Source organism: Dioscorea cayenensis, chromosome 2 (genome assembly GCF_009730915.1).
Source record: "Dioscorea cayenensis subsp. rotundata cultivar TDr96_F1 chromosome 2, TDr96_F1_v2_PseudoChromosome.rev07_lg8_w22 25.fasta, whole genome shotgun sequence".
NCBI lineage: Eukaryota > Viridiplantae > Streptophyta > Magnoliopsida > Dioscoreales > Dioscoreaceae > Dioscorea > Dioscorea cayenensis.
Genome location: NC_052472.1, coordinates 1,012,592 through 1,067,190, shown reverse-complemented (window position 1 = coordinate 1,067,190; position 54,599 = coordinate 1,012,592). Strand labels below are relative to the sequence as shown.

Genomic DNA, 54,599 nt, shown 5'->3' with positions numbered 1-54,599 from the left:
TTTTTTTTTATAAAAATAATTATTTAATTTCTGCATAAAATATTTAATTGAAATTTATATAAATGGCCAATTATTTCTTTAGTCTAGAGTGTTCATGTTCGGTGGAGGGCACATGTTTGAATTTCAAGCGAGTGAAAACATATTTGAATTTCAAGTCATTGTGGTGTAAGGGCATAAACATGTGGAGATGTTAACTCCTTGTCTATATCAAAGTTGTCAGACTCGGTCTGAGTATTAATTTAGTTAAATTAAAGGGTCAGGGTCGATAGGTTAGATCAGATCTAGGGATGCAAGTGAGGTGAAGAAACTTTGTTCCCTTCAGGGAGGATTCCTCGAAATAAACCCTCCATGAGGCAAAGACGGGTAATGTATTTCCCCGCCCTGTGGGATCCCCACCCCGCTCACCACGATAATACCTGTGGAAAGAATGATTCCCCGATTTTTAAATTAAATATTATATATATATATATATTAAAAATAATTCATATAATTAATTTTATTTATTAAAAAAATTCAATATTGATATAATATTATAATGATCAAATATTTGAGTTTTAAAAATTTTAATTTTGGTATTTATTAATAATGTTTTAAATTTTTAATAGAAATTAGTGTTACTCCAATGCAATACTTGGAGATAATTATATGAAAAACTGTTTTAAAAATTTTAATCAAAGTATTTTTATTTCCTATTATAGATAAATATGCTATATTAAAATTAAGATTAAATTGATTGATTTATCAACTTTATCTCACCTTGTAAGTAGGGTTGTAAATGAGCCGAGCCGAGTCGAGCTTTGCCTTGTTTAATCTTGGCTCGTTACTATTTAATCGAGCTTGAACTCGAGCCGAGTTTTTTTCGAGCTTCATTTTTTATGTTCAAGCTTGGCTCGTTACTATTTTAACCGAGCTCGAGCTCTAATCGAGCTTCTTTCGAGCTTCATGCTCGAGCTCAACTTGTTAAGAAAATTCGAAGCTTAGACTTAGCTAGCTAACTTGATTAAGGCTTGACTATTTTTTTTATATTTTATTTTTTTATTTAGTAAACTTATTTAATGAATCATTATCAAGTGTGACTCAACTCGATTTGAGTTTGATTATATTAATGATTATTACAAATAAAATTGTAAATGATCATCGTAAAGCGAGCTTTTTAATTATACAATAAACAAGTTCTTCACAAGATTTAATGAGCCGAGTTTGGTGGTGTTCAAGCTTGGCTCGTTTATCTTATGAGCTCATTTAACTTAATGAACTAGTTGACCTGAGCTTTTAATGAGCTTAGCCTTCGAATAGTAGTTTATAGCCCTATATGTGTAACTCAAATTGACAACAATGACATAGTCACATATACACATTAATATACATATGCATATACATACATACATATATATATATATATATATAAAAACGAGCTCACAATTGAGCTTATAAACGAGCTTGGTCACGAGCTGTGTTCGCGAGCCAAAACGAGCCGAGCTTTTGGCTGCTCAAGCTTGGCTCGTTTATTAATCGAGCTTGAAAATGATGTTCAAGCTTGGCTCGTTTACAATATGAGCTAAACACGAACGAGTCTTTATCGAGCCGAACACCGAGCTACTCACGAACGGCTCGGCTCAAATACACCCCTACTTGTAAGTACAACATCTCTTATAAAATCCCAACTTTCGCAGTTCTCCTTCTTCAATTCTTCATACCATCGATTAATTCGTTAATTTGTTGTTTTCTCATGCATTAAATAATACTTTTTTTTAGGAATATTTTGTTTATTTTTTTAATTTCATATATAATGTGTTACATGTGTAATTTAGAAAAATATATTTGGCGGGATAAGGATTCCTAGACCCCGCGGGGGGAATAAGTGGGGGAAATTTCTCCCCTGCGGGGGATTTTGAGGCGGGGAATCCCCACACCGTGGGAACGGGGATGGGTATCCCATTCCCCACCCTACACTGCCCCACTTACATCCCTAACCGAGTCGAACTGGGGTTAAACCGGGTCAATAATAAAATATTAAAAAATATATTATAATAATTAATAATGATACAAAATAATATAACTTATATTTTAATATTTAAAAACATAATTAATTAAATATTTAATACTTTTTTAAATTTTTAATATTTAAAATTTTAATTTTATATACTATCATTAATTTTAAAAAATACATAAAATATTTAAAAATCATAATAATTGAATTCCCCAGCCCTCGATCCTATCACATCTCTATCGGGACTCACACAAGAAAAAATTCAAAAAAATCACGTGAACCACCTCTCTCTCTCTCTCTCTCTCTTAAGCCGTCTCTGTCTCGGTTCCCAATCGGCCATCTCTCTCTCTCTTTTGCTTCTCAAGCGACCATCCCTCTGTCTTCTCAAGCGACCATTCCTCTGTCTCTTGCTTCTCAGTTAGCCGTCTCTCTCTTTTGTTTCTAAGTTCTACTTCGCTTCTTCAGATCTTCTCATCACGGCCGGTTGTCTCTGTGGAGCTTTTCCCTCACTTATCCTGTTCTCGTTATTCTTTTTTTTTAACTCGTTAGACCTAGCCAGGTCAATCAGTTTTCGGGTAAACCTAGACCGGTCCGGCTGGTTCGATCAGAAAAATCAGGAACCGGCCATGAAGCCGATCCTGCTTGACTCATTGACTCGTCTTTGAGAAAACCCGACCAAAAATTGGTGACCCAGCCAGTTTACCCAGAAACCAATTGACCCGGCCGGGTCTAACGAGTTAAAAAAAACGATAACAAGAACAAGACAATGAGAGAAAAGCTTCACAGAGACGGTCGGCCGTGATGAGAAAATCTGAAGAAGTGAGGTAGAACTTAGAAGCAAAAGAGAGAGATGGCTGACTGAGAAGCAAGAGACAGAGAGACAGTCGATTGAGAAGCAAGAGAGAGATGGCCGATTGGGAAACGAGACAGAGAGATGGCTGAGAGAGAGAGAGAGAAAGAGAGGTGTGGTTCACGTGATTTTTTTGAATTTTTTTCTTGTGTGAGTCCCGATAGAGGGGTGATAGGATCGAGGGCTAGGGAATTCAATTATTATGATCGAGGTCTATACATTCCCTGACGTAATTTGTTATTTTTATCAAATATATATAAATATATATAATTATGTGATATTTAATATTTTTTAATACATGTATTATGTCTATAGATTTCAAATTTAAGAAAATCTAGAATTGTTCCATTAAGTCATTAGATTTACATGTAACGGTTACTATCATCCCATGTACAATATCAAACAATGATTATACACATTAATTAACAATAAATCTGAAATTCTTTTTTTACTTTGAATACTTTTAAAATATTTTAAAAAACAATAATTTTCCATATGTACACAGTTGAAGTTTACCTTATACCTTGGTAATGAAAGAAATGTTTTTTTAATATATGTTTTCTCACACCAAAGTTTAAAATTTTTTAAATATTTCTATTATTTGAAAACTAAATGTGTTACTTTTATTTTTGATTTTTTGGCATTTACTAATTTCTTCTCTAAGAGAACTTAAATTTATAGGAAATAAATAGTGTATAAAGAGCATTAGGTACTAGCTAGGTAGGGGGCCGAATAAATACAAATATAGATTTTGAAATTTGAACATGACATGCCAATTTAGAGGGAAAGCATGGTCCCCATCTACAGTCAAAATAATTGAATATTATTGTGAATTTATTATATTCAATATATATATATATATATATATTTCTTTTAACTCTCACCCTATGCATAGAAACCCTGTTTATAGGAACCTATCGTCTGTACCCAACATCATCGACATGGGATAAATTATACTAATGTTGGTTTTTTAACTAATAATAAGAAATTGTAAAAATAATATTATTTAGTTTTCCAATGACTTAAATTAATAATTGCTTTTAAACTAACTGTAATTTATTTAACCTAATTAAATTATAATTTTCTAATTACTAACTAATGATCATATTTATCAATAGATGACATAGTCAATAAGACTAGGATACAAATCAAGAAAAAAATTTATAATCCATGAAAAAAGGCTGCAAAAAACTTTTCCAATGTGATGAAGGTCCACAGAACGTCAGATTCAGCACTGTGATCATATAAAAAAACACTTTCATCAAGAAAAATACTAAACATTTCACCCATAAAATGAGAACACCATTAAACAATTAATCTGATCAAAGTTCATAAAATTGCAACGGCAAAACAAAGAGAAAAAACACAGAATATGCCACAAAACAACAATGCAAAGTTAATCAGGAAACATGAAGATTACCAAATGAAAGCTGAATAATTCTCTAGTAAAGGAGCTCATGGTCAAACAAACACCTTACCAGGATAATATCATACATCATTGAACATGATTCAGAAGCTACAAATTCCTCACACACATCAGTAACATTTTTCTGGTACAGTAAGTATATTGTCACTTGCCGGCACCACCAAACAGGTAGTCGAGGGATGAGCCACCACCAGGCGCTGCGTGCACCTTGGTTGAAGGACGGTCCTGCACCAAAGTATTCATCGCAAAGTTAAAATCATAGTTTACATAACTTAAAGAAAAGTTCACTCATCACACAATGTGTAGTTATTTATCAAATGCAGGAAGATACGATGTTAGCCTGAAGTGTTATTAATATACATAGGCACTAGGATTAGCTTGGCTTAAAGACCATACTGTGATAAAGTTGCCGGTGTTCTGACCATCCGCCCGGAAGTAATTGTTAGTGGTGTGACCTTGAATGCCTGCTGGAATTTGTTTGTATTTATCAGCTGTAGCCGCTGCAGCTGGGTTTGGGTTAGGAGCAGGCTTCTCAGCAATCACAGTAGGGGTAGGAGCAGGCTTCTCAGCAACCACAGTAGGGGTAGCAGCTGGCTTCGGAGCAGCTGGTTTGGGAGCTTCATCAGCCCCGAAAAGGTAACTCAGAGAACTCTGCCCTCCTCCGCTGCTGACTCCACGCTTCATGGCTAGTTTCTGTCCAATCTTTGAATTAGAAAATAACAAGATTGTAATATTGCTATTTGACTGGTAAAGAGGCATGAATTCAAAGAGTAGATCAAAAGTTTCAACAAACATAATTCAGAAGAAACTAGTTCATATTTGGGCAACTTCTAGCATACAGATAAAGAAAATGATCAAATGATCAAATAATCAAGATGTGTTTGAATAGAATGTAGGTGAACATTTGGGTGAATGCGTATGCTCCTTATGTGTTTTGTTAGAATGTAGATAAAAAAAAAATGAAACAACTTCAAATAATCAACTTGTATTTTTAAGGAAAGATTAAGAATTGAGAATGGATGACAAGAATTAGAAAATAAAGATCAGAAAGATTTAGCATTTATTGGGGCTGATTTGAGAATAGTGTGTCATTGTTTCATGTATAAAACAGAAAGAAAACAAATGGTCCACAATTTTCGTTCTCAGCAATAACTTCAATTGATCAAAATTTCAATTGTAATCACATTTTAAGTTTCAATAATTAGCACCACAAACAACAACAATTGAAGTTTTAAAAAGAATCACCATGAACAACAATAACAACAAGATGAAGAAGAACGGCTATTTCAAGATTTAAGCATTCAACCATTCTTTTTTTAATAATACATGCAAACATAGACGCATATGATCCAAGATTCCTCTTGATCAAGAAAGTAAGATGACAACTATTTTTTTTCTTTCATTTGACCAATAAATAATTCATTACCATAAAACAAGGTGCTTTCTTCTGTATAATGTAAATCCTGTATGTTGCTTATATATATATATATATATATACATATATATATATACATATATATAAACATACACCTTTAATTATTTTTCTTCTTCAAACCATGCCCATTGCTAAATAAACATTCAATACCATAAGACAAGTTGCTTTCTTCTACAATATGTATGTCACTTATGTTGCTCCTTTACTATACATATATAAATATATACAATCCTACTCAAGATTCACAACAATTGAAAAAGATTAGGAAGAAAACATGACCTAGAAGCAACCAATTCAAACACAAACAAAGACACAGTTTATGGGGAAAATAGGAAATAAAGAGAAAAAAATTAAATTTTTATGCATAAGATGAATCAATCACAAAAAAAAAACAACACACAAGAACTCTCTAAAACATTGAAAACAAGCCATTCACGCCAAACCAAACACAAACCCATCATCCAATCCCTCAAAATCCAACAATTCGATACAAACCCTAGCAATGAACAAACCACAATTAATCAATCAACACACTAAAACATTAAAAACACTCCATTCAACCCAAATCAAACCTAAACCCATCATCCAATCCCTCAAAAACCAGCAATTCGATACAAATCCTAGCAATGGCAACAAATCAGAGCACAGATCCAGACGAAATCAACAACCTTACATTTCTAAGACGAATTTGAACGAATTCATACAAAAAAAATCAACGAAATCGCTGCAAAAGAAGAAATCTAAGCAATGGAAACAAAGATCCAATGGACGAGGGCATGATTTCGATCCATACCTCGCTGATTCTCGAGATCGATCGGGGAGGAGCGAAGGAGCCGGCGAACGGAGGAGTAGAGAGGGCTTCGTATATAAGAAAGAAGGCCAGGTTGGGGGAAAGAATGAACGGCGGAGATGATGATCCAGTTGGAGAATCGGACGGTTGGATTTGATTAGAGTACCGACCGTGCAACGTGAGGGCCTCATTACTGTCGGTGGTTTGTATTTAAATTGCTTGTATATTTCTTTTAATTTATTTTTTTCAAAATCATGTGATTTAAAAAAAACAATTATTAAATTTTTAAGTTTAATTGAAACGAGCGATGTTATTTTTACTGAATAGATTTTCTCGAATAATGTGAATGCCAACCCCATTATTTTTATATAAATTTTAAATTTTAACTTTTAAAATCCTTAAATTTTTAAATTTTAAAAAAAAAATTACAAAACTATATCTAAAATCTTAACCCCAAATACTACGAAATCTATAACTAAAAATCTAAAAACTTAAACCCTAAATAATAAATACTAAACCTAAACCCTAAATCCTATGCTATAAATCCTAAACAGTAAATCACAAACCCTATTAGAGTTTAGGGAGGGAGTTTTCTGTTTATCATTTATGGATTTATCATTTACGATTAAATGTTTAAATATAGGATTTAGATAATAAAGATAAATTATTTTTTCACAAAAAAAAAAAGATAATGCTGACATGGATGCCAACTTCACATCCACGTCATTCGGGAAATCTATACAGTAAAAATATCATTACTTAATTGGAATTTATATCTTGTTGAGGAAACATGTTCATATACTGCAGAGTAAATATGTTCATATCTTGCCGAGGAAACATGTTCGAATTTCAGCTCTCGTCTATGAACACCCTAACCTAATTTATCCATTTTATCAAATATATATATTAATATATTTTTTTTAATATATGGATAATTTTTTATTTGATGACACATCATCTAAGATCACCCTTAGATTTAAAATCTAGATACTCTCATAGTGAATTTATATTTAATGGTTATCATCATCCCTTGCACAATATTAAACAACAATTATATACAGTAAATCCGCACTACTCTTTATTTAAGTAATATTAAAAAAAAATAACTCGGAATATATATATATATATATTTGATGTTTACCTTATACCTATACCTTGGTGATGAAAAAAATGTTTTTTTTTTTTGGGATTTATAAGCTTCTTCTTTGATATAATTTAAATTTATAGGAAATATATAGTGTATAAAGAGCATTTGATAGGCACCCGAATAAGTACAAATATGGATTTTGAAATTTGAACATGAGATGCCAATTTAGAGGGAAAGCCTGGTCGCCGTCCTAAGTCAAAATAATTGAATATTATTGTAAATTTATTATATTGCATATATATATATATATATATAACTAAGTGGCCAAAGGGGCGGAACCAAGGGGGGCTAGCAGGGACTGAAGCCCCCTCGGCGCCGGAGATAATTTTTTTTAAATAATATAATATTTGGTGGTTTTCGATTTTCATATACTTAATTTCATGTAAAATACAATATTTGGACACATAAAAGTGCGGGTGTGCTTGAGTGGTTAGTGGGTTTATCCATAAGGTTTGGGATTTTCTAATCACCGGAGTTCATATCCCACTTTATGCATTTTTTTCACATTTTATTTTTTAATTTAAAAATTACTATTATTTCAAAATTTTAATAAAATAAATCTTATATACAAATTTTAGTAATTTAAAAAAATTTGAATTAATCATGAGGCCTAACATATATATATATATATATGTTATAATGTACCATATATGCTAGAGTGAAACAACAAAAGTTTTTTTTATAAATAATAGTTTGGTTGTTTGTGGTGAGGAAGATCAATTTTACCATATTTAAAAAAAAAATACAAACTTGAAATGTATTCTTATTAGTTGAATTATTGAAAATCTCATATATTTTCTATCGGTAATAACAAAATTTTAAATTATACTTTATATTTTTTTTAATATGTGTATTCAAATTTTGGTTATATTAGCACATTATTCTTCATTTAAAATAATTATTTTGTTAGATTATTTTTTTTACTTTTTACTTTTTTTTGTTTTGCCTTTAGGCTTCAGCCCCCTCTACCATCAAGTCCTGGTTCAACATACTAATGTTGGTTTTTAAATTAATAATATGCAATTGTAAAAATAATATTATTTAGGTTTACGATGCTTTAAATTAATAATTTCTATAAACTAATTGTAATATATTAAAACTAATTGTAATATATTAAAACTAATTAAATTACAATTTTCTAATTACTACTAATGATCATATTTATCAATAGATGACATATTCAATATGATTAGGATACAAAATAAGAAAAAAATTTCAAATCCATGAAAAAAACTACAAAAAGTTTTTCTTTTGCGATGAAAGTCGATAGAATGTCAAATTTAGCACTATGATCATACCAAAAAACACTGGCATAATCCTCAAAATAGTCCCTCTGTTATTGTTAAGTCGCCATTTTAGTTCTTTAATTATGAAATGTATCCATTTGGTCCTTTTGTTTTCTCGATTGGGAAATATCGGTCTTTACCCTAACGGTCGTCGTTGTCACTGTCTATTCTCACTGATGTGGCATCCACTAACACCAATGTGGGCATGTTTGATATAAATAATAAATGACTTAAAATATTAATAAAAGATTCAATGTCAATGTCAAGGTAGAATATCCGGATTAGTCCCTCTATTAAAGTGAAAGTGCCCTTTCAGCCCTCATATTAATCTTTGTCCTACTGGGATCCCTCTATCATTATTTTTGGGAAAAAAAAAGTCTTTTACCCTAACGGTTGTGAGTTTTTCCATCTGGTGAGCTGACGTGGCTTAAAATTGGATTAAAATATTCATAAAAGAATGCCATAAATTCATAAACAGGCCATAGAGTCTAACTGGCATTAAGCCCAAGTATTAGCTAATCGGATCCGTATCCAAAATCCGGATCCAATAAGAGAATTAAACCCCTTCTCTTCCACCTCCTTCTCCACCACTGAAGGACCACCGATGCTGCAATAGGAGATATCTGAATAAAATAAGAAGATGATGCCAAGATTTGCTATTGAACTAGCCATGTAATAAATCTATCCAATTTATTGGATAGATCATCAAAAATGTTATCCATTTCATCCATGATGGGCTTTATTCAACGAAAGCCCCAAATGCTATGAACATAGATCTTAGATCAATCAAACAATGGGCTTAGTCACAGTTTACAACTCATAATCATAAATTCCAATGAAGCAATTCAAGTTTCAAGCTCTTCATGAGTATCATCAATTCAATGTATAATAGATCCAAATCCATATCAACAATATTCCATAAATAATAGGCAAAAGTTGAAAGGATTAATCATCGGATCAAACATCAATCATCAAAAGATAGTTAAATCCACTAGAATTACTCAAATCAACAACATTATTACTAGAAAATAAGAACAAGAAATAAAAAACACAAAACCGTGAAATCCAAAAGAATTCCCTAGTCCTCTCCTTCTCTCACAAGCAGAGCCTCACTCTTCACTTCTTCACCACCCTTCTCCCTTTCCTATCCTTCCTTTTTTATAGACCCTTTAGCATGGCATGAAGAATTCATTGGTAGAAACGACCCGCACATGTTCCTCATAAGCCATTTTGACTCAGTTAACCAACTCATGTTACATGTCTTCATGGGCCTCCCACTTGTATGTAATACAAATAAGCTAAAAAAACATGCAAAAGAGGATCAAAATCACAACAACAAGCAGTTAATATCACAACTACATATACACAAAGAATTGAAAACTATTATACCACATATTATGTCACCTATGATGAGAGTGATTTAATTTTTTTAAATCTTCTCAAGGATGGAAAGGTGAAGATTGTAGATAGGTTAAAAAAAAGGTGTGGTTTTATTGCCATTCATTGGAGCTACTATGGCGTTGAGGGGGTGAAGAACATCATGGGACTAGAAGTAGGGGCGGAACCAAGGGGGGCTAGCAGGGGCTAAAGCCCCCCTTAACACCAGAGACACCACTTTTCAGGCAATATAAAATTTTATGATTTCGGTTTTTATATACTTAAAATAATGTAAAATAGACTATTTAGACACACAAAAGTGATTAGTGGGTCTAGTCTAGAAGGGATAAGGGCATTACCGATTTTTAGGTTGTGGATGTGAATGTCAATTCAGAATACTAAATCCGGAATTTATTTTCTTCGTTTTTTTAATTCAAATTCCATATAATTTTATTTGGAAATTGCTTGCATGACCTTGCTTTGAGTAATTGCTAGTATATTGTTATAAATATCATGTTTTCTTATATACCAATGCAAGATGTTTTTATTTGGTTAACTGTCCAACAAATAAAGTTAATTTAAAATTTGTATATAAATATATATATTTTCCAACAACAAGTGAGATTTATAAAAATACACGGAAAAAGCAAGATTTATAAAACATACATATAAAAATAAAATAAATTAATATAGAATTTGTTATATTAACATCACTACTTAGAAGTTAAAAATCACATTTCATCGCTAATAATTTTTTAATCTATTGACACCAAATCCATACGTAGTGTGTTTATATTTTTACTAGACAGATAGATTCAAAACTCAGGACGAGATCATAGGTGTGTTGAAGTATTAATTTTACATATGAATACATCTTTTGCTTGGTTCGCCAGTCTTGAAAAAAAAATCCACAATATTTAATAAAAATAAAATTACTTATAAATCCCTATAAAGTTTTATTCTTTCTGTTCAGTCACTCTAATCCCATATTCCATATAGTCCCTCCTTTTTTTTCAGCCACTTTCTTTTTAGTCCTTGTTGTCGAGTCCATAAGTTATCTTGATGTAAATTACTAGAAATGGCCATATAAGTAGAAAACATAAGTTGGTGGACTGCACAGCACAAAATGTCAAATTTTACACAGAAACTAACCAATACTACACAAGAAATAAACAAGTAAATTGCAAACCTAAATCTTTACACCATACAACATTAGATACCCCTCCTGCTTGAATGGGAGCCCAGATATGTCTTCTCACCTTTCGGTTGAGTTTTCCCTTGAAGCAAGTCATTGATAAACCTTGAATGAAAGCTCTTGAAAGAAAGGTTTTCGGACAACTCTAAGACTGTCACGCCCCAGCCCCACAGCCTGGTCCGCAGACAGATCGGTCGCATCCAATGGGATTGGGCCCCACTGGGTGCAAGGCCTCAGATTTGACCTGGTCAAAGTCACCCTAACAAGCAGAATATAAACAATAACACGGAACCACAAATAGGACAATAGAAACTGAAATAATACAAGTATGGGCTTTAGCAGCCCTACAGAATACTGAGCCAACCAAACAGTTTGAGAAACACAAATACAGTCAGAATACAAGTCTTACTTACACAGAAAAATTCACTACAAAGATACTATCAAAAGCAGGAAATACGACTCCCAGACACACCCCGATCCTAGACTTGATCTTCTCCTGTGAGAACAGAATTCACAGAGTGCATGAGCCACAAGGGGCCTGTAGGATCACAGAAACAACATATAAAGCAGATATTGCAGAATAATTAATCATAATTCACACAGAAATGCAGAAAATGCACAAAACACAAAAATAATCAGAAATACGAAAACACGCAGAAAACAGTCGTGTACATCTCCCTAGCTAATAACAGAAATCAACAGCACAAGGCTGGATCATCGACTGTGAAGTCGGAACAGAACAGAATAGAATTTCAACAGCCGTAGCCGGATCTTCGACTGCAGTCAGGGGGTAGCGTTACTACAAAAAACATGTGCACATGGTTAGGACTTCTCCTAGCTGGGCGAGCCATGAATGGAGATGTACAAAAACCGCAGAAATATGAAATTTAGACAGAGGGACTACCGAATAAATAATGCAAATAAATAAATAAAAAATAAATAAAAATAACAACTAAATAAATAAATAAATAAATAGATCAACTTACTAAATAATTCAATAATGAGATAAATAACAACCGCCATAAATACGGAAATATACAGGTGTGAGAGCCTACCTGGCTCCGAGCTACATAGTCGGGTTCACCAAGTCCCGCGAACTAAGGCTCGCTACAAGATCTACCCAACGGAATAACTACACAGAAAAAAAAAATTCTCGGGTTGGTCCTAACTATACAACTATAGCCCAAACTTTACACAACAGGAATTTAAACAACAACTTCCTAGTCACCAAAGGATGAATGACTATCAAGATTCCACAGCTAAAATCAGAACAACCAAGCATATAAATGTACACACATGTAAATAACAACTAATATAAATGATTTAAGAAGAAGCCATGCTTGCATGGGTGCTTGCGTAGGCTAGATCTAGATGTCAAGCTAATACCAAATAATAATATAGTAAAGTAATTAGAGTCTAGAAGTTTTCAGAGAATTAGATACTAAAAAAATCAAGATCTCATGCATACAATCAAAATCTCATGCTGACCAGCATTAGATACAATTAAAGATTAACTAAGGGCATGATTACGTGATTAAGCTAAAAAAAATAATCAGCATAACCCAACAAGGCTGCAGGAAATTCCAGCACATTTAAGTGTATATGAATATATATATCTCCATATGTGAAATAGATAATTTTAACAAATAAGGCATGTTTTGCGAGAAGACCTTAACTACAAACATGTATATGTATAGACATATGCATTTTGAAATATATACACATGAATATAAAATGAGCTAAACTAAAAACAAAACATGTTTACAGACTGCTATGCATGCTTACAAAATATAAATATATGTATTTAAAAAATATCTGTATATATATACATAAATATAGATTTTCAGAAAATCACACATGAAGCTATTGCCATTCAACTAGGGCCCGTTTGGATTGCGGAATAGGAATGGGAAGGGGGGGAATGAGAAGAAGGGAGGAGTGGGAATAAAAATAGGGGGAAAGAGGAGGATAATGATGAAGGTGTTTGGTTTGAGGGAATAAGGGTTAGGAATAGGAAAAAGTAAGAGAGAAATATGATCAAAATTACATTTATACCCTTTTTGTATAAATAAAATCATTTGTATAAAATAATGAATTATGTTTAATAACAAAAATTTACCATTATTTATTATTAAATATTTAGAATATAATTATTTATTTTAATTTAATATGATCAAATAATTAAAATTAATATAATTAATTCACATATTTAATTAATATATTTAATTATAATAATTAATAATAAAAATTAATAATAATAATAATAATAATAGTTAAAATATAATGATATTTAAATTAATTTATTATGTTAATCAATATATATATTATAACAATTTAAATTTTTAATTTAAATTATTATAATTAATTATTTAAAGTAAAAAAATTTATTAACATATAATTAATTAATAAAAATAAAAAAATCACTTATAAAAATAATTTAAATATGATTATTTTTAATAATTATTTATTTAAATTGTAATAATTAAATTTATTAATTAATTATATTAATTTTAAATATTAATTAAATATAAATAGAGGGGTAATATAGACATTTCCATGCTAAGGAGAGCTAAACCCCCCATTTTGTCAAGGAGTGTCACTCATCCACATGCATTAGTCCCATTACCATGAAAAGACACTATTTATGTCTTTCCTGGTTACCAAACATGGGCTAAGGATTCATGGGTGCATGTGATTTGATAAGTGTCTAAATGTACGTATTTGAGTGTATATATTTGTTACCTCTAGCATGTATTTCCATTAGAATTGATGCCCGTTTTGTGCTTAATCGTGTGTTATTTGCTTTGCAGGGCACGGGAACACCATGGATGACACGAGGATATGATTCGGGTGAAAAAGAGAAGAAAAACCGGTGCGCAGATCGTAGGGGGTATTCATCGTAGCAAAAATCATGCATCGCCAACACCGTAACACAATCATCGTAGATGTCACCAGTAGCACCTGGAGAGTTTCAAGTCGATTTGGATCATGGCATACGGCTCAATGCTGCCCGAGTATAGAGCCCGGGATGATCACTGTAGCTATAATGGAAGATATTTACTTGATGGAGTTTGCCTACCCCAAATAGTGTCAATGTTGAGCTCCATAGCGAGTGGTATAGCACTCAGGATGGAGGCCATAGGGAGTGGTATAGCACTTGGTATAGCACTCATGATGGGGGCCATAGGGAGTGGTATAGCACTCGGGATGGAGGCCATCAAGGGGGTATGATGAGTGGTATATAGAGGGATTTTTTGGAGAAAGATTGGGGACTTTTGGCTAGACTTCTTCTTGGCCTCTTGGGCCGCCGCCACCACACACTCTTGAGGCCTTCCGGCCATCTTCCGGCGACGATCCTTGTGGGAAACGAGCACACATCATCACCAAGAGGGAGAGGAGCATAGGAGAAGGAGTTGGATTGAAGATCTAGACCACCATTGCATCATCATTCCAAGCTTCATCGATTCAAGGAGATCAAGATCGTAGAGGGAGTTTTCTTGCTTCTTTATTGTCTTTATTTTCCTTGTATGTTGTATAAGTATCCCTTGTCATGAGGGATTAACTTATTGTTGTGTTTGGATTTGGATGAACCCTAGGGCTAATCTTGTGTATGAACTTGGAATGTTATTCTTAATTGAGTTTGATGGTTGTTTGAGATTTAATCTTTCATGCTTTCATGTCTAGAATTACATGTATGGAGAGATCCGTAATTCTACTATGAGTTGTATGCGTAGATGTGACCTACTCACGTATACTAGATCTAGGAGAGATTGAAAGGGGATACTTTGTACCTACAGCCGAGAAATCGGGTGTTGGTAGCCCTCCATTGCTAGGTTTAAGCCGAAGGATAGTAGGTTTACTCCTATTAGAGATTTCCTAGAACTTAATGCGATCATAGGTTTGTTAATCCGGAAGAAATTCCGATTGACATTCGTATGGGATCAGGGGTTAGTCACCGAGAGATTGGGGCTAATCTACTCATGAGATCTCTAGGTCTCAATTATCATCAATGCATCTTTAACACATCCTAGTTTGGGACTTAATGACAACCCTAGGTGGATTCCTTGTCCAAACACTACCTTCTCATGCTTGATACTCCCTTGTTTATTTACATCTGTGTGCTAGTTACCCGGCCATAGATTAGTTAGTTTATTTTATTTTATTTCATTTGTTCTTCATACCAAGAATTGTAGGCTAGATAATAGATGAAGAGTGAGTAATAATACTTCCTTGGCCCCGAGGAATACTACGACCCCTGTGTCACTCACAGGGTATTACTTGGCGATCCCGTACACTTGCGGGCGATCAATCATGATTCCCACTCCCAAGGAGACAATCCATGATCCAAACGGGTCCTAAATTCATATATGAATGTATTCGGGAACTTAGTGATATAACCCACTAATTAATTGAGAAAACAAAATTGAAATAATAATAATAATAAAACACAAATTTATAGACACGTAGGATTATGAACTTTTGCAAAAGCATTATGCTTAAAACGATTTCAACATGGGTTTAGTTACACTAAGCAAACTTAACAAAGATTAACTCTAACTAGTTGGTTATGGGTTAAGCTAAAAGTTTCCAGTTTTTTATTTAAGAACACAGCAACTTACAAGCACAAATACAATACCCAAACATACAACAAGCTGGTAAGCATACACCTAAATTGCAACCAAAAAATATACAAGCATAGGTTTAAGATCATCATCAAAGCATGAGAAAGGTAGCATGCTACAACACACATAGATCAAAAATCTCAAACCAAGGAGAATGAACAAGCAACCAAGATCAAAGAAGCATTAAACCTTATAAGATCCAGGACTAAAACACAAGAGCAAGCTACCTACCTCCAAACTTGCCAGTGAAGGGGACCTTCCTTCAAAGTCCAAGCTTTAGACTTTTTACAAGGAGAAAGAGCTTCCAAGATTGAAGAAGATGTCTTCAGCAAGCAAGCTTTGAGCTGCTCCCAAGGAAGAGGAGAAGAAGAATGCCAGGAGAAGGGGTTGCTCTAAAAAAACTCTTCCACCAACCCCGACAAGATCGGGATTCACCGGTGACCTGATAGAGAGAGGGTCACGGGTTCCACTTCTTGAGAAAAGTCAGAATGCTCTAGTCAAACTTGGTCAAAGGACCAAGCTAGTGGACATTACAAAGACAATGATGGAACTCTTCGAACAACTCGAAGGGAAGGTTTTGTAGAAAAATAACTATGGAAAAAGAGGATTTCCAAGAGCTTCACCACAATAAGAAGAAGGCGAAGGGGTGCGACTTCAGCAAAGCAAGGGCAAGGTTTGGGCTGCCAACCGTCCAATCGCTTGTAAGCGGTTCCCAATACCATTTGAGAGGTAATTTTGTCATTTTGCACGCTAGAGATTATGGAATAAGGAGCAGTGTGATAATTTTCTTTTCCACTTAACAACATATTCTCCTCCATTACAAGTATTTGGACTGAAAAAGAAAAATAAAAAAAGGAGGGACATTTTAAGGATACCTAAACTTGTAGGGATTTTTGGGGATATGGAAACTATAGAGGAACTAATGGTTACTCCCCAGTTAATAAAAAGAATAAAGTGGTTTTTCCTTATTTTAATAAAAGCCCATGGTTTAGGTAACTTTTGTAATTTTTTTTTTATTAATTTATTAATTAATTTATTTATTTATTTATTTATAGATTAATCAACCGAAAAAAAAGCATCCTTCAGCCGGTGTTTTTTCTCTCAACTCTCACCAACGAAAACGCAAGGAATTGAAAAAGGAATTATTATTATTATTTTTTCTCCTAAAAGAAGCATCTTTCTCTGTTCCGCGCTAGGGTTTATCCCGTTCATCGGAAGCAAGAGATCGAACTCGAACCCTAGAAACCTTATTTGGAATCGTGTGTTGGTTGCTCGTACGGGAAATCGTCCATAGAGGTACTCATTTGCGGTATTTTTCATCTTCGGCTTCTACTCGGATCGATTTCGAGGTGGTGATTTGTGTTTCAGTTGCTTGATTTGGAATCGGGTGGGTGTTGGGAATTTTCTAGGGTTTTAGCCCTAGAACATCGCAATTGGGGGTTTGTTTGGTTGATTATTGTGAGAATTCGGATTATCTTTTATGGTTGATTTGATCTTTCTGGCAGATAGCTTGATTTGAGTGTCTTTCTTTGCGGTTTGTTTGATAGATTTAGATGAATTATGGAGCGTTTTCTTTTGGTTTTCTTCGTCAAATCTTCTTCTAATCTAAACAAAAACGAGATTTTACCTGCATTTGCTTCATATGCTAATCCACGTTGTTTTCTTTGTTAACCCAATCTTGGAAACATAATTAACACTCTTGTTCTCATTCTTTTTTCATTATCTTCTCTCTATCTAAAGCCACACTTTATAGAGCATACTTAGTAGATTTGAGGAAAAATTTTATTGACATTGATATATTACATGTTTGCTTTTGGACACCGGATTATTTTAGCACATTTTACCTAGTTATGTAAGAGTTGCTTGCAAGTGAGTAGTCTTGGCTGAATTTCATATTGGGATCAGAGTGTGTGCCTTTTATGAGAATTCCTTAGTATTAAATTAAAAAGTTGAGAGGTATGAGTTAATGAATATGGTTGTTTCTGTCTTTCTGAATTGTTTTATGTGAATTTTGGGTCGAGTTTCTTGCTGCTAGATGTGAACAAGACACCTATTCTGTGAGAAACAGCTTGAGGGCCTGTTTGGCCTTGCTTATTAGGACCAAACAGAATTCAAACAGCCTTGTCCTTAAGCTTCAAAGTAGAGCATTTGGTCAGCTTTTCAAGTTCTAAACAAGCTTTTACAAGCACCAACATTCTGAGGCAAAAGAGCTTCTGCTTAAACAAAATCTCCTTTTGAACCCTACAAATGTAATATCAAATGTGCTTGAAGTCAGTTTCTTGAATATATGCTTTCTCTGAGAATTGAGAGTGAAAGCTCATATTGAGTATGCCAAGTTTCTTTGTTCTTTAGTTGCCTGATGTTTTCTTTGATGACTTGTTTGATTATTGCCTTCATTTCTTTTAATTGTTAGAAACCTATATTTTACGATAAGAGGTTGTGGTAATGTAGGACACATATTTTTGGGCCTTGCAGGAAGCTTTGTGAGTAACTGGAAGAAGGAATAATTCGAGTGAGATGTATGGGCAGGGGAACTTCACGTTCCGCCCTGCGCCTCCTGCTCCTTTGCCTCCTTACCCGCAGGTTTCTCCTGTCCCAGGGGCCCCTTTCCATCAAGCTCCTCCAGCCCCTGCCACAGCCCCACCCCCACCATTGATACACCAAAGCCTGCCATGTCCACCACCTCCTCAAGCGCCAATTGGTCCCCTTCCTGTGGCTTATCAGCATTCACTACTTGCTCCACAACCAACTCACCTTTCAACCTCTTTGCCGGTGAATATGAGTCAACATCACATGAACCCGCCTCAGATTATTCATGGACATACTCCGATTGTTCCCCCTTTCCCCCATGTAAGCTCTTCATATCCCCCAACAATGCCAAACCAGAATGTCCATTATGCAATGCAGCCGATGACTTCTTCTAGGGTGCCACCACCACCATTGGCTTCCTCACAAGGACAAATACTTTATAGGCCTCCTCAACTGCCCTCTCCTGGAATTCAGCATTTGTCTACCCCGCCACCCCCACTACCTCCCAATTTTGGCCCAGTTACGCATTCCAACTTAACATTTTTCTCTCAGAACCCTGTTGGGGATGCCCATGCGCCTTCATCTTTGCTGCCACCACCTCCACCTCCTCCCTCTTCTCCGCCACCTCTACCTCCATCACCACCACCGCCATCATCACCAAGAGCAAATGTACTTCCCATTGTTTCAGAGCCTCTGCCAAAGGCTTCTCCAGAGAAGCCATTGCAATGTGATGTTGGTGATGGTCTGCTTGAGTCTGCATGTCTAACTGATGATAAAAGTAAAGTTGAAAAGAGATTATCTCTGGTGGGAGAAGAAGCATCTGGAAGTTTTCCCTCAACTCCACCAAGGCCAGCTGACGCAGAAACTGTCAAGATCATTGATGTTCTATGCCAGTTTATTGCAAAGGTTGGGCCTAGTTTTGAAATCGAGGCTCGTGAGAAAGAGGCTAACAATCCCCGGTTTTCCTTCTTGTTTGGAGGTGAACCTGGAAGTGCTGCAGCCATTGGTCATGAATATTTCCAGTGGATGAAGAGGAAATATTGCACACGACCGTCGAATGAGCAAGTTTCTGCTTCATTTAGTGATAATTCATTTAACAAGGGAGCTATTTTACCTGCTGACTCAGATATGGATATGGAAGGTTGGTGAAATATCTTCTCTTGGCTTGATGTCTTGCTCTATTGATTGAAAACCTTTGAATTTGTGAGCTGCTCATTTTGTATGAGAAACAACTGAAATGTTAATATTAGGCCTATATGTTGAAAAACAAATCATGACTCCATATCCTTTAAAGTTAACTAGAATAGGTGACTCTTGATTTTGTTTTTGAAATGGGATGATGTTGCTTTGAATGTTTGCCAGTCGATGCAGAATCTGGCATCCACAATGCGCAAGTTTTTGGATAGTTGACTAATGCAGAATGGTTGCTCTTCATTAGTTTTATTGATTTTGTTGATCTTTGGCTGAATAACATTTGCTTTCTTTTCAAGTATGTTTATGTATGTTTTATTGGGGAGATGATGGCAGCATGGTGGTTTTTTTTTTGGAATATGGTCCTCATATGTGTACTTCTACCAAGTCTTTTTTATTTGGTTCCTTGCATTCTAGAGGTTCAGTGTTGGGTCTGGACTGAGAGTCTACTGTCAGCTGAATCTTCAAATACATATCTGCAGCATTTCTTGGTTGTTATACCTTTCTACATGGTATTAGATTTGCCAGAATTTTATTCAGGCTCTTTGCGCTACATTTCATCTAGATTGTTTGTGGTATTTATTCTTCTTTCTAACTTTCTTTTTCTCAACTAACTTCTGTTCTATTAAACTCAATTATTTTTAGAATTTTATGATAGTGTGATGCTTCTAAATGTGCATCCTTAATCATTCTTTCGTGTTGACTCTTTCCTAATGACTATTTTAATTTTTTTTAATAACTCCTTTCTTTGCTTTATTTCCTCCTCAGATGATGTAAGCCAGCCTGAGGTGGACCAGAAACTTGGCCGATTAAATAAAGCATCAGCTCGAGAGTCTGTTGCTGCTGGCAGTGTTGTCCCTATTGGAGATGAATCTAACAGTGCACCCAAATGTGCAAGAGAGGGCCTGAAACAGGAGATTGCTATTCCTAACAATCCATCATGTTCGGGAACATCACTGGTGCTTCAGCGTGACCAAGGTATTTACTGAATACCTTTTTTCTCTTAATGTTCTCCAGGTTAGTTTATTTGTATGATAAGTATCCCTGTTTTGTGTTCATTAGCAAGCCTGTTATGTTCTATAATAAACAGGTGGAGCTTGAGTGACCCAAGCCCACCCTGAGCTCGGCTTGGGCAAAATTGTTAGCTTTAGCTCAGCTTGGTGAGCTTGAGCTGAATTCAGGCTGCTCAGCTCAGTGCTTGAGCTAGGCCAAAATGAGAGGTTTGAGTTCAAAAGGGAGAAAAACAACTGATTGCAATTCTGTGAGAATTCAATCCTGAGTGGTCCATAGAATTTTGATCACCTTTCCCATCCTAACTAACCTTTTTTATGTGTTCAAGACAAGATGCATTGTTATATATAAATAATATATAATTATGTTCTCGAGCTTTTGAGATGAACTTGATTCCACCATCCTGAGCTCCAGCCTAGCTTGATTTAATTTGAGCTTGAATTTTCATGCTAGAATTCAGCTTGTTTATTGTATATTCAAACCAAACTCGGGCTTTGAGCTTCTCGTGAAGAATTTGATTGTTTCCCACAGCTAGTTATATAGTGGTCTCTTTATCGTTAGCGTGCATGGGTACATGTTATTATTAACTAGTAATCTGAGAATGAAATTCTGATCTTTATGTCAACAACAAACATATCCTTGAGTTAGTGTATTGTTCTCCTTTTCTAATTTCTCAATTCTGTCATTAATCTTTTATGAACATCATTAAGTGGGGTTTTCCCTCATAGGATATGTTAGATAGTGATGCTTTTCGCTAAGTAGGAGGCTTGAGGGAAGAATAGTTGATAAGCGTATATGGTATTGCTATATTTCTGTTGACAGTAGTCCACCCACTGGCTAGTTTGATATTACGTGTATGCAATTATATGTTGCCCTTGTCTTGCTTTACCTTTAAAAAGATTGCATAAGAGAGTCTAGATGAAGTATGAATTTAGAGTTTCTTATAGAGCTGCTATTCAGCTCAAAGATGGTATACCTCTAACATTTGATTCTGAAGTTGAAGCTGATTTCTGGATTCTGTCAAAATGAAAGTAAATTTGAATTATTTTGTCGTTTCTTTGCTATAGTACTCCATGGTCTAATTTCTTTTTGAAATGATGAAATTCCTCATAGTTGGAATTTAGGACCTTATTCTGAGCCATTGTAACATCAGCATATTTTTAGAATCTTGTAATTAAGAGAACTGCATTTCTCAGAATGCTTGACCTCATTTATAAAGATCAACAACCAAAAGCCTTTTTGTGAACTATTTCAACAGATTTTGGTTTAGGTTAGTATGTATTCTTTGTCAGAAGTTAAATTTGTTTGTTTACAAACTGGATTTGCATCTTTATCTTGGTGCTTATGCCAGCAGACAGCAGGTCTCACCCCTGATTGATAGAGAGTCACCTTGATTCCTCTCTGGCCTCTAATTATTTTAGTCCACAATATACAATATGAGAAATGCAATTATGTTTAGATGCGGCAACAAACTATCTGTGTCTTATTCTATAGATTTCATGGGTATGACAAGAACTCAAGGGCTTATGACAGGTTATTCCTGCATAACATATGATGGTTTTTATTATTTTTTTGTCTAAATGTTAAGACCATACATAATTCATTTATGAACAGTTTACTATTATTGTCTTTGGAGAAGTGTGTTTTATTGCAGAGTTTTTATTAGTCTTGTTGGAATTTTCATTTGATTTCTAAGTCTATAATGTCATCTCCTGTACTCTGTCCTGAATATAACTTTTAGATAGCCTTTTTAGGTTGTAGATAAACTTTTGTCTGTATGAATGTTTTTGCGTCGTACCAAGTGGAAAGAGATTGGAACATGTTCACTTAAATTTTCTTATATTTCTCAGGTGTTATTGAAAGTATGGATGCTGTAAATGGTCAACTTTGAATGTGTACCCACTTAGCCATCATTAGAAGAAAGTGTTTGCAACATAATTTAGTTGGAAATCATTGATACTGATGCTAAAAGTAGAAGCCTGGTTATCGTTTAGTAGCAATTGAGGTTGATTCTTTGTACGTCAATGTATTTTTTATTGCTGCAGTGTTGCTCTTTTATTGTAGTAGCATTTTCTTTTGACTGTGATTTTCACGATGCACATTCTATTGCTTCCTTTATTGTGAATCAATCAGTGCATCTTGTTTTATGCGGTTTTTCTTGTCTTCCAACTCCCATGCTTAAAATTATCTGTAATCAATAAATCTTGAGCATAAAAGTGAATTTATTTAATGGCATGCTCCCTGAGAAAGTCATACATTTGATACGCATGATCATTTTGTGCTAGAAAAATGCCTAGGCTCATTACAGACATTTTTGAGGTTGTCTTGTCATTGGAACATAGAAGGGCTTGAGATTTATGGTTTGTGAAGAACATTTTTTGCATGACTGTTGGCAACTTCATGAATGCTTTTCCCCTCCTATGTTGTAAATTTTTCCTTCAATAACCAGGATATTCATTGATTGATTGCACTGAGATAAGAATTCCTAATGTTGGATGTTATCATTTGGGATTTGTCTTACTTTTAATTGTTTTGCCCCTTGGCCAGATTATTCATCTGTGGTTAACCAGTTTTCCACCTATCTTGTTTGGTGCCTTAGACGTTTTAACATATGTAACTAGTTCCCCCCTTTTCTTTACCTAGAACATCAAAATCTAACATGTCTGTCATGAGGCTTTTGACTTCTTTGGACATGCTGGCCATTCAGATGAAGACAATTCTCCATTCATTGAAGATCTTAGCCCAGTCAGGATGGCACCTTACACTGCTGAATGTGGTAGACTAGTGACTGGAGAATCAAATCAAGTGCTCGATGTTTCACCTGCTGAAGCAGCTGGCAAAATGGGGGAAGTTCAAAGGTTTCATATTGAAGATGGAAGCTCATTCAAGCTTATACAAGGTTATGCTTCTGAGGAAAGCAGTGAAGAAGATGAGAGAAAGCATCCTGCAGATGTTACCCTTGCTAGGGTTAGCTCAACAAATGAAGTGGGTATTTCAGGTTCCCATCAAGGTAAGGGATCTGGGCGACAAGCAAATTTCAGTTCCAAATTGCTTGTGCATTTAAAATATCCTCCAAAACTTATTCAAGTTATTTTTCTCCAGTGTTGGCAAAAGAAAGTGTATATTGTAAAAATTCATTCCAGCAGTCCTCTTCAAGCGGCAGTATGCATAACAGTTCACCTGATCCGAGAAGTGCTATTATTCAAGGTTTTTCTGGTCAAGATGAAAAATATGCACCTGAAAGGACCGGAATTGTTAATCCTCCTCAGAAGAATGATAACAATGCTGGTGACAGTCTTGGTCAGAAGCCCGAATCTGCAAAGGTTGTAAAGAAGGATGATTTCCCATTGGAAGTTGATGAATTTGGACGATTGGTGAGGAAGGCTGAGAGTGACACTGATTCTGATGGGAAGCAGTATGGTAAGGTTCGTGGTAAAAGGAGAAGGCAAAAGCGTAGTCGGTCACCTCAAGAAAATAGATGGAGACAGAGGAGTTGCAGTCCAAGGAGGGGGAACAAACGAAGGCGATCTCGCAGGTAACAGAATAGATATATTATTATATTTCTTCTGCATCACCTGTCTTTGACTTCTTTCAAATAACACATTTTCACTTTCTTTGAAGGCATGTCTAATTTCCAATAATGTTGATCTGAAAACTGAAAAGTTCTTGTTGAGTTATATTCATGAAAAAAACTGCTTGCTTTGCAGGAGCAGGAGCAGGAGCAAATCTCCTTCCACCCGACAAGAGAAGGCTCAACCTCGAGAGTGTTTTAACTATATCAGGGGTAGATGTTTTCGTGGAGGATCCTGTCGGTTTTCCCATTCTGGTTCTGTTCGGGATAGGAGCAGGCAACAGGAATTTGGAGATCGCCCTCAGGAAACTGCAGACCATAATGCCTCAAATGATGGTTCGTATTCTGAAAGTAGCAACCAGATCAAGCTTCCTGTAAGAAAATTGGATGCTGATAAGTGGATCAGTGCCCCTGGGGAGGAGGCAAAGGATGCAGAAAGCTGTCAGGAGCGTTCTTTGGCCGGAATCAAGTCTGTTAGGGATGAAGCAATGGGTGATGGGCTTCGCCAGACCCTTGTGACTGTTGACGAACCTCGGAGTGCATGCGTCCCTGAACAAAGGTCTCATGAACCATGTGTCCTTCAAGAACTCCAGGAACGTAATGCGTATAGTATTGAGGAGGCAAAGAAAATTCAGCCAGCAGTTCAGTCTAGTCAGCCTCAACAATATGATTGCTTGCCAATTCAGTCGTCACCTGCTGGCAACAATCGATCTTTGCATGATGAGACTCCAGAACCTGATTCCAGTGATGTTAGGGCTTCTCATCATTCTCAAGCTGGCTCTGCTTGTGGCAAAACTATTGAATCACAGACAGCTCAGTCATGCCCAAATCAAAGTTCTATGGACCAGCTGCATCCTATTCAACCTCAGCCTCCACAAGACTTAACACCTTCAAGATTTTTGGCATCAAGTGTTCCCTTGCCGTCTCAGCAATCGCTGTCTGCACATGCGGAACTCCCTAAGCTCCATCACCTTAATGATCCAAGTGCACCATTTTCGACGCATCATTCAGAAAACCTTATGCCACCAGCCACAAGTTCTGATTCTCATTACGTCTCTAATGATAAGTTTACTTCCTTGAGGCCTCCTATGCCAAGTGACTACCATTCACATAGAGGGCCTGTGAATTCTGCTTGGTCTAATGTTACTCCACTTCCACCACCACCTCCTCCACCTTCACATGTGCATGGGCTACCCCCCAGACCTAGTTTGCCTGCTGGAGGTTACTCCTCACAGATGCAGCCCCATATCTTTCCCCCGGCAAATGAATTTAGTACGACATCTACAGTCAAATCTAATTCGCCTGGAGAGGTAATTCATCCTCAAGGAACTGATCACCATCAATCTTTCCATTCAGCGGGGTCATCTCATTATCTGCCTCCTGTGGATGATGCCTGGGGAAGACCTTCAACTGTTGGACTTCAGCAGAATCAGCCACCTAATAGAGAAGAGCAGTTTTCACACCATGGAGCTCCTGAAGTCAGTTTAGATGCTCAGGGGGACCCTCGTATTGGTCTTCAATCCTTCCCTCCTGAAGATCGCGGTACATTTTCTGGCCTGGGTTTGACTTCCTCCACATCATTTCCTCCTGTCAATATTATACAGCCACAGCCCCGAATTTTCTTTGGAGATCATGGGCCTCCAGTTTTCTCAAGGGAAGAATTTCTCAATCCTGTGAGAAGCTCATTGTATTCTCATTATCCAGCAGAACATAATGAGAATCACCCTTCCAATGCAGATTTTCATCCAAAGCTTGATCCTTCTTTTCAAAGATTCCCATCAGTTTTCCATGAGAAAATTTTGCCGCCCCACCTGCATGATCCTTTAATGCCTAAAATCTCTCGATCAACCCATTACAACCCTTTTGCATCTACTTTTGACCAGCCGCATACAAGTTTAAAGATTGGTTCCAGTGTTTCCATGCAAGAAAGGGATGCTGCCTACAAAACTAGATATGATCTATCCTTCAGTTCAGGTCATTTTCTAGCTGGTGAGCTTGGATCAAGAATGACTGCTACATTGGGAGACTCATCTATTCATACTTACAAGCAAGAAACTTCTGTGGAATTGCTATCTAGTGTTCAGAAGCAATCTGTTAAGGATCCAGCAGCTGGTGACCCGTATGATCCCCTATCTGACAGTATTGAGCCATCTTCTACCATGTTCAGGGTTTCCAATCATGCTCATGAACAAAACTCAGTTATCGATAATCTCAGTAGCTTGCCTAGGGTTGCCAACATGGAAGAGGATGGAAGGCAGAATGCTGGACTGGCTCCCATGCACAAGTTGGATGTTGATGAACTTGGTGAAGTAGCAACAGAAGCAGAAGGTGGTGCTGTGGAGAATGGTAGCCCTCAACCAGGATATGACAGAGACTGGAGCTCAGGCTTTCCTACTGGTGCGCAGAATGCAGCTGCAGGTGAGATTGAAATTGATCAGATCCAATCACCTGGAACAAGCAAAAAGAGCAAGGACTCAAGGTCAATGAAGCTCTTCAAGGTTACACTTGCGGATTTTGTGAAGGAAGTTCTTAAACCATCTTGGCGGCAGGGTAACATGAGCAAAGAGGCTTTTAAAACCATTGTGAAAAAAACAGTGGATAAGGTTTCTGGAGCAATGGCAGGCCATCAGATACCCAAATCACAAGCAAAGATCAATCATTATATTGAGTCATCTCGAAAAAAATTGACTAAACTGGTCATGGTATGCCTTATCCTCCTACTTTGACTTCTGGAGCAAATGGTATTTATGTTTTTACTGCAAGCATCTAGAACTATCATTTTGTGCAACTTTTGTTTCTTCTGGCATTCTATTTTGTTATACTTGGAATGACTTGCACATCATGCTCAACATTTTTAACTTCGATATTGAAGCATCTATCATCAATTGATTACATAACCTTTCTGCAAGTGTGTTCATCCAACTTCAGTGGCTTAGTACACACTGATCTGCCTGTTGCCTGTTGCCTGTTGCCTGGTTTCTCCTGCTTCTTTATAATAGTGTATTTGCCCATTTTACTCTAAATAGCTTTTATGTTGATAGAAGATTTATCGGCACTTGATTAAAGCTGATTTTCTAACAGAAATTTAACTGAGATTATTTGTGATCTTTTTTTGTTAATTTGTCATTATTAGATCCTTTTAAAATTGAGAAGTTTTCCATCATGAACTATATATCTCCCTTATTCTTTCCCAGGGTTATGTTGAAAAATATGTCAAGGCATAGATGATCAGGTGATGATTCTAAGGAGACTTCAATTTTCTCCGTTTGTTCTGCACAGTGGGTTTTTCCTTAATTGGAAGACTGGAAGAGCATTCAGCAAGAGAACTTGTTCTGCTTGATGTTGCACACTTCAGGTATGCATTACAGGATTTTAGTCTCAATGAGACTTGAAACTTTTACTAGAATTGCAAAAGTCACTCTCAGGAGACATGTATGGGATCCATTTTCTATTCATGCATCTGCTGTCACTGTTATTCATCAAATTTAGATGTATCACTCTAAAAGTCGAAATTAACCATCTGTGCTCAATAATTCTAGTAAATTCTCTTTATCCTCTAAATAGTCAGTTAGGAGCAGTGCATCATAGTCTATTTTTATCTTTTATGGTAAATTGTAAGCAAGATTTTCTTCCTTGGTGTTTTGTTTGACATTTTTGGTAGAATGCAACTCTCCAAATACAAGTTAGGGTTGACTAAATTTAAAAAATTGGCCATACTTTAGTTCACTCATTTCTCCTTGATGAAGCTTGCATTCATATTTGATTAATGTTATTCTTATTAATCTGATCAATGTTGTTAAGGGCGCAAGGCGCACTTGAGGCGCTAGGACCCTTATATTGCCCGAGGTGCAAGGCGCAAAAAAAAGTGCGCGCCTGATCGAAGTAAGGCGCACACATATAAAGAATATATATATATGGTATATGATTGACAAATAGAAAGCTTAAAGCCTTAAACTCTGATATTAACAAACTTGTCTTATCTTAAAGTCAGTCAAAATATTATTTCTAAAATCATAAGACATAAGCAACTAATAATCATCATCATTAATGTCAAACTATAAATTCATGTTTTTATTTTCTTTTTTCTTGTTGCTTAGTTATTAGATTCTATTCTTTTAAAAGACTTAGAGATTTGTCAAATACCAATGCCTAAAAAACTGTGGCTCTTTCAAAGAATAGAAGACCAATAGTTTTTTCAATCAGAAGTGCTTTTATTACGCCTTGGGCTTTAAAAATAGGCGCAAAAAAGCATAAAAACCCTCGCCTGACTAAAAGCGCCTTGCCTTAGATCTTTAGAGGTGCCAAAGAGATTTAGCGCTGCGTCTGGGCGCTTAGGCGCGCGCCTTAACAATGCTGAATCTGATCAACTGGCACTTCATATACTGATTCTGTTTGTTTATATTTTCATTCTGCATGCTATTTATGATCAAGTCCTTGTTGAAATGAGCTCTCCGAAATCAGTTTAATCTTCGAACTTGCAGCAGACAAATCAAAGCTTGCTATTTTTTTAAATGACAGGAAAGTGTCTTTACATTATCAGGGAACCGAATTAAGATCAAGTACCGGCCAAGTTCTTATGCCGAAAATCAATTCGTAATATTAGGACGACGGATAGTACGCGACAAAATGAAGAAAAGTCGAAACAAAGAAAGGTGAGAATGGAAACAAGCTCTTCCCCCACAAGTTGGTGCAAACAATGTTATCTTCTTTTATAGGTCCTCAGTTTGTCCATCATCTTTGATGCACTGGATACTTGATGCTACTTTTATTGTAACTAAAAACTTTCTTGTATAATCTCTTATTTGAACTATATCAGTAACTAATTCTGTGTAAATGGTTTTAATTTTATGTTATATTATTTCTTTTGCTGACTCAATTTGTGCAGATTCTTCAAATTGAAATATATTGTGAGATTAATCTCAATCCTGAGATTTTCATTCTGTTTTACTGTGAATTACTGTGATTATATTTCAATTTTTAAAAAATCAAATAATAATAATGTTTCTATTTTACCTACATATTGATTTATTTTTTTGAGAAAGTGGACAAGTCACACTTTAATTTGTTGTCTTCACGCAAAGTGAAGGCTTTGGGGTTTTATATTGATTTATTTTATTTTTAATTATTGGATAAAAAATTAGTAAAAAAAAAAAAATTGGGATACATTAAATAAGAATTATATATTTTTTTTAAAAAAAAGAAAAGATACAACGGTAATATCCACGTGTCGTTAATCTATAGGTTCATAGTGTGAGACTATGGCGATTGATAAAACCCTTGCGATTTGAAGGCTCAAATGGAGACGAAGCCGGAGCTCCGATCTCTTCGCGGCGGCGGTGGCAATGGTGGTATGCGTGGCTTTCGGGATGCTCCTCTGGCTCCATGGCGGTGGGATGGCTTCGGATCTATGTACACATGGAGGCCTGTGGCTCCCGCTTAGAGAAAGAGCGGCGTGGCGATGGCGTCTTTGATCTCTCCCGTCAACTGGAACGCCTCTTTTAGTTGGATCTCTTCAGCAGGTGGTTCTTCTTCTTCTTCTTCTTCTTCTTCTTCTTCTTCTTCTTCTTCTTCTTCTTCTTCTTCTTTCTGTTTTTTGTTTGGTTTCTACTTGGATTGTGCTTTGATTGAGGGAAAATAGAGGAAAAGGTGAAGAGACTGTGATGAATTATAATGTTTGTGTTTTTTGTTTGGTTTGTACTTGAATTGTGCTTTGATTGAGGGAAAATAGAGGAAAAGGTGAAGAGATTGTGATGAATTATGATGAATTGGATTTGATTGATGTTGTCTTTGTTGGAAATCTATGTGCCATGTCTAGCAAATTCAAGGGTTAATCAAAAGTGATGAAAGGAGTCAGAAATCTTTAGAGCAAATTAGAGGGGTTAATCGATGGTGATAAAGGAATTAGAAATCTCCATACCAAATTCAAGGGGCTTAATCAAAAGCTATAAAAACTCAATCAGAAATCTCCAAGCTTGGGTAGTGACAGATTTTGCATGGAGGAATATGAAAAGTGAAATTTTGGAGTCAGATGTTGGATTTGAGCGAAAACTGAGGAACCAGTGAAGGAGATGTGATGAATTGTGGTAATTTGAAATTGATTTATGTTGTGTTCTTGTTCTAATTTTATTTATTAATTAATTTTGTATGAGGATATGTGAGAAATCAGAAATTCAGTGAAGGAAGATGATTAGAGAAATTTGGGAGATTGAATGTTGGATTTGAGGGGAAATAGAGGAACAAGTATTGGAAATATGATGAATAGTGATAATTTGGATTTGATTGATGTTGTCTTCTTGTTCTAATTTTTTTTTTTTCTGTTAATTTTGAAGGATTGCGGAGAAATCAGAATTTCCATGCAGGAAGATGACAAGAAAAATCTTAGAATCCAGTGTTTAAGAGGAACTGGAGATTGTCTAAAACCCTGGTATATTCAAATTGTAAGCAAGCCCATCTTTTACTTCTGCTCTTTCCTTTTATACTACCTCAATTAAGAGCTGTTTTTAGAAAATCTTAGCTAAATATGACTCCTTTCGCTCGCTTGTCTGACAAACAATACAGGAATCACAATGACGAGTTGATTTTTAGGAGGATCACATAACAACTGCTACGACACAAATTCATGAGTATTCTTACATAAAAGAATGACATGAGGCTGATCTGGATTAGCTTGTAATATTTAGAAAATTTACAAGGGGATTATATTTAGAGATAATTGCTGCTAAGAGGCTTCCATCTCGGAAATGTAAAATTGATACACTTAGTTTGATGGCATTTCCTACTGCCTATAGATGTATTTTGATGGCCTTTCCATACTAGCAAGAATGATGCTATGATGAAAAAGGTAAGATATGGTTGATAAATCATGGCATTATAGCATCTTGACTTGGCTTGTCATGCTCAGAAAACTTAGCAAGAGAACTAGATTTTGGGAAGTTTTTGCTTAGAAGCCTTAAATCTAGGTAAGATATAATCGATAAATGTAGTTCGATGACCTTTCCATACTGTTTATGGTATAAGAATATGTGATTTCTAGTTAGATTTGATTAGATAAAATTGACATTGGTTGTTGTTTGTTTTAGTGAGACCAACTCTTGCACTTGTCCAACGGGCTTAACTCCTTGCTTGATATCTTCTCTACTAACAATATTAATTTACAAACTTGTTTGATTAAATTTAGAGTAGAAATTATACAATAGAACAGATAAGTGATTTTTTGTGTAATCCTTTTCAAATAGTATGCCTTTAGGCTTAACTTACACATGGCTTTATGGGCTTGATGAATTGAGTCTTCCGTCCCTTAATTAATTCTTGGCCACAATTGCATCATTCGTATCATCGAAAGCATAGCAGCTGAGTTGTTAAGCTTCTTTAAGTAGCTTCGACAAAGTCGATGTTGGGCAGGGTTCTGCAATTTCCGCCAAAGCTGATGGTATTGGAGGTGTTTGCTCCGCGTGTGCTTGCTCACCAATGATATTTTAATAATTCATGGAATCTTGGTAAACATCCATGCATGTACCTGCTGCATTTGAACCCACTCTCGTTGCTCTGGCCACAGTACCATCACCAATGATATTTTAAGAATTTATGGATTCTTGGTAAACATCATAAGTTGGCAGCCGTCCCTGAAAGTCCCGGCAAGCTTTAAATGCTTGATAAGCTTCTGCTGTATGCTATGGTACTGTGTCCAGAGCAACGAGAGTGGGTTCAAGTGCAGCAGGTGCATGCATGGATGTCTAGTAGTAGATTCAGGTTCATTGAGTATAACCGGAAGGTTTTGTGGTGGTGGTGCTATGCTGGAGACTGAGATTGCTTATTGTCTAAGTGGTGATAAGTGTGGAGGCGGAGCAGGTGCTCCATGAATCGGGTTTTTGCGTGGAAGAAAAGTGGGGATAGGAGCAGGAGCAGCAGCGTCACGTTGCGACTCATATTTGATAAACATATGTTTAGTCTCACAAACATGTTTATAAACATATGTTATCAAATACTGACATATTTGATAACAATCTACACAAGAAATAAACTTTTGTCTCCGGTGTTCATGCATCTATACTACATGTTCAACTCTAACTAGATACACTAAACATGTTTATAAACATATGTTTAGGTGTGAAAAAAAATGTAAAACTAGCTTTGATATCTTGAAGTAGGTAATGTGTACATCCACTTAAGTTTTAGACATTGCAAGGCTTACCACTATGCCAATTCAATGGTCTTCAATTGGTATCATGCTCACAATCATTATGAACAAGATTCAAACTGCTTTGTTATACACTCTAAATATATAATAAAAACCGCCGTGGTATCTTAAAGTAGAGAACTTCCTTAAGGGGGGAAAACCTAATCCTAATCAACCACGGCACCTCCTGATAAACTGGTCTGAGGAGACTGCCATTGCAGTAGCCAGTAAATATGCATTTCTAGTCCAATATGTGATGCATGAAAAGTTCTCGTAGCTATTGAAGTCAATCGGGTTTGATTCGACTAAATGGAACAAAACTTCACTTTTCCCCTAAGCAGTGTAAATCTGACAATGCCACTTTGATTCTTGACTCCAAACTTAGCCAAACTTCAATCAATCAATCTAACATTTCCAGTGATACTTCAAATATATGATATCCATGTTTCAAGGCTTAAAAACCAAGTATAAACCATATTTACAACCCAGATATGAAAGCCTCAAAAATGCATTCTCTCATCAATTTACTTCAAATCAATGTAAACCAAGTTGAATCTAGCTTGCTTCCACCCAGATCAATATATACCTAGTTCAACTTCAAATCACTTCATAAAATAGTTCTTTACATTTCAAGAACAAAATTCATGTTTCATTTAAGAATTATTGCACCAAGATGGACCGTATAGAGGAACATCAGCTAAAAGAAATTTAAAACTAACAGTGAGGATGAAAGACACTCAGATTTTACGTGGAATACCTCTTAAAAAATTAGTGGAAAAACCATGAAGAAAGATAGAAGAATTTTATTAATGTGGGAAAATAGAAAGATAGAAAAATTTCATTAATGTGGGAAAATTAGGAGTTATGATCACTCTATTTATAAGGATAAAACAATTTTATTCTCTTATAGTAGGAGAAAATACTCTTACTCTCAAACTCACAAGGAAGAGGTATTATATTTTTTTTTTCTATCTCACTCCCTCTCTTGTATGTGTTTAAGTACTTCATCTCTTGCATTTTTATTGCCAAGAGCTTCACCAACTTCAATCAGTCTTTTTGACTTTTATTATTATTATTATTCTGTTTGCAGCCGGCGAGTAGGTGAGTTGATTTCACTAACTAACAATTCTTTCATTTGTAGATTTGATTGAGAATCAATCGAATCGTCACACCATTTTTTCTACCTTGCCACTTCATGTGGATTACATCGACATTAGGTCATGATGATTCGACATCAGGTCAGGAGGATCAATATCACGTAAATTTATCGGCGTTGATTGTCATTGTCATAAAATTTGCTAAGTTATCTTTGGTACGAATTTTTTGCATATCCATTATTCCTTCTTTCACTTCTCACGAACGAAGTGGTATTGAACTCATAAATGATTTGTTTTTGGATGAAAAGCTGGAAAATGCAATGCGCTCTTATTGTCACAATGCAAAGCAATATTATGCTAAGTTGATTGTCATTGTCATAAAATCTGCTAAGTTATCATTGGTATGAATTTTTTTGCATATCCACTGTTCCTTCTTTCACCTTCTCATGAATGAAGTGGTATTGAACTCGTATATGATTTGTTTTTAGATGAATGGCTGGAAAATGCAAAGCGCTCTTGTTGTCACAATACAGAGCAATATTCTCTTATTTGTGCACGAGTTCTTCCAACACCATCTTTAACCACATTACTTCTGTTGTTCATTAATGGCTGCTAAGCAATTATCTTTTCTCAAGATTTTAATGTGGTTGAAGATGATGTTAGAGGAATTCGGGCAAATAAGATAATATTGTTTTGTATCGTGACAACCAAAGAGCCTTACGTATTTCAAGAAATCCAGCTTTTCATAAAAAAAATGGCAATACATTCAAGTTCCATACCATTTCATTCATGAAAAAGTGAAAGAAAGAAGAATGGATATGTAAAAGATTCATACCATGGACAACCTAGTAGATTTCATGATCAAGGCAATCAACGCTGGCAAGTTTATGTGGTATTGATCTTCCTTTGGTCTGATGGAGACGTAAGCAACATGAAGTGACAAGATAGAAAAAATGGTGTGGATATATGATTGATTTTCAATCAAATCCTTAAATAGAAGAATTGTTAGTCAAAAAAATCAACTCGCCTACCCGGTAGCTGCAAACAAAAAAAATAATTAAAAAAGAGTTAAAAAGAGCGGCTCAAGTTGGTGAAGCTTTTGCCTATAAAAAAGCAAGAGATGAGGCACTTAAACACATACAAGAGAAAAGGTAAGGTAGAAGAGAATATATATATATATATATATATAATACTTCTTTCTTGTGAGTTTGAGAGTGAGAGATGGTAAATAAGAGAATAAAATTGTTTTCTCCTTATAAATAGAGAGATGGTAACTCTTAATTTTCCCACCTTAGTGAAATTTTTCAATCTTTGTTTATGGTTTTTACCCTAATTTTTTAGGGCTTTTCCATGTTAATCCCGAGTGTCATTTATCTTCACTATTATTTTTTAATTTTTTTAGCTGTGACCTATTATATCCGGTCCATCTTTGCACAAAACAGTATGCGTGTAAGAATACTAAAATCTTACCTGAGTGTGAAGATCTACCAGTTTTCACTTCAACTTCAACTTTAATCTTCTTAAAACTTGAATCAAAACTTTGGATGTGCTATAACTCTTTAAATTTGGGGTAATCTATGGAAGAAAACAAAGTGTTTAAAATGTAAATAGGAAGATCTAGGCTAAACAATGGTTAGATTTCAAAAGAGATTTGATAGAAAACTAAGAAATTTTAGGTTGTTCTTTGAATATATATATATATATATATATTTTCTTGCTCGCCCTGTGTAATTACCGTTTGCCTTTGAATAAATTTAATTATTACCAATACATCCCTTGAAGCTGCAACTTCCATCTTCCTACCCTACATAGTTGTACCCTTAATTTCAGATACATTGATGTTCTTGCACATGTGTAGCTCCGAGGTTATTAAATCCTAACTCCCTTAAATAAAGTTTTGACCTCAAAATTTTAACTTACCTGTTTCATCGAACAAATGGGAGTATTGTTTCCACATTGTTGCCTCGAGTTCCCATGTTATCTCCTCTCGATGATCATTTTTCCATAGAACTTTCGTTATGCGTATTATTTTGTTATGTAGCACCTTGTCTTGTTGGTCGACTAATTCTACCGGTTGAACTTCGTAGTTCTTGAGCATGGAAACATGGAATACATTATGTATCTTGTCTAACTCTGATGACCAAATTGAGCTGAAAATGCATCTATAATCCATAGTGAAATATGGATTTTACGAAAGAACTCATTCCTATAATCAGCTTCTAACCAGGCATTGCTTCGAATGTGTAACATGTTTGATTTATTAGTGAATAGCATTGGAAAATGGTATCATTCTAGGCATTGAATTTTAGAATATAAGATAACATAGACCGATTAAGAACATTCAGAAGTCAAAACTGTCAATATTTATAGTTCAACAATCACAAGTGTAAACTCATAAACTCAATTCATTTGAGTTTTCTAAATTGGTTGTATTTGTGTAAATTATTTGTTAGCAGTGTTATAAGAAGTGGAAAGGACCAAATGAACTTAAATTTCTCTATTCAAGTTAGATGCTCTATCCATTAAATAGTTGTTCATTTCTATTTTCTTTTTCCCTCTTGATTCCATGGCATCAGAGTTGGGTGATTAGATTATTCTATTATTGGCTGTTAGAATGAACTTCTTGGTTTTGTGTGGTTCAGGTTAACTTAAAAGCTCATTATTTTGTTCTTGTATATTTGATTCGTTTATGCGCATTTGATGTTAACAAAGTAAAGTGATTAGATTTTTGTTGTCATTTGTCATCAAAATTTGATTTCACCTTCAGTTTTATGTAGAGATGATCATGTTTTGTTTTTCAAATGCCAATTGTTTCCATAATTGTAGTTCTTTCTTTTGTATTATTCAAACTTTTATGCATATACTATAATATAGTATTAGTTGTTAATCTTTTCATTCATGACTACAGAGCTTATATTATTAAAAAAATTATTTAGGTTCAATACAATGAATTCTACTTTTCTCAATTCATTCCAATCAGTCAGATTGAACTACAATAACAACAGTTTGTAGAACTTAATTCATCCCATTTCTTAAAACAAATAAATTTTATTCTTCTCATTATTATTATTATTGTTGTTGTTATTTATTTTATTTTTTTTAAAAGAACCCAAACAGGGCTATTATTGTTGTTGTTGTTGTTACTGTTTACCAAGTTGTATCTTTTGTATTGGTAATTTGCAGCTACATGAGTGTCCATTGAGAGCAATAATTAGCTTGCCAAAACAAAGCTTTCACTTTCTTCATAATTATACTTATCTCTTTGCCATTTTATATCATATATATATATATATATATAATCTAGTTAGATCTCTAGATTACTATTTTGTAAAGACATTTAATCACAGCCGTTGGATGGTTATTTATTTATATAGTTACTATATATCTTTCACTGTTTACAAATTCTGTACAATATTGTAAAACGTGTATTATCCTTATATATATCTTTGATTTATTAATTTATTAAATATTTTAAAATGTTTCATGGTTGAGGAATTTTCACATTACTGTTCACTTTATTGGAAAGCACTAGACCATTCATTGGTGAGTACTATCAACTGAATATGGAGAAAGCAATGGAAGAAGTTGGATTTGTAAACATCAAACAGTGACAGGTACTGTTCCTCACTAGAAATTTATTTATTTATTTTTTTGTAGCAGATACAATGTTCATGTGAAACTCTCATTTTCAATTTAAATTGAAGATGAGAAATCCCAAATTTTTCAAAAATATATATATATATTTTTGGAAGATTTAAAAAAGATAATAATTTCTTTAAAAGTTAGTTTTATGTTTTATGCAAAGAAATAAATTGAATTACTTGTGAATAAGTTGTTTCATTTTTCACATTCTCTGCTGACATTGCTTATGATGATTGATACTCCAACACAACAATCCAAACTTCATTATGACTTAGTATTAATCCATCATCTTACAACCCTACACCAAAGCCCTAGTTTGAATAACTTAAATTACTTGTAAATGATATATCAAAAAACATTTAATTTAAACTCAAATCAAGGCTTAAGAAACCCTAAATCTGAAAATGAGTAGCTCCATTCTATTGTCACATGATATTTTATTTAGTGTTACGAATATTTACTATTTATGCCCTAGTGGATCTCTCTCATTTAATAAAAGTCTGGAATGTTGGATTATTAACAGACAATCTAAATTTTTTTTAAATAATATTGAAAAAATTGCTTTAAAAAAATTTAGTATTGTTTTTTTAGTATTACCAATTATATATATTTATATATATATATATATAAAGATCATATAGATAAATCCCTAGATTTAAAATTTTGAGACGTTTTAAATCTAAACGTTAGATCATCATTCGATGGTTGATTGTTTATATAAACACTGTACATTTTTTTTTTAGTGTTTATGATCATTGTACAACACGGTTTTTATTATTCATAATGATAAGAACACATCCGATGGTTACTATAAACATCTCTAAATTTGAAATCTAGAGACGTTCCTAGATAATGGATCCTCATATATATATATATATAGTTAATATGGTATGCTACACAAATTTATTAATGTTGATAAATATATATTGACTAATTAGACTAATTATTACTAATTTGAAAAAGACTCAACTAAGGAAAAATTGACACCAAAAACATCTAGTCAAATAGAGAATAATGAGAAAAAGTAATGAACCACATTCAACATCAATAGAACCTACCTACAAACACTATAATGACAACTCAAAAACACAACAATCCAAACTTTATTATCACAAACTATTAATCATCAATTCCTTTACAACCACACACCAAAACCCTAGCTTGAGATAGAGATTCCCACCCTTCCCCTCCACACAAATAAGGCAAAGTCAAATGGCATCTCTTTGGTAGGGTCCCAATCAAACAAACTTCCAAACAATACAATCACAACAACAACAAATCATAGTGTATCAGTTTCCCAACCATTGACCATTAATTTCATATCCATGGCCTTTATATCAATCATACAAGCACCACAAACAGAGAATTGTTAAGGCAAGCCAGCAAAAGTTTACTAGCCACTTATTATCAAACACTATATATAATTATGTATATAAAGTTTGGTACCTTTTGTTTTATTTATTTTCAACGGCGGAAGCTGCGGCGGGTCGGAGGAGTGTCGGGGTTGTTATCGGCATCGCCTTTGAGCTTTACGGCCGTGTAGACGGCAGCTCCGGTGATGGCGCCTGCCGTCGGTGCTACGAGATATATCCATATTTGTTTGTAGTTTCCTGCTGCTACTGCTGGTCCTAGTGTGCGCACTGGGTTCATTGATCCACCACTTGATGGCCTGTTTCATCATCAACATTCATTTTATACTTTAAATCTTGAATAAAAAAAACAGAGAATATATATGTAGCATGTATGTATTTTTTTTAAAAAAATACCATGTAATAAATTAAATAACTTTGGTTGAGTAAATTAATTAGGGAGTGTCTATTTTATTGTGTAATAGTCTTGAGTGAAAAAATACGTGAAAGTGACTTTTTTTTTTAAATGATTCGAAGTAATATCACTTTTAACTGTTCTAATGTTTACTTCTATGTCGCTAGTTTTTTTTATAACAAATGAAAAATTATAAAGTGAGTTTAATTTAAAATTAAAAAAAAAATCAACAAATGAACTTACACTTTCAATGATTTTTTTTTTAAAAAGACAACAAGCGTCGAAACTCAGAGATGAATTACTTTCAATGACTTTCGCACAGTATCAAAATAAATTATTCTCAAGATTCTTAAATTTAAAAACATTAGAAAAGGTTATATATACACTTGTGCCTATATGTGTATATATATATATTGACAAAATGCGACAAGTGTATGCAATCAAGGCATTAGCATAATAATACCTATAAGTTTTTACTGACTAAATGATAAAGTGGGTTACAAGTCTACAATTAAAACTTTTTGACACCACTACGTTTAGCACTGCTACATCCAATATATTTTGATTCTACGCAATAAATATCTTTTATGGTAAAACCTGTGCCGTTAGACCAAAAGTCAACACGTGTGTATATATATATATATAACTTTTGGAGGTTTAATTATGCCAAAAAAATCATTTTAATTTATGAATATTTAAATATAATTGGACAAGCTACGAATATGGTGGAATCACTAGACCATTGCTTAAGAAAGGGAATGAAATACTGTAACCACAATAGACATGACCAAAAAGAACAAAAAAACAAAACATATTTTTAAATATGAACCAATACTTTTTAGCTTTTGTCATATTTCAGATTTTTTTTTTTTTCCTCCGTTCTTTTTAATTGATTGAACAAAATAATTAAAAAATAAATAGTGAATAAATATAAAATTCAAGAGTATGAATGAATGCTAACCCGGCAACAAGAATGTTAAGCATGACAGTAGCTCCCACAGCTATTCCAGCCAATTCTCCTACCTGAAATATAATATTATATATATAAGTGTTCTTTTTTTTTTTTTAAATATACACCTTCCAAAAATTCATAATTGTATATATATATATATATTGGAAAATAAAGAAAAAGTTATATATATACATATAAAGTAATTTTTTTTTTCTTTTTAATAGTTTGATAATTCTAGAAACATTAGAAAAACACTGGAGGGAAACAAACGGATATAGAGTAAATATTTATAATTCACAATTAAATGTAAAGACCTATTTACCCAATAATACTGATTTTAGCACTGTTTATATATATATATATATATTACAGTTTAGGTTTAAATTAGGGTTTAAGGTTTAAGTAGTATATTAATATATGTGTAGATATGTACACAGTGCCAAAACCAGGTCCCAGGATGGGATTTTTTTTTTTAAAAAAAAAAACAATTTTTAGCCTCTGAATTTAGTAATTATTTTAAAAAAAATTCAGGTTTTTCTCCAAGATCACTCATTCGAAAAAAAAATACATATTTATAGAAGAAAAAAATTCCGAAAAATAAAATTAAAGAAACATATACAAAGAAACCCTCATTTTTTTTCCAAAAAATAATAATATTTTACAAGTTTAGTAATTATTTTTTTTAAAATTACATATTTATAGAAGAAAAATATCCCAAAAAATAAATTTTTAAAACCAAAAAAAAAAATTATAAAAACAAAGCAACTTATTATAGAAACAAACCAAAAAAATTGTCCCCAATTTCTCCAAAAAAACAAAGCAACATATGCAAAATACCCCTCATTCTTTCAAAAAATTAAGAAGGAGAGAGAGAGAGAGAGAGAAAGCATACAGCTCTGGTGTCGGTGGCGACGGCGGTGACGACGAAGAGGAGATTGAAAGTGATGACAAACTCAATGAAGAACGCCTGGGCGGTGCTCACCGACGGCACGGTCACACCGCCGGAGAGAAACGGGTGGAAGATCCCCTTCAGAGCAAAAGACGCACAGATCGAAGCCGAGACCTGGGCGGCGATGTATGCGGGGACCTGAACCCAAGGGAAATGGCGGAGCACGGCGAAGGCGATGGTGAGTGATGGATTCAGGTGAGCGCCGGAGATGTGACCCGTTGAGAGGATGACGATCATCACCGCTAATCCCGCGCATGCTGCGTTGCCGATTAGGGTTTCGGCTCCGTTGTACTTTTGGTTCACGATCGGCGCCGCCGTCGCTCCGAATATCAGGATGAAGGTTCCCACGAATTCCGCTCCGATCTGTGATTTATATCAAATTATATAATTATTAGATTTTTTAGATTTTTTAGATTTTTTTTAAAATTGTTTTGTTTATCAATTAATTTTTATTTTTTTAATTTATTAATTTCTCTATTTTTGATTAGGGTATGAAAAAATTTGAATTCAAAGATTTATTAGAAATAATTATGAAAAACATATCACTAGTACTAGTTGTAAAAAATTTATTAAAAAAATAATAATAATAATAATAACATATCACTGATTTTAAGTGAGAGTTTTACGAACTTACAATTTTAATTATCTATGTGTAATTTTCCGTTTTTAAACTACTAAAAAATAATTTTGAATTTAAGATTTATTAAAAACAATAATGATAACAGATCTCTAATTGTAAATAAGAGTTTACAGTTTAACTTTTTATTCCTGATTGAAAAGTGCACTGGTTAAAGCAGACTTTTTCTGTCACTTTTGTGAAATAAAAAAAATTCTTTTTTTAATTAATATTTATTTTGAATTAATTAGACTGTTTCCCTAAGCACAATTGCAACTCAGTCACTTTCAGAACTAGTTGCATTCATCTTTCAAGAAACTCTAATAAAATAAAATAACAAATAAAAAAATAAAAAAATTGATGATGATGATGATGATATTAAGGACCCATGAAGAACAGAATGAAAGTTAAGTTGATGAAAAAAAGATGTTGATCTAAATGAGATAAAAATACCTTGGTTTTCCAACTAAACAATCACAAATAAACCAAAATAAAAAAATAAAAATAAAAAATTGAATGAAGATGAAGTGAGATAAATATATACCATGGTTTTTTCTGGCAAATGATCATGAACAACAACAGAGCTATGAAGTGAATGTTTTCTGGTTTATGGAAAACTAAAATTTTATTAAATTGATTAAAAAAAAAAGGATGAAATGAGAAAAAAAATATATAGCATGGTTCTTGATAAAATAAAATAACCAAACTTTTATTTAGCCACGATTTTGGGGCACAAACTTTTTGTGATTTTTTAAACAAAACCAAACGAAACAAAAACCAGGCAAGAAAGTTCAATAATCTAAATCATTAAATCACACAAATAACATGAAATCAAATTATTATTTTCGAAAGGAAAAAAAAAATCCAAATAAATCAAAACAAAAAAAAATAATCTAATGGTCTTAGTTTAATAGAAACTAACACGGAACCAAGATATAACTCATGGTTTATAAATTTTAGTATTTATTTATTATATAATATAAAAATAAATTAAAAATTATCTAAAAAAATTTGTGACTCTTTACTTTAAAAATTATTTTTTAAAATTGAGACGGTGAGAATAAGCTACATCTTGATTCCGTCGTAACAACTACATGAGATCATCACTATACTCTAACAAACATATGATAAATAACACTATTAATTAAAAAAAAACTCTTAAACCTTAATTAAATTAATAAAAATTGAAAATATGGAGTATCATTATTATTGTTATTATAATATAGCATTATTTGGTGAATAAAGTCAGATAAAATAAAGAAAGGATTGATTGATAGACTGACTAAAAAGAATGGGGAATCATGCATGGAACTTGCTCTCACTTGAACTGATATTTTTGTATTTATTTTATACTTCAAAGATATATTTTAAGTTATCTATAAACAAAAAGACAGCTTAGGTTTTGGGCGGCTCTGATTCAGACACATTCAAAGAAAAAAAAATTCAACTCTTCTACATTACCTCCCACTGTATTTAATAATGCACACCTTCCTATTTAGTTACAAGACTTTTATTATTATTTTCATTTTTATGCAATATATATATATATATATATAAATATAATTTAATTTCTATGAGAATAAATAATAAATTAAGAGACAGAGGAGGCTGATTTTGGACCATATAAGAAAGTGGTACTATGAGAAAAAATATATATATGTATTATAAAAATAAATTTTATAATTAAAGGTAACTTTATTATTTTAATAAATAAATGGTACGATGAGGGGAAAAAAATACAGCAATTGGAAACATCCCTGAAGAATTGTACTAATAATACTGTAAAAAATTTCTTAATTTCTGTTCACTTTAATATAAAAAAATACTTGAATAAATATGACACGCCATAGTACAAAATTATTACCATAAAAAAATCAATATTCAGAAAAATAAATAAACAAAAGAGTTGGTGATCTTGGTTGTACGAAATAAAATTTTATAATATACATCTAAGTACCTGTAAATTCATTTTTTTTAAAAAATAAATTTCCTCTTAATAAATTGCAAAAATAAAATAAAATCGTAAGATTAAATTTTGTATTTTTAAATATATTTCTTTCTATTTTTCTCGTACTATTAATATTTTTATAATGCCTTTCAGTTTAAGATGAAAATAAAAAGCAATTAACAAGAAAACAAAGGGGGAAATTGCAAAAAAAAACAAATAATAAAACAATCACTAAAATGAAAACCATAACCTAATTAACAAGAAACCAAGTGCTCTATAATAACCCATGCATCAAAACAAAACCCACAAAACCAAATACTAGAAAATCCAAGGGTAAAGATTGCAAAATTATTAGAAAACTAGAACCTAATCAACACAAAACCAAGTGCTAAATTGCAAAAACAAAAGGAAAACCAAATACCAGAAAACCCAAGGGTAAGACTGCAAAAACATAACAAAACAAGCTCTATAATAAAACACAAAACCCAAATACCAGAAAACCCAGGCCCCAAATTGCAAAAAAAAAAATTCAAAAAACAAGAAGTAATTAAATTATGAAAAAAACAAAGGACTAAATTGAAAAAAAAAAGTTTGAGGAGAAGAAGAAGGTGACCTTTCTAGTGAGGGAGACATTGGGCTTTGGGAAATCAATGAAGCACTGATGCGGCGAAGCCAACGAATCCAAAGGCAAGCACTTGTTGCACCGCGGCATTGACTTCCGATCATACGACAACGAGTCAATCCTCAGTCCGGTGAACAACGGCGCTCCCGGCGTGCCCGGTGTCGCTGGCGCTGAAGCCATCGGTGTCCCAGTTTCCGATTCAGGCATTTCGTCGAACACTTGATGTGCTTCTCTGGTTGGGTTGGATTGGATGATGAGATGATGAAAGTATTACATGATCTGAAGGTTTTTATGGAGGTTTTTCTAAGGATTTGGATCTATAAACCAAGCCAGACTAAATCAAAGATCTCTCTTTTTCCTCTCTCTCTCTCTCTCTCTATATTATATTGAAAGAAAAAAAAAATGAAGTTTTTTTTGGGTTTTTTTTTGGGGATTGAGGATGAGGATGGAAATGGAGTTACATAATGGGGGGATTTTTATGAAGATTGGATTAAGGAATTGGATGAGAAGAATCCAGTTGAAAAAAGCGAATGAAAATGAAAAGGTTGAGAAATTTAGGGTTGGAAATTGGGGATGGAGAACATCGAACCTGGAGAGTTTAGGAGCAGAAGGATTGATGCATTTGGTCGTGCCCTAGATCATGGATGATGGATTGAAGAAGCTTGAGAATAGAGTGAAAGAGAAATGAGAGAAAGAGGAGGAGTAGTAGTAGAGAATTTATGGAGATTGGAGAGCAATGGAGGGGAAGAAGGTCAATGGTTTTAGAGGCGTTCATATTAATATATTAATTAATTAATTAATTAATTAGTTCAAATAATTCAATTATGTATCATTTTTTAGAATTTTTAAATCAATTATTATGTATTTTCGTAAATTGTTTTTAAATTAAATATTTGTTTTTCCTTTTTTGTTTTTTTAGGGCGACAAGCGCATGTCTCTATAGTGGCGTGAGTTGGTTACAATATCATCCGTGAGTTAATTCCTCCTGTTAATCACTTAAACCAAGTTGACTTTGACTAAATTAAATATTTGTTAATCACTTATATATATATATATATATTAGAAATATTGTTGAACGGTTATGATTTATTGTGTTACTTTACTGTGTTGAAAATGATTAAATGGTTCATATTAAAATACTATTTATCTCATTTTTTTAATATTCACTATTTATAAGCATAGTAATCACTCAGTCTAAACGAATGTCTGTAGATTCTTAGACGTTGTTGAACTAGGCAATCTATATATATAGTTTTGTTAGATGAACTAGGAAATTATCAACAAATAAATTGATCTATTAATATTGAGTTATCTGTGTAAAGTGTTTTTGTTCTACTATAAAAACGGATTTAAATCTCAACTCGAGTCAGATGAGAGCAGAGATATTGCAGAGATTATCATTGTGCTCCTCGTCTATATCCGTTTTTGAAACACGGTTAAATTTTTTTTTTTATATATTTTTTAAATTTAAAAATTAATATAAATTAAGTATTTTATGAAAGAAAATTTAAGATAAAAATTATTATTATTATTATTATTTTAATAAGTGAATCCAAATGAATGTTTATGTAATGGTTTGATATAATGTACTGTAAAGATAATAATGTATTTGTTTTTTATTTTTTATTTTTTGGAATGTTTATAAGTCACTATAGTGGAGATACGTCAAACCATTTGACTCCTCAACGGAGAAACAGTTGTATATATATAAAAATAATGTTAGAATAGTACAAATTGGTTTCTTGAGAAAATTTAAAGAAAAAAAATTATTTATGCTTATAAATAGAATTGTATTTTGGTTTTTCATTAATTTTTTAAAATATTTGTTTAAAAGGTTTAAGTGATTGGTATTCACATTCACTATATTTATATTTATAGATACAATATATGCATATAATGTCTTTTTGGATTGGTTTTTATTTTTTTTAGATAAAAACATTTTTAAGGGTTTGAATACATGAATTTTAGGGGACATTTTGAGTTGTCCTTGCAACAATTTATTATAAAAGCACATCCTGTTTGACTGGGTTCTCAATTGGTTTATGAATTATATATATATATATATATATATATATATATATATATATATAATCTTAAAATTATAAATATAATTTTGCAAGGTTTTTCATTACATAGAAATATTCATAATAATCAAAACATCATTTGCAAACATTCTTATAATCACTGTTATCTAATGATATTGGATAAAATCAGCTAATAATTATTGTGAAACATCTTTAAATTTTAAATTTAATAATGTCTTTAGAGGATGTAATCTCATCAACAGATTAAAAAAATAATTAAATATGATTTGTAATTCTCTGATAACATTTAATATTTCATATACATCTAATCTTGAGCTATAATTATTCACAAAAGAACGAGCTAAAAAGTAATTTTTTTTATTTTTATCTTAAAAATATTTTGGGGTTTCCATCATTATATATATATATATATATATGAGAAAATGTTCTCTGGGGACGTTCACAGAACGTCCCAGAGAATGTAAAAGAAGAGAGATAGTTGAGAGGAGAGAGACAGAGAGGATTTGGTTGATAAATAGTGCCCAAACATGGTACCTCTCTCATTCGGGTGGGTGTGGTGTGCTGGGGTTTTAGTTTAGTTATTATGTTCTTTCACTGTAGGTCGAACTGTTTGATCAAAATCCAATAGTGGATATTGAAATCTACGAACGTTGACAGAAGATGGGTTCTCTATATATATTATATACTAGTAATTCTATATTTATTATTGAGGTTGTTTAAAGCATTCTCTATTTTAGCACCATCTAAATTAGATTTTCATCCAAGTTGACAGAAATGGATAATAAAGTCCTTTCTTTTCAATATTCACACAATGGAGGGTTTATATGCAAACTTGGACTTTAATGATGCTTTTCAGATAAAAATAACAAGAGGTCCCTCTAATTTTTCTAAATCCATAAATAATCCATCCAAAGTTTGATATCTCCTAGAAGATCCTTCTTTTAAAATTATTTAATTTTAAATTTAAATTCACAATATAAATTTATCAAATTCTCTAGTCTTGCTTACCATGACTCACACTGGTGACTAGCTACACTAGCTCACTCCGAGTTCTGGTATCAATGAAGTACATTTTTTTTTTTTAAAATATGAATAAATCATGTGTCAGCGTTATTCGCATGTTTTCTAAATACGCACACCCTCATCTTCATCTATCCGCAAAATATTTGGTACTAATTAAAGTTTTATAAACATAATTTTTTTTTTTGATGAATGGTGATAAATACTGTATTTTTATAATATATTTGTATTATGTTTACACAGTACTATATAATACTGTAGCACAAAAGATTTGATGTTACACAAATTTATCCAAAAATTATTGTAATTTTTACTAAATTATTTAGTTATTATAAAAATATTTTTAATGTTATAAAAAAAATTAAAGTGGATAAGAATTAAAAAGAAAGTCGGTGAAGAGATCAGGCTCTATTTTCAATAGAACCATCCCAGTCTTGGTTGGCGTGTTGCATTTACAAATATCTAAATACTGTTAAAGTTGAAGATTTTATAATAATAAAATAGTACCCATTATTCAACAACTTATTTTTTTAATCATATATTTATTTATATAAATATTTTATATAAATGTGGCTCACTACTGATTTTTTTAATGTGGAAATTACCAAAAAAACCCTACAACTTTGCCAAATTGCCAAACAAACCCTCTATAGTTTGTAATACCCAAAACCCCTTCCTTTTCAACTCCATGATTTTTGAAACCCCAAAAGTACGAATGCATTAGAACGAGTGTATTTAAAATTTTATGGACTGAAAAATGCCCTGCAACGGAAGTCATGCATGCACCCTATTTCAAGTGTGAGAGGGAAGTGGGTGGTTTTTCTTAGACATTACATATTGCCTTTCTCTCTCAACTCAGCGACTCCGAGTCTCAACTCTGCTCTCGGGCTCTTCTCTCTCCCACCGCACTCTTCCCTTTCCACCGTGCCTCAAGAAGAAGTCCGCTGCAAGTATTCTAAGATTTCGCCACTTTGCGTACTATGTATTCATTATGCGTTTTTGTTAACTATTCTCATACTAAGAGACATTTTTTTCGGTTTTTGGTTTGTGGATTTTGTTTTTTGTTGGAAGACATCAAGCTTTCGTGGGATTAATCTACTGGGTTTTGTTAGTCAGTAGGAGATGTCCTCGCTAGGGTTTTCTTTTTGTTTTACATTTTCGTCTATGTATACGATCGAAATGGTTTTCCGATTGTTGTGCTTTTGTGTAATGTTTATAATCTACGCTACTCCTTTCAGCTGATAATGGTTGCGCTTGTAAAAACGAGGTCTCCGCTTAAACAATCGAGCTTTACTGCTAAGTTAGTTCGTCTCCGCTTAATTATTCTGTATCTCCGCTTAATAGTATACGCCATCGCTTAAAAATGATATCGTGTTTAAGAACCGAGTGTTTACCGCTTAACAAATTACATTTCCGCTTAACAATGTGTTGTTATTGTGCGCAGCTTGTGATTCATGGCGGTCAATCTAGTTAACGGGCGATGCTACTTCGACACCTAGATGGAGCACCGTGGTGAATTGAAAGTTCACATGATCCCTCGACTAATCGGAGATCATCCGAAGACACCGCTCACAGATTTCATCGAGTTGGAGTCGATACCAAGAGGGCCCTCTCGACTCTGCACAGATACGATAACCGCACCAATAAATTCAGGATCGGGAAAGCATGTCGACTTTTCGAGCCCTCGAAGATGTGGCACCGTTCTTGGCCTCGCTGCGATGGGGAGGCAGCCGTGTTTCAAGAAGAAAACACGGCCGCTTTTCAAGAGGTATTTGATCGAAAGACGACGAGACATGCCGAGACTCCATCGAGCACTCTTCAAAGAACTCGCTGGATGAGAGAAGAGAGAATTTTGCACAACCACCGATGGTGTACCTCCCGCTTCGGTTCCTAACCTGGATCGCTGATTATGTCGACGATCTACTCCTGGAATCGCGGGCGCACGCATGGGCGCAAGCGACGACAAGTGGCTTATGGAGGACATACCACAAGCCGCTACCCGAGTGCAATCTAGATGGAGTTCATAGGATCTCATGCTGCGAAATTTGGTGAAATTTTAATGTCTGAGAAAATTTAGGACCTGATTACGAGCTAAAATTTGTGTAATGGCTTTGGAGTTTTAGGGGCCTAGTTGGAGCCTCTTTTCTCTCGGCAGTGTTTTATATTTTAACTTTTTTTTGTTACTTTACCACATTTAGTGGTCTGCTGTAGTTCTTTTTCGTCTTCAAAAAAACGTTCTTTCTAGTCTTTAAATCGTTTTTTGAAAGCTTTTGTTCTGTTTTAGTTCTAATAGAAGTAGTTTATCCATCTTTTAAATTTTGAAGTGAGTTTTAAATAAATATTTATTTTAATACTAAAATAATTTTACTTAATACTTCCAAAGTGCTCTCATTTCATTAATTTGAGTATGAAGTATAAATTATAATTAAGTATATATAATTGGCATTAATTTAATTAAATTTATACAATAGATTGAATTATTTATTGAGTTTATTATTACTATTATTACTTAGAAAATTCTAATTAATTACTATGATTAAATTAAACATACTCTATTTATCACCAAAGAAATAAATAAAACAAGAGAAAATTAATATGTCAATAATTATTACAAGAGAAAAATATATATTTTTTATTTTTTCAATAAATGTGGTTTATCAATTTAAAAAAAAATTTCACAAAGAACTAATAAATCAATATGGATATAATGTACAAATTCTTGGTCAATCAAATATCATTTGTACCAAGTTGAGGATGTGAAATTACACATTTACCCACCTAAAGTTTATTTTATTATTATAACCCATGGAAATTAATACTTCATATTTTTGTTTAATCAAATGAGCTACGTTTATGATTTAATTATAATGAAATTAAAGTGAAATGTTTTCTTAAAACTAATTAAATGTGCTATATATTTACATCTTACATGATTAATTTTATTCAATTTTTTGAGTTATAATCAAGTATAAAATAAATTAAAATCACTAGAACTTTTATTGATGTATTTAAGCGAGTAAATTTTTTTTTTTGTAAATATATAAATAACAAATGTATCCTATAAATGTATATATATATATATATATATATAATAAATGGCTTAGAATTTGTAATAGAAACACCATGATAACCCTTTTTACACATGCTATGACATTGATGAATTCCCACCATGATGTTAAAGTTTCCATTATTTCCATGAATCAAAATGTTTTGACCTACTTAAAAAGTGACAATATACAATATAAAAAATTATATAAATATATTAATATTATACAAGGATTTATATATGAAATAAAAATTACAATTTGAAAATATGTGATTTAGCAAGAGAGTTCATAGCCCAACAATATTGGCTTATTGCAAGAGGTGTTAACATGGCATATTAAAAAAATCTCGAATTTAAGCTCCACTGAACACAATAGTACGAATCTTCGGTTGTGGATTCGAGTTTATAACTTGAACACCGTGTTACTGAGTGAGAGCACACAGACTAAGACATATAATTTTTGACCTATGTCAATGTCCTGATAATACTTATCACATTTAACTTGAACTCTATGTTACTGGGTGAATGCGCACGAACTAGACATTCAATTTTTGGCCTATATTCATGGCCTGATAACATTTGTTGTGTTTGCATTTAAACAATAATAATAATAATTAAAAAAAAAGAAAAAAAAGATGTGAGTGATTGTGTGGTGGAGTTTCAACTTCAACTTGGAGCTTAGCAACTTTGAGACTTTGGACTTTCTCCACTCTTTATGTTTTCCAATATCAAATCATGCTACATATGATCACCTTTATCCTTTTTCTTTCACATCATCATTTTCATCCATTTTTTTATATGTTTTATGAACCACTGATCTTATTCTTAAGCACTTCACAAAGTCACACTTTTAATTTTGTTTTAATTTAAAAATAATATGAGAATAATTCTAACTAGGAATCAAATGACTAGGACTACAACATCAAAGAGTTTGCCTATGTATGTTATTATATGATTAATTAAGCTCCATTAACTTAATGAATATTTTAATACTCACAAGTGGAGGCATCAAATGACTCTTTTAGTGGTTTAGAATTGAATAAATAAATTCACTTCTAAAGCAACCACCAACAAATCATAAGATATCAAATGAATTTCTTGATTCCTTCCGCTGATTTAACTTAATTAAAATATCATTTGCTTAATCACTATGATTAGCTTAACATAATCACAAGAAGATGCTTTGATTACAATGTTCTCTTTGCCTTTTGCCTTATAATATTCAACACTAATCATGCATTATAATATATCACTCTATAATCAAAGACTTCAGTGATACACTTATGTCCAGAAACCGACAAGAATTCATCGATAAAAAGCGCATTACTAGTTGGAGAGGATTTTCAAGGATTTGAGAAAGACAATGCTTGAAAAACCAATCATTTTGTGCGAATTGTCGGCCTTGTATTTATATTTTCAAGGTCAAACTATACCACATAATATGAAGATTCGGAAAAGAAATACGAAAAAAAGATGAATATAAATGATGTGGCATGTAAAGAGCTTTCAGTGATTCATTTCTCCTGTTCATCCTAAGGACAAGCTCTAATGGGGTGGTGGTCTTTTTCAATGTGATTCAATGATGAAGTTCAACAATGGCAATGGCAAGGCCTACCACTAACACTACTAGAAAAATCATCACTAGAAACAACCACAATTACTTGTCATTAACTTAACTTTAATCGATAGTTTAATCGATAATCAGTATTCTAATGTTTAGTATTGGTTTTGGTCAATAGAGAATTAAACATCTAGCTTTCTATTTGTTTATCTTTACTACTTCCTAGCATGATCCCATTGCAAATGATTCATGAACATGGAGTGCTTTTAGTGTTTTCTTTCCTTTTCTTTTCTTTATTTTTCTTTGGCACATGATTAACATTGTGGTGGTGATGGTGTGTTTTTAAAGCAAGCATTGAAAGAAGGAATTCAGGAAGAAGAAAAAAACACTTCTTGTCTAGCACTTAAGCAAGAAAATCGGTAAAATATTTATCTACTTTAATCAAATCTTTGACGAGCATTCAAATAATCGGAAATGGAAGCAGTAATGATAAATGACCGATGATAGCAAATTTGAAAAATGGGGTTTCATACCTTATAATGGAATCTGAATACAGTGGAGTTTCCGAATGAGTGGATGAAGAGTCAATTTGTGGTTCCTTTCCAGCTTGTTCTTTCAGTGGTCTCGGAGATTAATCTTCTCGATGTTTCTCATCGATATCATACAAAATTATTGGTTTTCAATAGAACTGAATCATCGGTGATAACCTCAGCATTCATATGAAACAGTTCTTTCCTTATGTCGATAATGTTTCTCTAGAATTTTAACTGCAGATGCGAAAAGGAAAAGCATGACTTGTTGCTGATAATACGGCATTAGAAAAAAATTTATCAAGTGGTTTCATTCCTTGAGAATGTTTAAGAAAGAACAAAAGCCAAGTTGAGTTTGACTTTTCGATATATATATATATATACAGCTATTCCACCTCATTGACAGAACAACATTCCAGTGACAGAGTTGAATGAACTAGAATAAGAAGACTGTGATCGGAAAATAAAATCGCCATTGATAAGTAAAGTAGAAATTTATATACTAATATAAAGAGGAAAAGAAGAGCATAAAAGTTTCAATGAAGATTGAGGATCTAAATGGCCATTGTTGTTTGATGTTTCAGTGAGATTCTAGTACTCTTGGTTGTAATCAAACTGCCAATATTGCATTATGACAGAGTTGAATTTAATTAATACAACAAAGATGATGATGTAAGTCTGATTGATCAAATTTGAATTTTTATAAATCAAATGCAATTATCAAAGGAAGATGATATTTCACTCATACATCCAAGCTTCAATTTATATGTCAATCAAACCGACAAATTTGGATTTTATTGTTGTACCTAGAAGGCAAAATGAGATATACACCATTAAGATCATTTTTACTACTTTGGAAAGTTCCACCCAATACCTTATGTACAACTTCAATACCAAACATAAAAGGCATGAATTTTCAATTTCCGACTTGCACTTTCGAGTTCATATCCACCCTTCACTTTGTCCAACCCTCCTTCCCCAACCATCCAAACAAGAACAAGGCTTATGTGGTTCTTATCGAAGATGTCTCCAATTCAAATCATCACCATAGGCATAACATTAGTGTAAAAGAAAAACTTAATTCTTACTCCACACTTCAAAATTTAGAGTCTTATATATATAGGTATAAAGCCAAGATAAGATAAACACTAACAAAATATCAAACAGGAACTAGGATAATGTCAACTGAACTAAAGTGAGAAGGATATTACATTGATCTCATAAAAAGTGAGATTGCCTATTCTCACCACTAAATTTCCTGCAAGACGATGTTTTGAATGGTATCAAGTGTCAACAGCTGCATCAAATTGTAAATAGAATCACATGACCATAAGCAATGGAGTGATCATGGTTAAAAATAAAAAATGAAGGCTTGCACCGTGAATGACAGAACAAGGTGAAAAACAAAGGCAAAAGGGATGGAAGATGGAAGATGGGATTTGGAGAAAGTTGAAATAGCAAGCAAATAGCATCTTAGGTGTTTGAAATTAGTGTTTATGGTTCCAAGTCCATACTTGACAATAAGTTGTATAAAGTGGTTTATGATCAAGGAAAATATAGTAATTAGAAGAGCACGGTGGTTTTCCCGAAGAAGATTAAAACTGAATTGTGCAAGTACCTAAATTTAGTTTTGTCGTCTCTTGTCCAATGACTCATCAACTCAGGTTGACTACCTAATTACTGACAACGATGGCCACTAACCGATCTTAGAGACACGCTAGTATAGTTGTTCTCATCACACACACGAAATTACTATCGAACAGGCAATTTAGTAGAACTTTAGGATCGTTCTTGACAATGTTTTTCTCCCCTGCCGAAAGGTTGCTACAATGCAAGATTATGTTTTCAGCAATATGAAGATTCTCATTGGTGCTCGAAAAGACATGTTTTGGTTCGATTAGTGAATGCATTGCAATTTGCTTGCACGAAACTTCCGACATTTATTGGACCATTACTTCAAGCAATACTGGTAGAATAGTATCTGGAAACTGCATTCGATTAGATGATAGAATGAATTGGATTTGATAAATACTAATTGACATGTCTTGGAATAAGATATATAAATGAGAGATTGATACTGTCTCAAATATGCATATGATACTATTGTCAAGATCTCCAAACTAATCTCTAGAATCCAATGGAACCCTAATTCATTTAAAATTAGGGTTTGCTAAACTCAATACAACATCTGGATTCCAAAACAGCAATCTT

The 54,599-nt window shown here is 33.4% G+C and overlaps 3 protein-coding genes and 1 long non-coding RNA gene across 6 annotated transcripts; 2 read left to right on the top strand and 2 right to left on the bottom strand.

Annotated features, from left to right (window-relative positions):
• Positions 1 to 4,229: 4,229 nt before the first annotated feature.
• On the bottom strand, positions 4,230 to 6,642 carry LOC120269567 (protein SPIRAL1-like 1). 2 transcript variants are annotated; one of them, XM_039276871.1, is made up of 3 exons: positions 6,495 to 6,642; positions 4,663 to 4,959; positions 4,230 to 4,491 (listed from the first exon to the last, which is right to left on the bottom strand). In XM_039276871.1, the coding sequence occupies exons 2-3, from the start codon at positions 4,948 to 4,950 to the stop codon at positions 4,411 to 4,413; spliced, it is 369 nt and encodes a 122-aa protein (XP_039132805.1). In that variant the 5' UTR covers positions 4,951 to 4,959; positions 6,495 to 6,642; the 3' UTR covers positions 4,230 to 4,410. The 2 variants fall into 2 exon arrangements, with proteins under 2 accessions (XP_039132805.1, XP_039132806.1); XM_039276872.1 differs by having other exon boundaries at positions 4,663 to 4,968; positions 6,495 to 6,587.
• Positions 6,643 to 17,215: 10,573 nt separating this feature from the next.
• On the top strand, positions 17,216 to 29,296 carry LOC120278046. Of its 2 annotated transcripts, none has more exons than XM_039284954.1 (8): positions 17,216 to 17,414; positions 18,594 to 19,788; positions 20,607 to 20,816; positions 23,557 to 23,859; positions 23,952 to 24,384; positions 24,557 to 27,122; positions 27,615 to 27,775; positions 28,961 to 29,296. In XM_039284954.1, exons 2-7 carry the CDS (start codon positions 18,636 to 18,638, stop codon positions 27,642 to 27,644), a joined length of 4,695 nt encoding a protein of 1,564 aa, XP_039140888.1. In that variant the 5' UTR covers positions 17,216 to 17,414; positions 18,594 to 18,635; the 3' UTR covers positions 27,645 to 27,775; positions 28,961 to 29,296. The 2 variants fall into 2 exon arrangements, with proteins under 2 accessions (XP_039140888.1, XP_039140880.1); XM_039284946.1 differs by having other exon boundaries at positions 28,939 to 29,296.
• A 400-nt stretch (positions 29,297 to 29,696) lies between these two features.
• Positions 29,697 to 33,731, top strand: LOC120270357. The gene is made up of 3 exons (XR_005539588.1): positions 29,697 to 29,939; positions 30,750 to 30,857; positions 30,979 to 33,731. It is a non-coding gene; the product is annotated as an uncharacterized LOC120270357 (long non-coding RNA).
• A 4,689-nt stretch (positions 33,732 to 38,420) lies between these two features.
• On the bottom strand, positions 38,421 to 44,926 carry LOC120277961 (probable aquaporin NIP5-1). The gene is made up of 4 exons (XM_039284844.1): positions 44,178 to 44,926; positions 40,944 to 41,363; positions 40,061 to 40,122; positions 38,421 to 39,004 (listed from the first exon to the last, which is right to left on the bottom strand). The coding sequence occupies exons 1-4, from the start codon at positions 44,391 to 44,393 to the stop codon at positions 38,800 to 38,802; spliced, it is 903 nt and encodes a 300-aa protein (XP_039140778.1). The 5' UTR covers positions 44,394 to 44,926; the 3' UTR covers positions 38,421 to 38,799.
• Positions 44,927 to 54,599: the final 9,673 nt, after the last annotated feature.

Bases quoted from the DNA above. Each gene is read 5' to 3' on its own strand.
- LOC120278046 (XM_039284954.1), top strand. From the start codon at position 18,636: ATGTATGGGCAGGGGAACTTCACGTTCCGCCCTGCGCCTCCTGCTCCT. The intron at 23,860-23,951 runs GTAAGGGATCTG...ATTTTTCTCCAG, and splicing joins TATTTCAGGTTCCCATCAAG to TGTTGGCAAAAGAAAGTGTA. The intron at 27,123-27,614 runs GTATGCCTTATC...ATTCTTTCCCAG, and splicing joins AATTGACTAAACTGGTCATG to GGTTATGTTGAAAAATATGT.
- LOC120269567 (XM_039276871.1), bottom strand. From the start codon at position 4,950: ATGAAGCGTGGAGTCAGCAGCGGAGGAGGGCAGAGTTCTCTGAGTTAC. The intron at 4,492-4,662 runs GTATGGTCTTTA...ACTTTGGTGCAG, and splicing joins ACACCGGCAACTTTATCACA to GACCGTCCTTCAACCAAGGT.
- LOC120277961 (XM_039284844.1), bottom strand. From the start codon at position 44,393: ATGCCTGAATCGGAAACTGGGACACCGATGGCTTCAGCGCCAGCGACA. The intron at 40,123-40,943 runs GTATGCTTTCTC...ATTATATTTCAG, and splicing joins TCGCCACCGACACCAGAGCT to GTAGGAGAATTGGCTGGAAT. The intron at 39,005-40,060 runs GTTAGCATTCAT...ATGATGAAACAG, and splicing joins CTTAACATTCTTGTTGCCGG to GCCATCAAGTGGTGGATCAA.